Here is a 72,089-nt window from a genome sequence, read left to right on the forward strand (position 1 = left end):
GCTGTAAATGATACTCCTGTATCATTTACAAATGTGGCACTGTCGCGCACTGCACAACCTGCAGAATCCTATGCTGCAATTCTGACGATGGGTGTGAAAAAGGATACTGGAAACAATAGGTGCCTAGTTCCTTTCCCGGAGTCTGTATTCATTCCTGGATTTTCTAAAAGGTGGAAGACATTAAATTCTATTACTGGCTGAAATACCTCCAGTTTCTCCAACTCAGGCCTTTTCAAGAGAATGTTCAAGTTATTTCAAAAGGTACAGTTATTTTTGACTATAGTCATCCTGTTGTGCTATCAAATAGTATGCCTTATTTATTTTTTCTATATTTTTTGATACCCATTTACAATCCCCACCTCCCCCTCAAGCCCCCAGCTATACTTTTCAGCCTCTGGTCGCTCTCTATGCCCATGAGTTCAATTGTTTTGATTTTTAGATCCCACAAGTAAGTGAGAACATGAGATGTTTGTCTCCCTGTGCCTGGCTTATTTCATTTAACGTAATGATCTCCAGTTGCATTCATGTTGTTGCAAACGACTGGATTGCATTCTTTTTTTATGGCTGATCATTACTACATTGTGTATATGTACCACATTTTCTTTATCCATTCATCTATCGATGGACACTTAGGTTGCTTCCAAATCTTAGCTATTGCAAACAGTGCTGCCACAAACATAGGAGTAGAATCTCTTCGGTATACTGATTTCCTTTCTTTTGTGTATATATCCAGCAGTTGGATTGCTGGATCATATGGTAGCTCAATTATTAGTTTTTTGAGGAACCTCCAAAAAGTTCTCCATAATGGTTGTGCTAATTTACATTCACACCAGCTGTGTGCAAGTGTTCCCTTTTCTCCACATCCGTGCCAGCATTTGCCATTGTCTTGTCTTTTGGATATAAACCATTTAACTGGGGTGAGATGATATCTCACTGTAGTTTTGATTTGCATTTCTCTGATGATCAATGACGTTGAGCACATTTTCGTATGCCTGCATGCTATTTGTATGTCTTCTTTTGAGAAATGTCTATTCAAATCTTTTGCCTATTTTTGATCAGATTATTAGATTGTTTTCATATAGAGTTGTTTGTGCTCCTTATACATTTTGTTTATTAATCCCTTGTCACGTGGATCATTTGAGAATATTGTCTTCCATTCTGTGGGTTGTCTCTTCACTTTGTCGAATGTATACTTTACTATGAAGAAGCTTTTTAACTTGATGTGATCCCATTTGTCCACTTTTGATTTGGTTGCCTGTGCTTGTGGGTTATTGCTCAAGAAATTTTTGCCCAGGTTAATAATGTCCTAGAGATTTTCCCCAGTGTTTTCTTGCAGCAGTTTCATGGTTTGAGGTTCTAGATTTAAGTCTTTAATCCATTTTCATTTGATTTTTGTGCATGGTGAGAGATAGGGGTCTAGTTTAATCCTTGTGCATATGTATACCCAGTTTTCCCAGCACCATTTATTGAAGAGACAGTCTTTTCCCCTAGTTTGTGTTCTTGGTACCTTTGTTTAAAATGAGTTCATTGTAGGTGTGTGGATTTGTTTGTGGGTTCTCTATTCTGTTCAATTCATCTATGTGTTTGTTTTTACGACACTAGTATGCTATTTTGGTTACTATAGCTCTGTGGTATAATTTGAAGTCAGGTAATGTGATTCTTCCAGTTTTGTTCTTTTTGCTTAGGCTAGCTTTGGCTATTCTGAGTCTTTTGTGATTCCATATAAATTTTATGATTGGTTTTTCTATTTCTGTGGAGAATATCATTGGTATTTTTATAGGGATTGCATTGAATCTGTAGACAGCTTTGGGTACCATAAATAGTTTAACAATATTGATTCTTCCACCCATAAACATGGAATCTTTTTCCTTTTTTTGGTGTCCTCTTCAATTACTTTCATGAGTGTTTTATAGTTTTCATTACAGAGATCTTTCACTTCTTTGGTTAAGTTCATTCCTAGATAATTCATTTTATGTGTGGCTATTGTAAATGGAATTTTTTTAAAAAAATTTGTTTTTCACATCTTTGACTGTTGGCATATAGAAATGCTACTGATTTTTGTATGTTCATTTTTTATCCTGCAAGTTTACTGAATTTGTTTATTAGTTCTAATAGTTGTCTTGTGAAGTCTTTAGGTTTCCCCAAATATAAGATCATAGCATCTGCAAAGAGGGATACTTTGGCTTTTTCCTTTCCAATTTGGACGCCCTTTATTTCTTTCTCTTGTCTGATTGCTCTAGCTAGGACTTCTAGTACTATACTGAATAACAGTGATGAAAGTGGGTGTTCTTGTTGTGTTGCAGATCTTACAGGAAAGGCTTTCAGTTTTTCCCCATTCAGCTAGTATCATTCAGTATGGTACTAGCTGTAGGTCTGTCATATATGGCTTTTATTTCATTTTGGTATGTTCCTTCTATCCCCTGATTTTTAGGGGTTTTATCATGAAGGGATGTTGGATTTTATCAAATGCTTTTTTAAGTGTCAGTTAAAATGATCATATGGTTTTGTCCTATATTATTTTGATGTAATGTATCACATTGATTGATTTGCAAATGTTGAACCATTCCTGCATCCCAGGATTAAATCCCACTTGGTCATGATAAATGATCTTTCCAATGTATTGTTGGATTCTGTTTGCTAGTATTTTGTTGAGGATTTATGCATCAATATTCATAAAAAATATTGGCTTGTAGTTTTCTTTTTTTGATGTGTCTTTGTCTGGTTTTGGTATCAGGATAATGCTGGCCTTGTAGAATGAGTTTGATGTATTCCTTCCTCTTCTATGTTTTGGAATAATTTGAGTATGATTGGTATTAGTTTTTTAAATGTTTGGTAGAATTCAGCAGTGAAGCCATCAGGTCCTGGGTTTTCTTTCCTGGAAACTTTTTGTTATGGCTTCAATCTCATTACTTGTTATTTATCTGCTCAGGTTTTTTATTTCTTCTTGGTTCAATCTTGGTAGGTTGTATGTACCTAAGTATTTGTTCATTTCTTCTAGGTTTTCCAATTTATTGGCATATACTTGCTCATAGTAGCCAGTAATCATCCTTTGAATTTCTGCAGTATCAGTTGCAATGCCACCTTCTTCATTTCTGATTTTATTTATTTAGATCTTCTCTATTTTTTTCTTTGTTAGTCTGGCTAACGGTTTGTCAATTTTGTTTAACTTTTCAAAAACCCAACTTTTATTTCATTGATCTTTTGTGTTTTGCAAATTTTAATTTTATTTATTTCTGCTCTAATCTTTATTATTTATCTTCTACTAATTTGGGGTTTGGTTTGCTCTTGCTATTCTAGTTCTATAAGATGCATTGTTAGATTGTTTTTTGAAGTTTTTCTCTTTTTTTTTTTTGGTGCAGGCACTTATAGCTAAAAACTTCCCTCTTAGTACTGCTTTTGCTATATCCCATAGGTTTTGGTATGTTGTGGTTCCATTATTCTTTGTTTCAAGAAGTTTTCAATATTTCATTGACCCACTGGTCATTCAGGAACATATTGTTTAACTTTTATGTATTTGTATATTTTCCAAAATTTCTGATTATTCATTTCTAGTTTCATCCCCTTTTGGCCAGAGAAGATGCTTGATATTATTTAAATTTTTTGAATGTTTTAAGACTTGTTTTGTCACCTAATATATAGTCTATCCTTCAGAATGATCCATGTGCTGAGGAAAAGGATGTGTATTCTGCAGCTCTTGTATGAAATGTTCTGTAAATATCTATTAGGTCTATTTGGTCTATAGTGCAGAATAAGTCTGAGGTTTCTTTATGGATTTTCTGTCTGGAAGATCTGTCCAATGCTGAAAGTGGGGTACTGAAGTCTCCAGCTCTTATTGTATTGGGGCCTATGTTTTTCTTTAGCTCTAATAGTATTTTCTTTATATATCTTTTATATATTGGGTACTTTATATTTATATTTAAATTTTATATAATAAATATATATTTAAATTTTATAAAATATTTATATTTAAAATTGTTATATCCCCTTGCTGAATTGACCACTTTATCATTATATAGTGACACTCTTTGTCTTTTCTTATAGTTTTCATCTTGAAATTTATTTTGTCTTATATAACCATATTGACTCCTGCTTTTTTAGTTTTCCATTGGGATGGAATATCTTTTTTCATCCCTTTATTTTCATTCTATGTGTGTCTATAGGTGAAGTGTTTTTTGTAGGCAAAGATCAATGGATCTTGTTTTTTCATCCGTTCAGTCAGTCAATGTATTTTCACTGGAGAGTTTAGTCCATTCACATTCAATGTCATTGTTGATAAGTAAGAACTTACTCTTTTTTTTAATTATTATTATACTTTAAGTTTTAGGGTACATGTGCACACTTACTCTTGCCATTTTGTTGTTTCCAGGTTGTCTTGTGATCTTCTCTTCCTTCTTTCTTTCATTACTATCTTTCTTTAGTAAAGATGATTTTCTCTGTTGATACAATTTAGTTTCTTCCTTTTTTATTTTTTGTGTATCTATTGCATATTTTTGGTTTGAGGTTACATGAGGCTTACAAATGCTATCTTATAATCCATTATTTTAACTTGATAACAACTTAACACTATTTGCATAAACAAACAAACAAGCAAAAAGAAAACTAACAAAAACTTGCCTTAACTTTGTCCTCCCACTTTTTAACTTTTCATTGTTTCTATTTATATCTTATTGTACTGATTATGTCTTGAAAAGTTGTTGTAGTTATTATTTTTTATTGGTTCATCATTTAGTCCTTCTATTTAGTATAAGATTAGTTTACTTACATACAACAGTTACAGTGTTGCAATGTTCTGTGTTTTTGTGTTTACTTGCTATTACCAGTAAATTTTCTGTTTTCAGGTGATTATTTATTGCTCATTAATGTTCTTTTCTTTCTGATTGAAATACTCCCTTCAGCATTTCTTTTTTTTTTGAGACAGAATCTCACTCTATCGCCCAGGCTGGAGTGCAGTGGCATGATCTCTGCTCACTGCAAGCTCCACCTCCCAGGTTCACACCATTCTCCTGCCTCAGCCTCCTGAGTAGCTGGGACTACAGATGCCCGGCTAATTTTTTGTATTTTTTAGTAGAGACGGGTTTCACCGTGTTAGCCAGGATGGTCTCAATCTCCTGACGTTGTGATCTGTCCGCCTCAGCCTCCCAAAGTGCTGGGATTACAGGCATGAGCCATCGCGCCTGGCCAGAATTTCTTACAGGACAGACCTGGTATTAATAAAACCTCTCAGCTTTGGCTTGTCTGGAAAAGTCTTCATTTTACCTTCATATTTCAAGGATATTTTTGCTGGATATACTATTCTAGACTTAACAGTTTTTTTTTCTTCAACATTTAAAATATGTCATGTTATTCTCTCCTGGCCTATAATGTTTCCACTGAGAAGTCCACTGCCAGATGTAGTGAAGCTTAATTGTATGTTATTTGTTTTTTTTCTCTGACTGCTTTTAGTATCTTTTCTTTATTATTGATCTTTGGAAGTTTGATTATTAAATGCCTCGAGGTAGTCTTTGGGTTAAATCTGCTTCATGCTCTATGACCCTCTTGCACTTGCTATTGATATCTTTCTCTAGGTTTGGGAAGTTCTCTGTTATAATCCTTTTGAATAAACATTCTACCCCTACCTCTTTCTTTACCTCCTCTTTAAGGCCAGTAATTCTTACCATTTCTCAATAATAATTCTCTAAAATAGCCTTTGTGAGACTATTTTCTAGATTCTGTAGGCATACTTTATTGTTTTTTATTCTTTTTTCTTTTGTCTCCTCTGACAGTATATTTTCAAATAGCTTTTCTTCAAGCTCACTAATTCTCTCTTCTTCTTGATCCATTCTGCTATTGAAGGACTCTTATGCATTCCTCAGTATACCAATTGCATTTTTCAGCACTGGAATTTCTGCTTGGTTTCTTAAAATTATTTCTATCTCTTTGTTAAATATATCTGATTGAATTCTGAATTCCTTCCCTGTATTATCTTGAATTTCCTTGAGTTTCCTCAACACATCTATTTTGAATTCCGTTTCTGAAAGGTCACATATCTCTGTTTTTTCGGGATTGGTCCCTAGTGCCTTATTTAGTTAATTTGGTAAGTTCATGTTTTCCTGGACAATGTTGATGGTTGATGCTAGTAGATATTCTTCAGTGTCTGGGAATCAAAGAGTAATGTATTTATTGTAATCTTCACTGTCTTGGCTTATTTGCAGCCATCCTTCTTGAGAAGGCTTTCCAGATATTTGAAAGGACTTGGGTGTTGTGATTTAAGCTGTTTCTGCTTTAGGGGTCACCCTAAGCCCAATAATGTTGCCGTTCTTGCAGACTGTTGCTATGGTATTGCCTTGATGGTCTTGGGTAAGATTACCAGAATTCTCTGTATTACCAGGCAGAGATTCTTATTCTCTTTCCTTACTTTCTCCCAAACATACAGAGTCTCTTTCTCTTTTCTGAGCCACCTACAGCTGGGGGTGTAGTGACACAAGCACTCCTGTGGCCACCATCACTATGACTGCACAGACTTGAAGCCAGCATAGTGCTGGGGCTTGCCCAAGGCCTGCTGTAGCCAGTCCCTGGCTACTGCCTATGTTCACTCAAGGCCCTGGGGCTCTATAATCACCAGGCAGCAAAGACAGCCAGGCCTGTGTCCTTTGCTTTAGGGTGGCAAGGTCCCTCAAGCCCCAGGTGGGTCCAGAAGTACCATCCAGGAGTCAGGGACTAGAGTCAAAAACCTTAGGAGACTATCTGGTATTCTATTATATTGCAGCTGAGCTGGCACTGAAACCACAAGACATAGTTCTTCCCACTCTTCCTTTCTTTTTCCAAAGGCAGAAGAATCTCACCCCCATAGCCACCACCGCCCATGGCCATGAGGAGTACTGCCAGACTACCATCAATATTCTTTTAAGGCCTAAGATCTCTTAAGTTAGCTTGTGGTGAATGTTGTCTAGCCTGGGACTCACCCTTCAGGGTAGTGGGCTCCCCTCTGGCCCAGGGCAGGTCCAGAAATGCCATCCAAAAGTCCAGTTCTGGAATGAAGGACCCCCAAGATTCCACTTGGTGCTTTACCCTTTGTGGCAGTGTTCTTACCTAAGGTGCAAGAAAAAGTCCCCTTTACTTTTCCCTCTGCTTTTCTCAAGCAGAATGAGTTTTGCCCCATAGCCACCACAGCTAGTAACATGCTGAGTTTTACCTCAAGCCAGCAAGTCTCAGAGGCTCTCTAAGGCCCTCAGTGTAGTACGTGGGTATCACTGCTGGTTATTCAGGGCCCAAGGGCTCTTTATTTAGCAGTCAGTGGATGCTGGCAGGACAGGGTCCTTTTCGTTAAGGCAACAGGTTCCCTTCTGGACCAGGGTGTGTCTAGAAATGTTGGCTGGGGGCTAGGGTCTGAAACAGGGGCCTCCTGACTGACTGGTGCCCTAACCTGCCGTGGCTGAGCTGGTGTCCAAGATGCGAGACAAACTCCTCCTCACTCTTTCCTCCCTTCTCCTTAAGTGGAAGAAAGGAGTGTCTTTTGGAGCCATGAACTGTGCAGCCTTGGGTTAGGGGAGGGATGATGCCAGCACTCCTTTGGCTTCCTTAGCTAGTCTCTCAGTCTATTCCATGCTCAACCCTTACAACAAGTCCACTATCTCTGGGCCTAGTTCAGCCCTGGGACTCACCTAAATGTTGCAGTCCTTATGATCTAGACTGCCTTTCAAGTTTACTTAGTGACTGAGAGCACTTTGGCCCTTGGTGGTGAGGTTTGCAGGCACTCATAGTTCGGACCACTGGGACTGGCAATTCCCTACTGGCTAGGGCTAGTTTAAATGCTCCCTCTGTGTATGGGTGTCAGCTGAGTTTGTTGGTTTTCCCTTCTGCTCTAACAGAAAAGCACTGAGTCCAATGCCTCACAATTGTGTTCTTCCTCCAGCACGTAGAGATGCTTGCGAGGGTTGGGGAGGGGTGGCATAGGTGATTCAGGGCTGTTTTTCTATCTCTTCAGTGCTTTTTTCAGCAATATGAAGTTAAAACCAGGTGTTATGAGTGCTCACCTTATTTTTGGTGTTGTTTTCTTGTGTAGGTAGTTGTTAACTTGGTGTCCTTGCTATGGGGATGATTGGTGCAGCTTCCTATTCTGCCATCTTGTTCCACCTCTCTCCCTGAGCCTGGTGGTTCTTATTCCAAAGTCAGAGAAGAAAGCACTTATGCATTAATTATTGTCTATGCATTAAGAGCTTTGCTAGAAATTTTATACACGTTATCTAATTTAAACTATTATTCTCCACAATCTAGTATATTAATCATTTTATTCACTCAGTTTTCCAAGAGATGTCTATTGAAGGCTTTATTACCTGTTTATGCTACTCTGCCACGGCTGGCTCTTAGTAGGTTGGAGACCTTCAAGGCTACCAACTTTTTGATTATGGGAATTCTTTCAACTCTTAAAAATTATTGGGTGCCCTATGAACTTTTGTCCATGTTATTTTACTGTAGTAGAAATTAAAATGGATAATTTAAAAACTGTTAATTTATTTGAAAATAACAATGAACCTATTATGTGTTAACATAAATAACATTTTTATGAAAAATAACCAAAACAACAAAATATTTAGAAGAGTGGCACTACTTTACATTTTTGCAATTCTCTTTAATGTCTGGTTTAATAGAAGACAGCTGGATTATTATGTACGCTTCTATATCCAATCTGTTGCCATATCACATATTATGTAGCCTCTGGAAAACTCCTGTCTCATGAGAGAATGAATGAAAAAGGTAAATAATATCAGTATTATCATGAAAACAGTTTGATCTCATAGACCCCCTGGAAGAGATCTTCCCACTACTCTTTGAGCACACTTAGACTACTGTTTAAGTGTATTGCTTGCTATGAGTTGTATTTACTAATGCTCCCACTCTTTACACTGACCACACTCAGTTTTAGAATTAAAAAAAAGAAAAGAAAAACAAAATGCAAAAAACTTGAAGTGGGGATGAGGAAGCATCACTTCTTGGGAGTTGTGAGCAAACAAAACTAATAAGAAGGTCACAGACCTCTATTGTCTTTGAGCATTTCTTGGCCCATTAAAAGAAGCATCAGAAAGAAGAATGCCTGAGTGGAAGATGGGGAAGAAATGGGATTTGGGTCAGGAGATTCTAAGGGGGATTTCTTACCCGTTAGTGCTCAGTATACGAGTGAGAGCTGGGCTTTCCAAAACTTGTTTTCCTGCTGATTTTCTCTTGTTCCTTGACTCCAACCAGCAAACTAGAGTCTACGTTTTGCTTCATAGCATCAGCTGATAATCAATTCAGACCCTTTCTTTGGACTGCTAATGTCAAGCAGGGAGATAAACAACTGGATAGATTTTTTTTTTATAGTTGCATGTTCTAAGCACACTGGAGTTCAGAGCCAAAAAGTTCATTTAAAGAAATCTATTCAAAGAGAGATTCATGTTTGAACTTATCAAAGCAGTGTCTATTTAATCATATTCCTTTTCTCTTTCTCATATGCCAAATTAGTGTATGTGTACACATCTGTTTTTGAGTTACATTCTGTTGTATAAATCTATTTTGGCTATTTTTGTGCCAGTTTTATGCTTCTTTAGTGAATATTGATTGATTATATATATCTTGATATCTGCTAGATCAAGAAACTCATTGTAATTTTTTTCTAAAAGTCTTGTCTATTTTAGTGCATTACTAAATATAAGTTCCATGAAAGCTTATTATTTCAATTATTGTACTCTTAACAACTTTAATAATGCTTGACATAGTATAAGTACTCAGCAAATACTTGTTGAAGGAATGAGTTTACACTTCTGAACTAATTTTAGAGTTAGTATTCATGCAACATCTCACATGGTTTATTTTTTAGGGTTGCACTGAATTTGTAGATTGATTCAGAAAGAGTTGATGCCTTTGTCTACTTTAAAGAAAAGCCATCAATGGATATGTCTCTTCATTTATCTCCTTCATTAAAGTTACATAATATTTTACATAACGATATAGTGTATTTTTGTTATGTTTTCATAAGATGCTCTGGTGTTCTGTTGTTATTTAAATGGGATATTTTAAAATAATAGCCTTATTGAGTTGTAATTCACCTAACATAACATTTACCTTTTTAAAGTGCAAAATTTAGTGCTTTTTAGTACATTCACAGAGTTCTATAACTATTACTACTATCTAATTTCGGAACATTTTCACCACCTCCAAAACACCCTGTATCCATTAGCAGCCACCCCCATTTCTCTCCTGCCTTCAGCCATTGACAAACACTAAACTATTTTCTGTTTCTGTAGATTTGCCTGTCTGGACATTTCATATAAATGGAATCATAACACACATGGTTCTTTGTGACTAATTTATTTCACTTAGCATAATATTTTCAAGGTTCATCCATGTTGCAGCATGAATCAATATTTCGTTCCTTTTTATTGCAGAATAATTTTTCATATGTCACATTTGCTTATCCATTAATCGGTTGTCAGAAATTTGTGTTGTTTACATTTTTTGGCTATTACAATGTGCTATGAACATTTGTCTGCAATTTTCTGTGTGGAGGTATGTTTTTATTTCTTTTGGATATATGCCTAAATATGGAATTGTTACTGGATTAAGTTTGCTAGTATTTTATTGAAGTTTTTATATCTATATTCTGAAAAAATATGGATCTACAGTTTTTTTTCTTGTGATGTCATTGGTTTTGGTATCAAGAAATAATAATGGCCTCATAGGATGGGTTGGGAAGTATTTTCTCTTTTTTTTTGGAAGAGTGTATGAAGGATTGATATGAATTATTTAATGTTGCTACACTTTGCAAGTGAAGCCATCATGGCCTGACCTATCTTTATGAGAAGCTTATTCATTACTGATGCAATGTCTTTACTTGTTAGAGGACTATTCAGATTTTCTATTCCTTCTTAAATGTATTTCCATAGTTTGTATTTTTTAAAGATGATGTCCACTTTTTAGTATTTATTTACTTATTTGTTTTTAGTAACCACACAGGAAACTTAAGATGTACTCTTTTTAATTCCTTGTTTTAGTGATTTGCATCTTCTCTCTTTTCTTCTTGGTTAGTCTAGATAAGCGTTTGTCTTTTTTTTTTTTTTTTTTTTTGTGGAAGAATCTCTGTCACCTAGGCTGGAGTGCAGTGGTGCAATCTCAGCTCACTGCAGCCTCCGTCTCCTGAGTCCAAGTGCTTCTCCTGCCTCAGCCTCCTGAGTAGCTGGGATTACAAGTGCATGCCACCACCCCCAGTTAATTTTTGTATTTTTGGTAGAGACGGGGTTTCGCCATGTTGGCCACGCTGGTCTTGAACTCCTGGCCTCAAGTGATCTGCCCGCCTCAGCCTCCCAAAGTGCTGGGATTACAGGCATGAGCCATCCCGCCCAGCCCAAATCTGTCAGTTTTTGTTTCATGTATTTTGATGCTCTATTTTTAGGTGCATATTTAATTTACAAGCGTTAAGTCTTCCTGATGAATTGAACTTTTACAACTATAAAGTATCTTTCTTTTCTCTTATAACATTTTGGCCTTGAAATCTATTTTGTCTGATATTAATACATAGCCATAGATCTTTTTAAGTGACTGTTTACATGACATATTTTATTCCACCCTTTTACTTATAACCTGTTTATGTCTTTGAATCTGTAGTCTGTCTCTTGTAGACAGACATACAGTTGAGTCATATTTTTAAATCTATTCTGTCAATCTCTGCCTATTAATTGGATGATTTAACTTATTTCTCTTTAATGTAGTTACTGAACAGGTAGAATTTACATTTACCATTTTATCATTTGTTTTCTATATGTCATACCTTTTTGCTCCTCTAGTCTTCCATTATTGTCTTTTTTACATTTAAAAAGATATTTTCTAGTTTCACATTTTAAGTAACTTTTTTACTAGATTTAAATATTTAAATATTTTCTTAGTGGTTGCTCCAAGGATTATAATTAACTTTTTACCTTACAATAATCTATTTCTTATTCCTATTCCTATTAATTTGCTTAGTGTACAAAAACTGCTCAAATATGACTCCATTCTCTCATCTTTCTTTGCACAATTATTGTCATACATATAACATCTTTATACAAATTTATCAACACATCTTTGTAGTTATTTCTTTATGCAGTTGTATTTTTAATCAAATAGAAGAAAAGAGTAGCAAAAAAATTATACTGTCTTTTTTTACCCATGTATATATATATTTTTGTCTTTTTCTGACTTTAGTTGGAATGCTCAAAATGTTTTGTCATGAAGTATGATATTTGGCCTAGATTTCTGATAGCTACTCACAGGTAAAGAAAATCCCTTTCTAGTCTCTGTTTGGTAAAAATGTTTGAAATCAATTGTGTGTTGAGTTTATAATATTTTTATGTTTCTTCATCATTTGAGATAATCGTGTGTTTTATTCTTTGATTTTTGATATAGTAAATTATGTTAATATATTTTTAAATGTTGAGTCACCCTTGTCTTTCTAGCTTAAACACATTTGGACATGCTTAATTTAACTATAGATTACTTCAGTTAAAATTTTATTTAGAATATTTGCTCCAATCTATAAGTGACATAGGATTTAATTTCTTATTTTTAACTGCCTATTTCTGGTAAAATATAAGGTTTTTTGAGGCTAGTGTCCCTATGATTTGAGTTAGGGAGATTATTCTCTTTTTGTGTAACCTGAAATAATTTGCATATCTTTCTCTTGAAAGGTTTGATAAACTAGCCTGAAAAATCATCTGTTCCCGTGTCTTTCTCTTGAGTGGGTATGCAAAGTATGTTTTAACTATTATTTTTATTTGTTTCGGCTTATTGGTGTGTTCATTTTCTAATTATTCTCAAGTCAATGTAGTAAATTTATATTTTAAATAAATCGTACATTTCATCTATATTTTCTTTTTTTTATTATACTTTAAGTTTTAGGGTACATGTGCACAATGTGCAGGTTTGTTACATATGTACACATGTGCCATGTTGGTGTGCTGCACCCAGTAACTCATCATTTAGCATTAGGTATATCTCCTAATGCTATCCCTCCCCCCTCCCCCTACCCCACAACAGGCTCTGGTGTGTGATGTTCCCCTTCCTGTGTCCATGTGTCCTCATTGTTCAATTCCCACTTATGAGTGAGAACATGTGGTGTTTGGTTTTTTGTCCTTGCGATAGTTTGCTGAGAATGATGGTTTCTAGCTTCATCCATGTCCCTACAAAGGATATGAACTCATCATTTTTTATGGCTGCATAGTATTCCATGGTGTATATGTGCCATGTTTTCTTAATCCAGTCTATCATTGTTGGACATTTGGGTTGGTTCCAAGTCTTTGCTATTGTGAATAGTGCCGCAATAAACATATGTGTGCATGTGTCTTTATAGCAGCATGATTTATAATCCTTTGGGTATATACCCAGTAATGGGATGGCTGGGTCAAATGGTATTTCTAGTTCTAGATCCCTGAGGAATGGCCACACTGACTTCCACAATGGTTGAACTAGTTTACAGTCCCACCAACAGTGTAAAAGTGTTCCTATTTCTCCACATCCTCTCCAGCACCTGTTGTTTCCTGACTTTTTAATGGTCGCCATTCTAACTGGTGTGAGATGGTATCTCACTGTGGTTTCGATTTGCATTTCTCTGATGGCCAGTGATGATGAGCATTTTTTCATGTGTCTTTTGGCTGCATAAATGTCTTCTTTTGAGAAGTGTCTGTTCATATCCTTTGCCTACTTGTTGATGACATGATTGTATGTCTAGAAAACCCCATCACCTCAGCCCAAAATCTCCTTAAGCTGATAGGCAACTTTAGCAAAGTCTCAGGATACAAAATCAATGTACAAAAATCACAAGCATTCTTATACACCAATAACAGACAAACAGAGAGCCAAATCATGAGTGAACTCCCATTCACAATTGCTTCAAAGAGAATAAAATACCTAGGAATACAACTTACAAGGGATGTGAAGGACCTCTTCAAGGAGAACTACAAACCACTGCTCAATGAAATCGAAGAGGATACAAAGAAATGGAAGAACATTCCATGCTCATGGGTAGGAAGAATCAATATCATGAAAATGGCCATACAGCCCAAGGTAATTTATAGATTCAATGCCATCCCCATCAAGCTACCAATGACTTTCTTCATAGAATTGGAAAAAACTACTTTAAAGTTCATATGCAACCAAAAAAGAGCCTGCATCACCAAGTCAATCCTAAGCCAAAAGAACAAAACCGGAGGTATCATGCTACCTGACTTCAAACTATACTACAAAGCTACAGTAACCAAAACAGCATGGTACTGGTACCAAAACAGAGATATACATCAATGGAACAGAACAGAGCCCTCAGAAATAATGCCACATATCTACAACTATCTGATCTTTGACAAACTTGACAAAAACAAGCAATGGGGAAAGGATTCCCTATTTAATAAATGGTGCTGGGAAAACTGGCTAGCCATATGTAGAAAGCTGAAACTGGATCCTTTCCTTACACCTTATACAAAAATTAATTCAAGATGGATTAAAGACTTACATGTTAGACCTAAAACCGTAAAAACCCTAGAAGAAAACCTAGGCATTACCATTCAGGACATAGGCATAGGCAAGGATTTCATGTCTAAAACACCAAAAGCAATGGCAACAAAAGCCAAAATTGACAAATGGGATCTAATTAAACTAAAGAGCTTCTGCACAGCAAAAGGAACTACCATCAGAGTGAACAGGCAACCTACAGAATGGGAGAAAATTTTTGCAATCTACTCATCTGACAAAGGGCTAATGTCCAGAATCTACAGTGAACTCCAACAAATTTACAAGAAAAAAACAAACAACCCCGTAATCTACATTTTCAAATTTATTGATTTAAAGCTTCCCATGCTATTATCTTACAATTTTTTAAATTTTATTTGTATTATTAATTATGTCATTTTTGGGAAGTATTTATTTTTATTGTAAGTGGTCCTTTTGCCATTTGCTCTTCATCATACCTACCGAAGGTTAAATTTCAATAATCTTTTCATGACCTATTTTTGTTGTAATTTTTATTAGATTATTTTAAGGTATGTTTATTTAATTTTTATTTATTTATTAAATTAATGTTCATGTTATTATCATCTTATTTCATTTTACCTTGGGTTTATTTTGTTCTTTTTCTATGTCCTCTTTTTGTTTAAATTTTAAAAATTTTAAAAATATTTTTATTTGACAGGTAGATTGCAGGCATTTGTCTTGTACATGATGTTTTGAACTATATGTACATGTGTAATGGGTAATTTTAGTTAATGAACAGTTGCATTGCCTCACAGTTATCCTTTCTGTGCTGAGAACACTTAACATTCTCTCTCATTGCATTATATAAGAATACAATAAATTGTCATTACTATAGTTGCCTTGCTGTACAATAGATCTTTAAAATGTATTCCTCCTGTCTAACTGTATTTATGTATCCTTTGCCCAAACTCTACCCATCTTCCCTTCAAGCTCACCTTCCCCAGCCTCTGGAAGCCACTACTCTACACTCCACTTCTGTGAGATCAATTTTTTTAGATTCCAGAAATGATTATATGGCATTTGTCTTTCTGTACCTGGCTCATTTTAGTTAACATAATGTCTTCCAGGTTCAGCTGTATTGCTGCAAATAACAGGATTTCCTTTTTTTAATGGATGAATACTACTCCATTGTGTATATATGCCACATTTTCTTTATCCATTTATCCATTGATGGACACTTAGTTGATTCCATATCTTGGCTATTGTGAACAGGGCTACAATAAACATGGTAGTGTAGCTATCTCTTCAACATACTAATTTCATTTTCTTTGATTATATGCCCAGTAGTGGGATTGCTGTATCACATGATAGTTCTATTTTTGATTTTTTGAGGAACCTTTCTACTATTTTCCCTAATGGTTGTACAGACTAATTTACATTCCCACCCTCAGTGTATAAGGGTTTCCTGTTTTCCGTATCCTTGCCAGCACTTGTCATTTCTGACTTTTTAAATAGCAACCATTTTAATATAATAAGATAACATCTTACTGTGATTTTGATTTGCATTTTCCTGATGATTAGTGATAATTAGCATTTTTTTCATATACCCGTTGGACATTTTTATGTATTCTTTTGAGAAATGTCTATTCAAGACTGCCCATTTAAAAATTACCATTATTATTATTTGCTATTGAGTTGTTTGAGTTTTCTACACATTTTGGATAGTAACTCATTGTCAAATGTGTAACTTTCAAACATCGTTTGTTTCCATAACTCTTTTCCATTCATCTTGTATAAATGAATCTCTATATCCATTGAACAATAACTCTTCATGTATTAGTCTGTTCACATGCTGCTAATAAAGACATACTCAAGACTGATTAATTTATAAAGAAAAAAAGGTTTAAAGAACTCACAGTTTCCCATGGCTGGGGAGGCCTCACAATCATGGCTTAAGGTGAAGGAGGAGCAAAGGCATGTCTTATATGGCAGCAGGCAACAAAGAAGTGCTGAGCAGAAGGAGGAAAAACCCCTTATAAAACCATCAGATCTCATGAGAACTCACTATCACAAGAACAGCAGCATGGGGTAACCTCTCCCATGATTTAATTACGTCACATTATGCCTCCCATGTGCCTCCCACAACACTTGCGGATTATGGACACTATAATTCAAGATGATAATTAGGTGGGAACACAGAGCCAAATCATATCATTCCACCACTGGCCCCTCCAAAATCCTATGTCCTCACATTTCACAACACCATCATGCCTTCCCAACAGTCCCCCAAAGTCTTCACTCATTCCAGCATTAACTCAAAAGTCCAAGTCCAAAGTCTCATCTGAGTCAAGAAAAGTCCCTTCTGCCTATGAGCATGTAAAATCAAAAGCAAGTTAGTTACTTCCTAGACACAATGGGGGTACAGGCATGGGGTAAATACACTCATTCCAAATTGGAGAAATTGGCTAAAATGAAGGGACTACAGGCCTCATGCAAGTCCAGAATCCAATAGGGCAGTCATTAAACCATAAAGTTCCAAAATGATCTCCTTTGACTTCATGTCTCACATCCAAAATGTGCTGATGCAAGTGGTGGGCTCCCACAGCTTTGGGCAGCTCCTCCCCTGTGGCTTTGCAGGGTGCAGCTTCTTTTCTGGCTGCTTTCATGGGCTGGCCTTGAGTGTCTGCACTTTTCCAGACACGTGGCAAAAGCTGTTGGCGGTTCTACCATTCTGGGGTCTGGAGGACAGTGGCCTCTTCTCACAGATCCGCTAGGCAGTGCCCCAGTGGGGATTCTGTGTGGGGACTCCAACCCCACATTTCTTTTTCACACTGTCCTAGCAGAGGTTCTCTATGAGGTCTCCAACCCTGCAGCAAACTTTTGCCTGGACATTTACTTGTTTCCACACATCCTCTGAAATCTAGGCAGAGGTTTCCAAGCCTCAGTTCTTGACTTCTGTGCATTTACAGGCTCAACACCACATGGAAGCTGCCACGGCTTGGGGCTTGCACCCTCCGAAGCTATGGTCTGAGCTGTACCTCGGCATCTTTTAGCCACAACAGTAGCAGCTGGGATGCAAGGCCACCAATTCCCTAGGCTCCACACAGCTGAGGGGTCCTGGGCCCAGCCCACAAAACCATTTTTCCTCCTAGGCCTCTAGGCCTGTGATGGAGGGGGCTCCCATGGAGCTCTCTGACATGCCCTGGAGACATTTTCCCCATTGTCTTGGTGACTAACATTTGGCTCCTTGTTACTTATGCAAATTTTATGCAAATTTCTGCAGCAGGCTTGAATTTCTCCCCAGAAAATGGTTTCTTATTTTTTGTTGCATTGTCAGGTTGCAAATTTTTCAAACTTTTGCTTTCTTTTGAATGTCCTGCTGCTTAGAATTTTTTTTTCTGCCAGACACCTTATATCATCTCTTTCACGCTCAAAGTTCCACAGATCTCTAGAGCAAGGAAAAAATGCCATCAGTCTCTTTGCATACCAAGAGTGACCTTTACTGCAGTTCCCAACAAGTTCCTCATCCCCATCTGAGACCATCTCAGCCTGGATATTATTGTCCATATCACTATCAGCATTTTGGTCAAAGCCATTCAACAAGTCTTTAGGAAGTTCCAAACTTTTCCACATTTTTCTACCTTCTCCTGAGACCTCCAAACTGTCCCAACCTCTGCTTGTTACCCAGTTTCAAAGTTGCTTCCACATTTTTGGGTATCTTTACAGCAGCACCCCAATCTACTGGCACCAATTTACTGTATTAGTCTGTTCTCACACTGCTAATAAAGACATACCTGAGACTGGGTAATTTATAAAGGAAAAGAGGTTTAATGAATTCACAATTCCACATGGCTGGGGAGGCCACACAATCATGGTTGAAGGTGAAGGAGGAGCAAAGGCACATCTTACATGGTAGCAGGCAAAAAAGAAGTGCCAGGCAAAAGGGAGAAATCTCCTTATAAAACCATCAGATCTCATGAGAACTCACTCACTGTCATGAGAACAGCAGCATGAGGGTGACCTCCACTGTGATTCAATTACCTCCTACTGGGTCCCTCCCATGGGATGTGGAGATTATGGGAACTACAATTCAAGATGAGATTTGGGTGGAGACACAGCCAAACCACATGACTCCATTTCTTCCTTTCCCTAGTTCCTGGGAACCACCACTCCTGTTTCAATGATTTTGACTACTCTAAGTACCTCACATAAGTGGAGTTGTACAATATTTGCCTTTTTGTGGCTTACTTATGTTACTAAGCATTAATGTCCTCAAGGTTCATCCATGTTATTAATATTTTAATAATAATAGAAAATAATTTAATAATAAAAGGAAATAATAATTTCCTTTTAAAGGAATTCCTTTAAGAGGAATTCCTTCCTTTTAAAGGCTGAATGATATTTCATCATATGCCTATAACACATTTTGTTTATCCATTCATGCACCAATGGACACTTTATTGCTTCAGTGTTTTATTTATTGTGAATAATGCTGCTGTAAACATGGATGCACATTTGTTTTTTTGGGATTCTACTTTCAATTCTTTTGGTTATATAATTTGAAGTGGAATTGCTGTGTCATATGGTAACTCTATCTTTAAATTTTAAGAAAATTTAATACTGCTTTCTACAACAGGTGTCTCATATCACATTCTCACCAGCTGTGCTAAATTGTCCTATTTCTCTATATCTTTGCCAATATTTGTTATTTTCTGTTTTTTTGTAATAGTCATTCTAATGGTGTGAGATAGTATCTCATTGAAGTTTTTATTTGCATTTCCATAAAGTTTAGTGATGTTGAGTGTATTAGGCTGTTCTCACATTGCTATAAAGAAATACCTGAGACTCAGTATTTTATAAAGAAAAGAGCATTAATTGGCTTATGGTTCCACAGGCTGTACAGGAAGCATAACACAGACATCTGCTTCTAGGGAGGCCTCAGGACACTTAAAATCATGGAAGAAGATGAAGGGGAAGCAGGTGTCCCATGTGGCAGGAGCAAGAGAGATACACACACACACACACACATACACAGAGAAAGAGAAAGAAGACACCACACACTTTTAAACAATGAGATCTTGTGAGAACTTATTCACTATCACAATGAGAGCACCAAGAAGATGGTACTAAACCATTCATGAGAAATCCACCCATCCATGATCCAATTATTTCCTATCCAGCCCCACCTTCAACATTAGGGATTACAATCCAACATGAGATTTGGCCATTGATAAATATCCAGACTATATCATACCACCCCTGACCCCTCCCAAATCTCATGTTCTCCTTACATTTCAGAATACAGTCATTGCCTGATATAGTTGGCTGTGTACCCACCCAAAATCTCATCTTGAATTGTAATAATCCCCACATATCAAGTGTGGGATGAGGTGGAAATCACAAGATCTGATGGTTTTGTAAGGGACTTCCCACTTTGCTCAGTTCTCATTCTCCTTCCTGCTGGCATGTGAAGAAGAACATGTTTGCTTCCACTTCCACCATAATTGTAAGTTTCCTGAGGCTTCCCCAGCCATGCTGAACTGTGAGTCAATTAAGCCTCTTTTCTTTATAAATTACCCAGTCTCAGGTATGTCTTTATTAGCAGTGTGAGAATAGACTAATGCATTGCTTTACCAATAGCCCCTCAAAGTCTTAAACCATTTCAGCATTAACTCAAAAATCAAAAATTCAAAGTGTTATTTTAGACAAGGCAAGTTCTTTCTACCTATGAGCTTGTAAAATAAAAAATAAGTTAGTTACTTCCAAGGTATAATGGAAGTATAAGCATTAGGTAAATATTCCCATTCCAAAAGGGAGAAATTAGAAAAAAGAAAGGGGCTACAGGCCGTATGTGTGTTCAAAACCCATCAGCACAGTCACTAAATCTTAAAGCTCCAAAATAATCTTCTTTGACTCTATGTTCCACATCCAGGGCACACTGGTGAATAAGATGGGCTCCTAAGGCATTGGACAATTTTATCCCTGTATCTTTGCAAGGTTCAGCCCTCACTGCTGCTCTTATGAGCTGGAGGTGAGCACCTGTGGCTTTTCCAGGTGAAGGGTGTGAGCTGTGAGTGTATCCACCTTTCTCGGATTTGGAAGATGATGGCCCTCTTCTCACACCTCCACTAGGCAGTGCCCCAGTGGGAACTCTATGTGGGAGCTTCAACCCCACATTTCCCCTCTGCACTGTTTTGGTAAAGGTTCTCCATGAGGGCTCCCTGCAGCAGATTTCTGCCTGGACACCCAGGCTTTTTCATACATACTCTAAAACCTAGGCAGAGACTCCCAAGCCTCAACTCTTGCACTCTGTAAGCCCAAAGGCTTAACACCACATAGAAACTGCCAAGGCTTATGGCTTTCATGCTCCAAAGCAGCAGCTGGGTCTGTATCTGGGGCCCTTTGAGTCAATGCTGAAGACAGTGCAACTGGGATTTGGAGAGCAGTTTCTTGAGGCTGCACAGGGCAGCAGGGCTCTGGGTCTGGTGTATGAAACCATTTTCCCCTCTAGGCCTCTGAGTCTTTCATGGCAGGAGTTGATGTGAAGGTTTCAAAAATCCTTTCAAGTCCTTTAACCCATTTTCTTGGCTATCAGCACTTGGCTTCTTCTTATTTATGCAAATATCTCTAAAATGTCGTTTCTCTAGAGCCTGTTTGAACTCCTTTCCTGAAAAAGCTTTTTATTTCTCTGCCACATGGCTAGGCTGCAAATTTTTCAAATTTTACTCTCTGCTTCCCTTTAAATATAATTTCCAACTTACTTTTTTTGCTCCCACATCTGAGCATAGGCTGTTAGAAGCAGCCATGCTACTTCCTGAATACTTTGCTGCTTAGAAATTTCTGCCACCAAGCCTTTAAGTCTTTGATCCATTTTGCGTTAATTTTTGTATATAATGTTAGGTAAAGGTTCAGCTTCATTGTTTTGCTTGTGGAAATTCAGTTTTCCTGGCACTGTTGGAAAGACTGTCCTTTTCCCAATGAATGGTCTTGGCCTCTTTATAAAAATTCAACTACATATGCTGGAGCTGTTCTCTGAATTCTTTATTCTCTTCCATTTGCCTGTATGCCTATAATTATGTCAATACCACAGTGCTTTATTATAGCTTTGTAGTATAGTTTCCAAATCAGTATGTGTAAATCCTCCAGCTTTGTTCTTCTGTTTCAAAATTGTTAGGTTATTTGGGGTTCCTTAGTATTTCATATAAATTTTAGAATGAATTTTTGTTACTTTTTCAAAAAATGCCATTGAAATTTTGGTAGGAAATGCATTTAATCTGTAGATGGCATTGGGTATACTGACATCTTAAAAATAGTAAGTCTCCCAATTCGTGAATATGGAATATGTTTCCATTTACTTATGCTGTCCTTAATTTCTTTCAGGAAAATTATGTAGTTTAATTGTACAAGTCTTTCACTTCCATGGCTAAATTAATTTCTAAGTATTTTTTTTCTTTTTGAGGTATTGTAAATGAAATTGTTTTTATAATTGTCTTTTCAGATTATTCATTGTTAGTATATAGAAATGTAACTGATTTTTTTGTGTTGATTTTGTATCCTGCTACTTTGCAGAATTTATTTAATAGTTCTGACGGCTTTCCGTGGAATCTACAGTGTTTTACACATATACAATTATATAGTCTGTGAATAGAGATAATTTTACTTCTCTCTTTCCAATTTGGATGCCTTGTGTTTCTGTTTGTTGCTTAATTTCTCTGACTAGGGCTTCTAGTACTATGTTAAATTGATATGTCAAAAGTGGGTATTCTTGCATTGTTTCTGATCTTTGAGAAAAAGTTTTCACTGTTTTACCATTGATAATGTTTACAGTGGATTTTTTACATACAAATTTTATTAAGTTGAGATAGTTTCCTTCTGCTAATAGTTTGTTAAGTTTTTATTATGAAAGAGTGTTGAATTTTACCAAATGCTTTTTCTTCATCAGTTGAGGTGTTTGTGTTTCCTTCCGTTCATTTGTTAATGTGTTGTATTATATTGATCAATTTTTACATATTAAACCATTTATACATTCCAGAAACAAATCTCACATGGTCATATTGTATAATCTTTATAACATGGTGCTGATTTCAGTCTGTAAGCACTTTATTGAGGATTTTTGCATCAATGTTAATAAAGGATATTGGTTTGTAGTTTTCTTTTATTCTGCTGTCTTTGTCTGGCTTTGCTATCAGGGTAAAATTGGACTTAGAGAAGGAGGTAGGAAGAGTTTTCTCCTTTTCAAATTCTTGAAAAGGTTTGAGAAGAATTTGTTTTAGTTCTTCTTTAAAAAGTTACCAATGTAGTGAAGGCCTCAAGTCCAGAGCTTTTCTGTGTTGGGTGATCTTTGATTACTGCTTCAATATCCTTACTTTAATAAGATTTTCTGTTTCCTTTTAATTTAGTTGTGATAGATTTTGTGTTCACAAACCGTTTCATTTAAGTTATCCAATTTGTTGATGTACAATTGTTTATAGTACCTCTAATCCTTTTTATTTCTATAGAATGAGTAGTAATGTCTCCACTTTCGTTTGATTTTTAGTAACTTGAGTCTTCTTCCTTTTTTCTTAGTCCATCTAGCTAAAGGTGTGTCAATTTTGTTGAATTTCCAAAAAGCCAACTTTTAATTTTATTGATTTTCTCTATTGTTTTTCTATTGTTTGTTTCACTGATCTCTGTTCTAATCTTTATTATTTTCTTCCTCTGCTCACTTGGAGTTTTGTTTGTTTTTCTTTTTCTAGTTCCTTAAGTTGTAAAGTTAGACTGTTGATTGAGATTTTTCTTGTTTTTTAATGTGTTTATAGGTAGAAGTTTTCTCCTTAACACTGCTTTAGCTCCATTCCATGAACTTTGGTATGTTTTGTTTCCATTTTCAATTGTTGCTATGTAATTTCAAATTTTCTTTCCTATTTCTTCTTTAATCCATTGATTGTTTAAGAGCATGTTTTTTAATATCCACAAATTTATGCACTTTCCAATTTTACTTTTGTTATTGATATCTAATTTCATCCTGTTGTGGGCAGAGCAGATACATTGTATGATATCTATATTTTTAAATCTACTGAGACTTAGTTTGTGGTCTAATCTGGAAAATGTCCCACTTGCACTTGAGAATAATGTGTATGCTGTTATTGTTGAGTACAGTGTTACGTAAATGTCTGATAGATCTAGTTGGTTCATTGTGCTGTTCAAGTATTCTATTTTCTGACTTATCTTTTGTCTGGTTTTTCTATCTATTTTTGACAGTGGGATAGTGAAGTCTCCAACTATTATTGTAGAACTGCCTATTTCTCCCTTCAATTCCATCAGCTTTTCATACATATATATTTATATATATTAGGTGCTTAAATGTCATTAGGTGCTTAAATGTTTATAATTGTTACATCTTCTTGTTGCATTAAATCTTTTGTTAATATATAATGTCCTTCTTTGTCTCTTGTAATTTTTTTTTTGCTTAGAGCCTATTTCATCTGAAATTAGTACAACCATATTTGCTCTCTTCTGGTTACTATTTGCATAAAATATTTTTTCTCTCATTTTATTTTTAATGTATATTTGCCTTTGGATCTAAAGAGAGTGTTTTGTAGACAGCATACAATTGGAGCATATTTTCTTAATCCATTCTACCAATCTGATCTTTTGATTAGGGAGTTTAATTCATTTACATTTAAAGTAATTGCTGATAAAGAGGAACTTACTCCTGTCATTTCTTATTTGTTTACTATATGCCTTATAGGTTTTTTGTTCCTCATTTCCTGCACTGCAGTCTTCTTTTGTGTTTAGATAACTTTTTATAGTGAAATGATTAAACTCTTTTCTCATTTATTTGTGTATATATTCTATACTACAGGCATAATTTATTTTACTGCACTTTGCTTTATGGCACTTCACAGATATTGTGTTTTTTATAAATTGAAATTTTGTGAATCTTGTATTGAGCAAGGCTATTAGCTCCATCTTTTTCAACAGCATGTGTTCACTTCATGTCTCTGTATCACATTTGGGTAATTCTGACAATATTTTAAACTTTTTCATATTATTATATCTGCTATAGTGATCTTTGATAAGTGATCTTTGATGTTACTATTATAATTCTTTTGTTTGTACCTATATAAGACAGCAAACTTAATTGATAAATGTTGTGTGTGTTCTGACTGCTCCACTGACTGGCCATTTTCCCATCTTTCTGCTTCTCCTCAGGCTTCCCTATTCACTAAGACATAACAATATTGAAAATTGATGAATTAGTAAACCTACAGTCAACTTTAAGTGTTTAAGTGAAAGAGTTGAGTGTGTTTCACTTTAAATCAAAAGCTAGAAATCATTAAGCTTAGTGAGGAAGCCTGGTCAAAAGCTGAGATAGGCCAAAATCTAGGCCTCTTGTGTTAAATGGTTAGCCAAGATGTGCATGCAAAGAAAAATATTCTTGAGGGAAATTAAATTTGCTACTTCAGTTAACACACAAATAAGAAAGTGAAAATGCCTTATTACTGATATGAAGAAACTTTTAGAAGTCAGTATAGGAGAGCAAACCAGTCACAACATTCCCTTAAGCTATAGCCTAATTAAGAATAAGACCCTAAGTCTGTTTAATTCTATGAAGGGTAAGAGAGGTGAAGAGACTGCAGAAGAAGATTTTAAGCTAGCAGAATTTCTTTTATAAAATTTAAGGAAATAAGTTGTCTCCATAACATAAAAGTTCACGGTAATTCAGGAGTGCTGATGCAAAAATTAGAGCAAATGATCCAGAAAATATAGCTAAGATAATTGATGAAGTTGGCTACATTAAACAACATATTTTAAAAATAGCCTTCCATTGGAAGACAGTGCTGTCTAGGACTTCCATAGCTACAGAGGAGAAGTCAATGCTTGGCTTCAAAGCTTCAAGGTACAACTGACTCTCTTATTAGGGGATGAATGCAGCTGTTGACTTTAAGTTGAAGCCAATGGTTATTTACCACTCTGAAAATTCTAACACCCTTAAGACTTATGCTAAATCTACTCTGCCTATGCTCTATAAATGGAAGAACAAAGCCTGAATTACAACACATCTGTTTAAACCATGGTTTGCTGAATATGGTAAGTCTCTCTTAAGATCTACTGCTCAGGAAAAAAAAAAAGATATCTTTCAAAATATTGACAATGCACCTAGTCACCCAAGAGTTCTGGTGTAGTCGTGGTAGGAGAATAATGTTTTCATGCCTGTTAACACAATATTCATTCTTCAGCCCATCTATCAAGAAGTGATTTTGACTTTCAAGCTTTATTATTCAAAAATACATTTCATAAGGTAATAGCTGCCATAGATAATGATTCCTCTGATGGATCTGGGTGAGGCAAATTGAAAACCTTCTGAAAAGAAATTGCCATTCTATATGTCATTATGAACATTCATGATTTATGAGAAAAGGTCACAATATTAGCATTAACAGGAGTTTAGAGGAAGTTTATTTCAATTCTCATGGTGTAGATGTGGTGGAAATAGGAAGAAAACTAGAATTAGAAGTGGAGTTCGAATATATAACTGGATTGCTGCCTTCTCATAATCAAACTTTAACAAATGAGGAGTTGCTTCTTATGGATAAGCAAATAAAGTAGTTTCTTGAGATAGAATCTCCTCCTAGTGAAGAGGTTGTGAACATTATTAAAACAACAACAAATGATTTAAAATATTCCCTAAAACTTAGTTGTTAAACAAATGGCAGGGTTTGAGAGAATTAACTTCCAATTTGAAAGACATTCTATTGTGGGTCAAGTGATATCAAACAGCATTGCCTGCTACAGAGAAATCTTTTGTGAGTCAATTAAGCCTGGACGAGGTGATTCACACCTGTAATCCCAGCACTTTGGGAGGTGGAGGCAGGAAGATAGCTTATAGCCAGAAGTTCAAGACCAGCTAGGGCGATGTAATGAGACCCCATTTCTACAAATAAATAAATAAAATTGGCCAGGTGTGGTGTCTCACACCAGTAGTCCCAGTTTTTTAAGAGGCTGAGGTGGGAGGATCTCTTGAGCTCAGAACTTTAAAGCTATAGTGATCTATGATCACAGCACTGTACTCCAGCTTGGATGACAGAGCAAGACCTTGTCTCTAAAAAAAAATCAATTGATGTGGTAATGTTTGTTGTTGCCTCATTTTAATAAATTGGCAAACCCAATCTTCAGCAACCACCACTCTGCTCAGTAACAGCCATCAACACTGAGGCAAAATCTTCTACTAGCACAAATATTCGCTGAAGTTTCAGATGATTGTTAGCATTTTTTAAAACAGTAATGTATTTTAAAATTGAAGTCTATACATTGTCTTTAAGACATAATTCTATTACACACTTAATAAACTACAGTATAGTTTAACATAACTTTTATATTCATTGAGAAGCCAAAAATTTGTGTGACTCACTTTATTGTGATATTTGCTTTACTGCAGTGGTCTGAAATCAAACCCACAATATCTCTGAGATATGTGGCTACCATGGGGATTACATTTAATGCCCTAAAGTTATAACACTCTAATTTGAATCTATATCAGCTTAATTTCAATAACATACAAAAACTCTGCTCCTTTAACAGTTCCATCTTCAAATCTTTTGTCCGTTGATGTCATGAAATTTTATCTTTATACACTGTGTAGCCAAAACAATAAATTAATAATCATTTAAAATGCATTAGTCTCTTAAATTATGTGGAAAACAAATTGCAAAGTTATAAACCAAAGATACAATAATACTAACTTTCAGATAAATATTTTTAATGTGTTATTTAGTTAAATCATGTACATAGCAAAAAGTAGAGTTACAAACCACTGTTAAAATAATAGTTTTTATAATTGTCCATGTATTTACCTTTATTGAGATTTTTAATTATTTTGCTTTGAGTGACTATCTAGTTTCCTTTCATTTTACTCTATAGGACTACCTTGAGCATTTCTCACAGGTTAGTCTAGTGGCAACCACCTCTCTCAGCTTTTGATATTTTGGGTATCTTTGACAAAGCAAACAAAAACATAAAGTGGGGAAAGGACACCCTACTCAACAACTGGTGCTGGGATAATTGGCAAGCACCATGTAGAAGAATGAAACTGGATCCTCATCTCTCACTTTACAAAAAAATCAGCTCAAGATGGATAAAAGACTTAAATTTAAGGCCTGAAACCATAAAGATTCTAGAAGATAACATCACAAAAACCCTTCTAGACATTGACATAGACAAAGAGTTCATGACCAAGATCTCCAAAGCAAATTCAACAAAAGCAAAGATAAATAGATGGGACTTAATTAAACTGAAAAGCTTCTACACAGCAAAAGAAATAATAAGCAGAGTTAAAAGGCAACGCACAGAGTGGGAGAAAATTTTGACAATGTATACATTAGCCAAAGGGCTAATATCCAGAATCTACAAAGAACTCAAACAAATCATCAAGAATAAAACAAACAATCCCAACAAAAAGTGTGCTAAGGACATAAACAGACATTTCTCAAAACAAGATATACAAATGGAAAATAAGCATATGAAAAAATGCTCAACATCACTAATTATCAGGGAAATGCAAATCAAAACCACAATGCCAAACCACTTCACTCCTGCAATAATGGCCATAATCAAAAATTCAAAAAATAATAGATGTTGACATGGAAGCGATGAAAAGGTAACACTTCTACACTGTGGGTGGGAATGTAAACTAGTACTACCACTATGGAAAACTGTGTGGAGATTTCTTAAAAAACTAAAAGTACATTTTTCATTTGATTCAGCAATCTTAATACTAGGTATTTACCCAGAGGAAAAGAAGTCATTATACAGAAAAGATACTTGCACACACATGTTTATAGCAGCATAATTTGCAATTGCAAAAATATGGAACCAGCCCCAATGCCATCAATCAACAAGTGAATAAAGAAAATGTGGTAAACTATATTACACATATATATATTTTATGTATACACACACACACACACAAACACACACACCATGGATACTACTCAGCCATAAAAAGGAACAAAATAGTTGCATTTGCAGCAACCGCGATGGAATTGGAGACTATTTTTCTAAGTGAAAAAACTCAGGAATGGAAAACTAAACATCGTATGTTGTCACTCATATGTGGGAGCTAAGCTGTGAGGATGCAAAGGCATAAGAATGATAAATTGGACTTTGGGGACTCAGAGGAGAGGGTGGGAGGTGGTGAGGTATAAAAGACCACCCACCGGGTACAGTGTACACTGCTCAGGTGATGGGTGCACCAAAACATCATAAATCACCACTAAATAACATATTCATGTAACCAAACACACCTGTCCCCTCAAAATGTACTGAAATAAAAAATAAAAAGTTTTAAACATTTTTTATTTTACTTTTGAAGGAAAGTTTCCCTGGATATAGAATTCTGTGTTGATGTTTTTTTCATTTAGCCCTTTGAATATATTGGCCCACTACCTTCTGACCTCCAAAGTTTCTAATGAAAAGTCTGATGACAATTTCATTGAGGATAGTTTGTATGTGACAGTAGCTTTTTTCGTGCTGCTTTAAAGATAGTCTTGTCTTTGGCTTTTGCAAGTTTGATTATAGTGTGTATTGGTATGAGTCTATACTTTATTAAGCTTCTTGGATATTTATATTAACGTCTTTCACCAAATTTGGAAAGTTTTCCATCATTATTTCTGAGCTAGTCCCCCAACCCCTTTATCCATTTTCCTTCTGGAACTCCCAGCATGTATACTGGTCCACTTAATGGTGTTTCATAGGACTCTGAGGCCCTGTTTACCGTTCTTCAATTTTTTTTTCCAGACTCAGTGATTTTCATTGTCCTGTCTTCAAGTTGCTGATTCTTTCTTTTGCCTGCTCAAATCTTTTACTTCCTCTAATGGATTTTCATTTTACTTATTGTAATTTTCAACTCTAATATTTCTTTTTCCTTTTAGGTTTTCTCTTAATATTTCTAATTTTTCATATGGCATTTTTTGACTTTCCCTATATCTTTCTTTAGCTCTTTGAGGATAAGACAATTGTTTTAAAGTTTTTGTCTAGTAGACCTGCCATTATGTCTTTTTCAGAGAAAGTTTCCATTGATTTATTTTTTTTCCTTTGAATGGGACATACTTTCCTGTTTTTTTATGCCTTTTCATTGTTTATTGATTATTGGACATGAATCTAATAATGTGGTAACTCTAGAAATTAGACTATTTTCTTTCCCAGAGTTTGCTGTTTTTTGTTATTTTTATTATTGTTGTTGTTATTGTAAGCTTTGTCCCAAAGATCAGCCTGGGGTATAAACTTAAGGTCTTCTGAAGTCTTTTCTGAGCCTGCACCCTTCCCTGAGCATGGATGATTACTTTCTAATTTTCCCTGTAAATGCAGTTGGTTTTGAATGCCCTAGTCTTTAATGTCTGACTCTCCAAAGGAAAAACAAAGAAAAATAAAAGAGAAGGAGAGGTGCTGACCCTTTAAATCCCCTGGAAGTCACATCAGCTGAAGGAGGAGCTTGCAATAACACAGGGGAGATGGAACAACTCTTACTTCTTTGTTTGTATGTCTATGATCAGAAGTAACAATCAGTGATCAGAGCACAATCCCTGATATTTGCAAGACAGGGTAACCCTGGCTCCTGCAAGCTGTGTGCAGTTTGCTGCCGGCACAGGTGCAAGGTTGTCTTCCAGGTGGCTGGTTGTGGGCAGGTGGGTAGCTGCTGCTGTCCTTAAAGCTGAAATTGACTAGAATTAACTGTAGTTCATACCTTCCTCTGGATGTTGCAAGCCTTTAATAGACGCCATAGTTCCCAAATATTTACATCAGACAGATTCTGCCAGCATAGTTGTTTTCTAGGTGGGAAAACACTTTCCTAATACTCCCTACTCAGCCATCTTCCCCTCACACTGTCTCTGCTAACGTACTTTTTTAATTTGTAAAATTTCTTTCTGCGTCTCAGAACTTGGCTTTTATATAATATTCTGCTTTATTTCACCATTATCTTGTCTTATCCTTTTAAAAATGTTAAATACTTATCTTTCAAAAGACTTTATACCATGCACTATAGCTTATTCTCCCATGTTTCTTTGTTATTTGTTTATTATATTGATTTTTTTAAGTTAATGGCTTTCTTCAAATTGTGGTGATCCTTTCAAGTCCATTAATAACTAAGAGTGATGTACTAACAAATTGTTAGAAAGCTCTGTGTGCATGTAGATGTGTGTGTGTGGTGGGGTGGGATATGCAGACTGCTGGGCTTTATTTACAAGCATGATAAAACCGAGTAATGTGATGAAGCTAGTTTTATTAGGGTAAGGTTACTTTTCCAAAATAGGACATCGAAGTGTCTAGATTTGTAAGTCTTTGCCCTTGAAATGCTAATATCCACAGGGCAAAATTCTGTTTTTTTTTTTAAGTCTGCAAATTTATTTTTATTTTTTATTCTTTTTTTTTCACACAACACACAGATTGAGAATTTAATGTTTACCATGTTGCTAGTGACATTGCTTTTTTGGGATGATGTATTCTGAGTTTTTGTTTTTCTTTTCTGAGACAGAGTCTCCCTTTGTTGCTCAGGCTGGAGTGCAGTGGCACCATTTAGGCTCACTGCAACCTCTGCCTCCCCGGTTCAAGAGATTCTCCCATCTCAGCCTCCCTAGTAGCTGGGACTACAGGCACGTGCCACCATGCCCAGCTAATTTTTGTATTTTTAGTAGAGATGGGGTTTCACCATGTTGGCCAGGCTGATCTTGAACTCCTGACCTCAGGTGATCCACCTGCCTCAGCCTCTCAAAGTGCTGGGATTACAAGTGTAAGCCACTGTGCCTGGCTGTGTTCTGAGTTTTATTTATTTTTTATTTTTATTTTTTGTAGTTTTTTTTTTAATACTTTAAGTTCTAAGGTACATGTGCACAATGTGCAGGTTTGTTACATATGTATACATGTGCCATGTTGGTGTGCTGCATCCATTAACTCATCATTTACATTAGGTATATCTCCTAATGTTATCCCTCCCCTCTCCCCACACCCCCACAACAGGCCCCGGTGTGTGATGTTCCCCTTCCTGTGTCCATGTGTTCTTATTGTTCACTTCCCACCTATGAGTGAGAACATGCAGTGTTTGGTTTTTTGTCCTTGCGATAGTTTGCTGAGAATGATGGTTTCCAGTTTCATCCATGTCCCTAACAAAGGACATGAACTCATCCTTTTTTATGGCTGCATAGTATTCCATGGTGTATATGTGCCACATTTTCTTAATCCAGTCTATCATTGATGGACATTTGGGTTAGTTTCCACAGGGCAAAATTCTTCACTTTCCTAATTGATAGCTATAACCCTTATTGTCAGTATCTTGTGAGGTTTGCTGATGTTCTTTTACCTCTCCTCCACCTTTTTAAAAATTATTATTACATAGCACCCTCTGCTTCACTTCATCTCTGCAAGTCTTTCCAGAAAGTAACTCTCCAGCCTTCTGCTGAGGTTGGGGTGAGATTCTGATTGTGCGACGTGTCTTAAAAACTTTCAAGCAACTCTAGTTTGTTATACCAATTGCACAGTCTTATGTTCAGAGATACTACTTTCGGCTTTTGAATACTTCTGGCATTCTGGGTGATAAATTGGCATTTTTGTTGTTTTCTCTGCCTCAGGCTTTAATCAGCCTTCTCCTATGTGCTGAGTCAATAACGGTTTATTAATGGGCTTTCCAGATTCCAAAATTTTGTTGAGCTACATTTGCTTTCATCTTCTATTCTCTTTTGCTATGGAGGTGAGTCTATCTTCCTTCTTAACTCAAATTTAACAGCGGTTCTTAAGAAAAAGAAGCAAATAATGGGCATGTAACATCTGTATTTAATCAGAATTCTCTCCACCTTTAAATTATATTGAACATAATTCCTATAATTTTGTTTGTTCTAAATAATGGTGAGTATTATCCAGTATGTGTAGCTTTATGATGGATGAGAGATTTGAGTTTACTTTTCTTATAACAAATACTTTTATAAAAAACAAAATAATAATACTTTTTAGCTCAATACTTCTAGTATCTAGTTGTTTTCTCCTGCATTTTTGTCCTGTTCTTTATCCCCTACATCTTTGTTATTGCCAAACTCTTGTGCTCTGCCATGCCCCTCTTTCCAAGCATAGTTCTCAACTGGAAACCACCAACACTGTCTATTTCTGCTTGTCTGGGAGCAAGATGTGATGGGGAGGACTACTTTCTCTGGGCTAATATCCCCTGTTAATTTCCCCTGGAGTCCTAAATTATTTTTTATTTTTCTTCACCTCAGGATACGAAGAAAGTTTTGTGTTGCCCTCAACTTTTGTTACTGGACTCCACTTTTAACTCTCATATACTTCTGAGATGGCTCATCAATCTAACTGCATTGTTTTGAGTCTTCATTTCTTACCTCATAGTTGCTGGTTCATTAGGAATTCCATTTTTGTTTTTAAGCACTGGCCAAAATACCACTTAAATCTTTCCTATCACTTCTAGGGTTTGGTAGGGGCAGGGTTGGGGAGTCCAGAGAGAAGAAATGATATCTGTACTCAGTGTGCCATAGTAAACATCCAAAGCCCAGAGTTTCCATTTTCTTCCTTACAGTTGTCTGAATTTTTTCACAGAGAATGTACGGCTTTTGAATCAGAAAAATACTGATTAATATACCATCATTTCAGAATAAAAGAATAAAAAGAAGAGGAGGCCTACTTCTCAGATGTTTGCCTACCATTTCAGCCAACTCAGTGAATCACTCACTTGGAATATTCTCTTACGGCATCCATATTCTTTGTTTTCCTTGAATGTAGTGGGTCATGCTAGGGATATATCAGTGTAATTTGCTTTTGGTATTTAGAAAAAAATCTGCTATTTGTTTGCTATATTGGCTTCACCCTTTAAGCTCAATGGCTGAAAACCTTCTTCCGTGGCATTTTTTGGGCATCTCTAAATATTTAGATGAAAAAATTATCACGTGATACCATAGGTTATTAGCTCTAATCAGTCTAACAGCATCAGTAATCTGAATAAAGAGAGTCATTTGGATTTTTAAAAATTTGAACATGCATTGTCAAATATAGTTAGTCATTCTCTCACTTAGAGTTAGCTTTATATGCTTTATTTGTTGAAATTCTATCAGTCAATTAAAATATACATTATATTTATTATTGAAAGAGCAAAATGCAATAATAAATTTATGATAATTGTGAGAGTTGTTAATTTTCTGGACAAACAAGAGTTTTATGTAGTAAAATAAATGGGAAAAGAAATGACTACTTCACTTAAATATAAGAGATAGTGTGTTGGTTATTAGATAGCTTTAGAAAGCATATTATATCCTTGTAGACTCAATAAATATTTATAAAATTAAAATTGTTTGGCAATATTGAACTAGTTTTAAGCACTGTATTAATTTTTAGCTTCTTAAATCCACTTAAGCCGTGAATCTTTACAACTTTTCTAGATGAATTTACAGCAGGATTCTAATTTTGCCACCAAAATCATAAAAGATAATATCCAAGATAAATTATTTTTAATCCATATTTACAAAAAAAAGAAGAAAAAAAGCTACAGAAAAATAAGATATTTCCCCCCAAGATATTTTGCTGTGCCACCAATCTCAGTTTCTCAGTTGAAAAGTGAACATGTACCTGGTATCATGAATATGTGTTTTAATGACTGTTAGAAGACTCTAGAATCTGACAATGAAGACTAAATGTTCTTCCTCAAATAATTCAAATGTTTAAACTCAATTACTAAATGTTTAATAATTAAATTTCATTGTTTTAAAATAAGATTTCAATTTTATTTTAGTAACACAGGAAAACAGTCTGCTGATATTGGGCATCAACTCTGACTTCAGCTGAACACAGATTTTTAACTCTCACTTATTGAGCATTTGGTCAAAATGTATATTAGATGCACTTCTCTTCATTAACATTATTACAAAAATAAAAAGATTTGAACAGAACAGACTTTAATGAGAAACATCAGAATGCATTGCATGCTGTAAGGCTAAGTACTGTTTTGTGAATGTTGCATTTTAGTTTGTATATGTGTGTATAACACACATACTGGGTTATGTGATAACATGCATTTTGTATTGGGGGCCATGGATCATGATAAAGAGATTAACATTCGCTGATCTAGTAGGAAAGAAAAAAGATGCTCAATTTGGAGCAGGAGGATAGGCATTAAATTCTGGAATTGCTAACAAAATATAATAATGAAAAGTTTTGGAAATGTTATTTTGTAAGGAACCAAAATAGTATGACCTGCAGAGTTAATGAAAAATGCGATAGCAATTAGAACTTAAAGGTATGAAGGAGGAAGGCAAGAGTCAAAAATTAATTAGTAAAATAATATAAAATGGCCAAGAAAAATCAGAGAGGCAAACATATATGGACTATGTTAGCTAATAACAGTGGCGATAATGATAATCATACATAATATTTCTTAACACTTTTTGCGTTATCACAGCAGTTTCTACTGTGGTTATTCTAAAGTGGTTGATTCTTACAAGAACCTGACAGAAAAAAGCAGAGTAAAGATTAGTAAATCCATTTTGCAGATAAGGAAAGATTCACTTTATGGGGAGTGTAGCTGTTTTACTCTAACAAGAATAAAGAATATCTGACCCTGCTTCATAATATTTTTATACTTATTATTTAATGTGTTTGACAACAAACTTTGAATATAAGTTTTACAGGTGAGAAAACTGAGGCTCAAATAAATTAAATAGTTCATTCAAATATATATGGTTTATAAAAAATAGAGCCAGGCCTGAAAATAGAGTATTTTTCTTCAAATGCTTATGTTCTTTCTGCTTCATTCTGCTGCTCTCTCAAAACTTCTGCCTAATATTTTAAGTAGCTAAGTTTGCAAATATAGATTATCTATTACTGAGAAGGCTGACGGTATAGGGCAGCATTTTTGAGGCTACAATTTGAAATAAAAATAAGATATTTTTATTTACTGAGTAAAAGTAAAAGCGACCACTGGCAATTGCAGGGTAACTTCATTTTGGATTCTCTTGGATTTCACCATAAATTTCCTCAAAAATGTAGTTGAATCTTTGTAAGACTAAACCATAATGGACTATCTGATAAATTAAGATATTTGAACATAGCCCTAACTTTTGAAATTAACATAAAGGAGAATGTGTCCTATGAAAAACTCATCACTCGGTACAAGTGAGACACTAAACAGCAGGTGTAACTGTCCACCTAGGTAAGACTTCACCCAGTTACAACATCACACACTACCCATTTCATGCTTTCATCCGTTAAGACATCATGGGAAATGTTCATTGTGGTCATTTATATCAATATGTGTTTGGAGGTTGTGATGTGAAGGAGTGGAAGGAGTGCTTTTGTTTCTTTGTGGGTATCTCATCAGAGAGTTCATAAAAATAGAGGTGTTCAGGTTATTTCAAAGTGAACCAGAGAACACTCTGATGAGTGGGCAGTGAGGGCATCAGTAAGAGATTTTCATTACCAACAAGCTGTATTAAGGCATAAGAATAAAATGGGAAACCATCAGTCACTAGGTATTGTTGGATTGTGCACTATGTGGATGTGGACGACAGACTGTAGGGAAAGGAGGTGCTGGAAGTGGAGATGACTGGTGAAGCATGGTGTATTGGTTCACATCCTAGAGGATTTTAAATGGTAGGATTGATGGTTTGATGAGTCTTTTTCTTTTGTTGAATTACTGAGTTACTAGATGGCTACATTTTCCTTACCCGTTTAATCCTCCCAATCCTCTCATTCCATTAATCCATGCTCTAGATTCCCTGTTTGACTCTCATCCACTAGTTGCTTCTTTCTGTTCTGCAAGGATTTCTAAAGGCAAAGTTTAATTTCTTTACCCTGGGTTTAGACACTCACATACAATATCACCAACAACCTTTGTATATTCTCATAAAATAAATGCCAATATTATTACTTGGTGCTACCTCTTTTACTCTATCACCAAGGGGTTTTAGTTACTTTCCAAAAATATTTCTAAAACAGGATCCTGAAAACTTAGATATCCATTTTCTCACATGGTCAATTTGGAACTTATATAAAAAAGACCTAGATTTCAAGGGCTGCTGAATTTTATAGATTGCTATTATCTCTGATACTCATTTTATTTATAGTGTCTAGTCGATTTAAAAAATCTTAAATTTCCCATAAAGAAATTAATTCAATTAGGTGTTAAATCTACTCAGCGCTAAATGGGTAAGGGGAAACACCATATCCAAAAAACAGTGTTATAGAATATATTTAAAACTTGAACCAGCCAGGCGCGCTGGCTCACGCCTGTAATCCCAGCACTTTGGGAGGCCGAGGCGGGCGGATCACGAGGTCAGGAGATCCAGACCATCCTGGCTAATACGGTGAAACCCTGTCTCTAATAAAAATAAAAAAAATTAGCCAGGCATGGTGGCAGGCACCTGTAGTCCCAGCTACTTGGGAGGCCAAGGCAGGAGAATAGCGTGAACTTGGGAGGCAGAGCTTGCAGTGAGCCGAGATCACACCACTGCACTTCAACCTGGGCGACAGAGCAAGACTCTGTCTCAAAAAAAAAAAAAAACAAACTTGAACCTTGCCCTAGAGCAGCCTCCCCTCATTAACTCTGTCTCCTCTCCTGATTTCATTCTGTCCCAGGCTGCCCACACAACCCTTCTACTTTCCAACACCACTGAGTTCTTTCTTCTGCATTTGTACCCTATAAAATCCCTGTTCTCTTATGAGATGGAGGCCCGCTGTGCTTTGGAGAACCTTCCCCCTTCTCAAGTGGCTGAATCCTTTTGTTTTCTCTTCCTCTCGCCCAACCACTGCTTGATAGGCTTGAAATTTTTAACTCTATTAACCGTGCACACTGTTCCACTGTTTCTTCTCTAGAAAATCTTCTAAGACACTATTTGAAATGGGCCTATTCTGTTAGGAGAATTTTTGACCCATCACTCTGCACAGAGCGTCTTTGACCTCTTTGTTCCTCAGAGTGTACACCACAGGGTTCAGTAGCGGGGTAATGACAGTGTAGGTCACTGAGATCAGCTGATCCTGATCTCTGGTGTTCTCTGACTTGGGCTTGAAGTAAGCAACGGAGGCACAGCCATAGTGGACAATAACCACAGTAATATGAGAAGCACAGGTGGCAAAGGCCTTTTTCCTGCCCTCGGCAGAGGCAATCTTGAGGATGGTAGAAATGATGAGGATGTAGGAGATGAAAACCAAACCCATGGGAATGAGGATCACCAGCACACTGATGATCATAGTCAGGATTTCAATGACTGTGGTGTCAATGCAGGAGAGCTTCATTACAGGTCGGATGTCACAGAAGAAGTGGGGCACCTTTGGAATACAGAAAGGCAGCCTGAATACAGCTGACACCTGTGTCATTGCTACAATTAGGCCAATGCTGCAGGCCCCCCACACCAGCTGCATACACACTCTCTTGCTCATGACGACTGAGTACCTCAAGGGGTTGCAGATGGCCACGTAGCGGTCATACCCCATTGCTGTGAGCAGGAAGCAGTTGTTGATAGCCAAAGTAATGAAGAAAAACATCTGAGTGGCACAACCTGCCAAGGAAATGGGCTGACTCAGGCCTATGAGGTTAAACAGCATCCTTGGTATAATGACAAGGGTGTAGACAGTCTCTGAACCTGACAGCATGCTGATGAAGAAGTACATGGGGGTGTGGAGGTGACGATCAATACTAATGATACTCACAATGATAACATTGCCTGCCAGGATGAATATGTACAATGTAAGAAACACAACAAAGAGGGTGAGCTTGTGCTCACGGAAGCTGGAGAAACCTTGAAAAATAAACACATTCACCAAAGAGTGATTCTCTTTCTTCATTAAATCACACATGATATCTGAGAAAGAAAAAAATAATGTAAGGAACCTAGATGGATGATTTCTGTCAAATAATAGGCTGGGAAAATTCCTGTGATTAATACACCTTAGGTCTCTGCTTTTTTACATTCATACTTATTTCTTTTAGGAGTAGAGAGTGGAGAAACGTTCTTTCCTCATTCAGAAGAAAGTACATGGCTTTTAAAGTCAAATGTTGTAAACTAATTTCCTAGTTCTTGCATATGCTAACTTATCTTGGGCAAGGACTTATAATTTATAAGACCAGTTTCCTCACCTTTATGGATGTAGTGGTGATAACATCATAGAATTGTTGTTGGAAAAATTGTATACTAATTATAATACTCATATTTGAATTTTAAAAACAACATTGAATAAATGCGAGTTCAGTGGTGTCATGAAGAACTCCAGGCTCCATAGCTACCTGATAATTTTTGAGCTTCTAAAGTTTGAATAGAGCCCGTGTTACTGTAATTTCCACACTGCATTTTCATTCCATTATTTTGACTCTGATGATATTGCTCCTCTCAACTCTGTTCTACACTCCTCTTCCCTAGACACCACTCATTTTTCAAAGCCAAATAAAACCCATGTCCTTTAGAAAATCTTTTTTTCCTCATTGGAACCCAGGAGGTGGAGATAGCGGTGAGCCAAGTTCGCACCACTGCACTCAAGCCTGGGCAACAGAGCAAGACTCCATCTCAAAAAAAAAAAAATCTTTTTCTCCTTACTCTCTCTATCTCTCTGGGGCCTATATGTCTCATGTCTCTGCACATGTAGGTGGCATAGAACTGTTCATTGTTTTTTTATTTTTATATTGTAAGCCCCTTACAGTGAAATTGTGATTACAAAATATTTTTGCATACATTATTTAATCTTATTACCATCCAACAGAGCAAGGAGGACAAAGATGAACTGTCTCTCTCTAGATGCAAAAACTGAAGAACAGCTCTGGTTAGGCAATTATTTTTGGACAGACAGGGGTCAAAGGACTAAACCAAGACTAGAATTCATATCTTTTGACCCTATGTCCATTGTTTCTTCCACTACACAAAACTGCATTATAAAACTGTCCCCTCTATAGCTAAACAGGGACCATGTATTCCCTCTTTTTATGACTCCAGGTTGGCCACTCCACTATAGGGCACAAATATCTGCTGGTAGAATCATTACGAGTCATTGCTCCTTCACACAAATTGTCCATTAGAAAGTAGAATACCAGAGCATTACAATGATATTTTCTTCAAAGAGAAGGCATAAATGTTTTTAATCTTTGACTTTTTACGATGTCTAGGTCTGTGATAGCAATAAACAACTAAATAATTGGGCTAAATTTTAACACTGGAATTATAACACTAGAAGAAAGTATGACATTATTAACAAGTAATTGAAAAATACACTGGTAATAAAACTTTTCTAGTAGCCTTTACCTTATCAGTAATCACTATATAATACATAATAGGTTCATTGTAAAAAAGATAAATTTAGAAATATAATGATGGAATTGTTTCAAAAGTACAATTTGTTGGAAGTAAAGCAAATGAATCCACATCACAAAATGATTTACTATTGGGTGAATTTCAAAGGTAAGCTTCTTTAGTGCTTTTAAAATTAAATTCAATTTATCTATTTTTCAGAAATATACCCCTTTTCATAAGAAAATCTACAAAGAGTATTTATAAGAAATTGGTGCATGGTTGTGCTTCAACTCCTCAGTGCACGATATGAAAGAAAATCAGATGAGGTTGCAAAAAATAAATTTTGTGTTAGACATCAGAGACCATTTCTTGACAGGAAAAGTTGTTTGTGATGTGTGCAGCATGGTAAGTAACTGTAAACATTCTTTATGAAGCTTTCTAAACTGTGTCTCTGTGGACCATGGATTGTCTGAAGATAAGAATATAGACAAGAGAGCATGCATAGCTGATAAGTGGCAGAGCCACATTCCTTATTATCATGCTAATCAAGGCACTCTTTAATCCTGAGAAATTTTAGTTCCTTAGGATTAACAGGAGATCCTTGAAAGTAATAAATCAAGGAAACCCAAATATTCATAGACATCAGGATTCTTCCCAGCTTAATATAGTTTGCCCTTTAAAAATGATTTTAAAAAACTTCATGCATGTATTTTATTCCTTATAAGGCTCCCTCTGCTAACCATTGAAGTCTCTTTCCAAATCACTTACTTCTCTTTCTGCAAATCTGTGGCTCAACCGAAAAGTTGAGGTAGAAGTCAGAGATGTGAAACCTTGATCATAAGTATTCACAAATCAAGATCATGAAGAAAAGACATCTGAATGTGGGCCTTCCATCTGCCATAGGACCAGTCTAGGGATGGAGGTCGAAGGAAAGTTACAGGGGGCTCTTTGGATACTGGATATTTCCTCCAGCTTGAGGAGGACCTTTTGATACCAAAGAAAGGCTCTCTGATGAGCAGCTTTCAAGGTTTCAGGGTTTCTCAGTGTCATTCACTGAGCACTCTTGAGAGTCGCCCTGTGACTAAGAGGAAGCAGACAGCCAGTACCAGGGGACCTCGTTAAGTGTGCGGCACATTTACCAGATGATATGGACTTGTGCTTTGGGAGACTTGAGGCAGTTTTCACAGCAAGTAGAAACAGCAGTGGCTTATTTGTCATGTTTTATTTTTTAAATAAATATTCTATTTTTATACAGTTGAGCCTTGGAAAACCATGGTTACGAAGCCCAAGCGAGCTTTAGCTAAGCGCACTGTCTTGGATTCCAGGAAACCCTGCAGCTCTTTCTATCGTTAAAAACCTTGTTCAATATTATAAGCTGTGCTTTTTTTTCTGTTCTCTGAACTAAAAAAAAATCAATTTTGGCCAGTTTTTGTCCTGTAGGATTCAGAAAGGGAAGATCAAATCTCATTAGACAATAGAAACCTCTCTAGAAGCCCAGGAGGCCATTTTAGAGCTCCAAAAACATGAACCAGGACTTCATCCCAAGGGACCATCAGGCAAACAGTTAAATACACTGGGTTTCATGAGCCCAATCTGGGGTTATCCTCCCACTGGTTTTCCTGCCCTTGGCACTTTATTCTATTTTTTAAAAATTTATGTCTATCTCATCACGAATTCTGCCAATTCTCCTCCAAGTTAATTTTTCCGTACTTGGCCAAAAATAAGGTACCTGCATTAATATCTTAATAAACTTGAAAACTGCTCCTTATACTGATTTTTTTATTTGTATTTTATATTTCCTATTTGTCATAACTTAAAAGAAATAATTTTTAGGGACAAAGTCTTGCTCTATTGCCCAGGCTGGAGTGCAGTGGAGCAATCATAGCTCACTGCAGTCTCAACCTCCTGGACTCAAGCTATCCTCCTGTCTTGGCCTTCTGAGTAGCTAGGACTACAGGTGTGTGCCACCATACTCAGCTAATCTAAAAGAAAATTAGAAAGGGGGTCTCATTATACCGCACAGTCTGGTCTCAAATTCCTGGCCTCAAGTCATTCTTCTGCCTCAGCCTCTCAAAGCACTGGGGATTACAGGCATGAGACACCACACTCAGCCTGTGGGAACTTTTGGATCGAAAAAATTATAAAATCAAAAACTTTATAGCAAATATAAGAATGTTAATTACATTTGCTTTTTTTCCTATTAGTTCATAGACATAAGAAAATATTGGCCAAACTGGAGAAAACTCCAATATTTGTAATTAAATTATCATTGATAAAGTTAACATCCCAACTTTTTTCCTTATTGTTTGCAGCTGAGTAGTACCTTCGTATGCATTACAACCTGCACTGTCTTGGGGGTCGAATTATGATTGGATCATTCATTTTTGTGCCATTCTGTTGATTAAACATGTACTTTTCTTTATCTGCTCTAGTGAGAGAGGGGCCAAACTGTTACCCTAGTTATCATTAAAGACACAAATCTGCACTGAGGCATAAAGAGGCTCCCTCCCCTAGACGGGAAGTAGATATGAAGACCCTTTCAGCAGAGAAAATTAGGACAGCTTTATCAACACAGAAAAAGGATAGAGAGAACTTTGTATTGTAGCAATCTGAACTTCCTGTCAACAGATTAGGAGGACATCTTGGGGGTGAATGTACTAATAACCTTATTTGCCAGTAAAGGGGTGTGCTTTCATGTTTCAAGGGTTAAATATGAAATCTAGCCGAATTCTGTGTTTATAAATAACCAGGAAAATGAAGGACAGTAGGCTAGGGTCTGTTAGGAGTTTGATGGTCAAATAACTTCTAACTCCTGGTTGGCAGGTTTCTCAAGATCTGGCTGTATAAACAACGGACAGGACTGAGAACCAGGAAGTGCAATGTCTCTGGGATCTATGCTTGATGCCTCTAACTCTGCTTAGCACTGAGTATGTAGGATAGTCCCCATGTGTAAGTATAGCTGCCTATGTCCATAATTGCTTGTACTGAAACCCAGACGTTCTAGTCTATTGTTGCATAACACAGTACCCCAAACTTAGGAGCATAAAGCAACAACAATCATTTGTAATTACCTCTGTATGGGTGATTGATTTCAACTGGGCTATTCTCACTTAGAGTCTGTCATGCAATTTTGTTCAGGAGGTAGATGAACTTGCTCACTCACGTGCCAGTCAGTTGATATTGCCTGTTGACTGAAATACCTACACATCATCTTTCCATGTGGCCTGGGCTTCCCCACTGCTTTAGTCAAGAAGTAACAAAGGTCCACTCAGTTTCAAGGGGTGAGAGTACAGACTTCACCTCTTAATGAGGGAATGGCACACTCTAAGAAGAGCATGAGGAATAAAAGAGATATGTCCATTTTTTGAAAATATAGTCTGCCACAGTAAATTAGTAGATGGCCAGTATCTTCTCTTGGACAATTTAGATTAGATGCCCTCAAAGGGAAATAGGAAAAAAAAAATAGACAACTCAAACTCTAGACTCTCCCTTCTTAAGTGTTTATGTAAACTTCATCAGTCTATTGTAGTACTTAAGTTACAGGGATTAGAAAAATAAAGGGAAAATGTAAGACACCAAAAAGGGAGGTTCTAGATCACCTGCTAACCTATTAGAAACTCAAGATGATATCAATTTGAGTTGGTAAATGTAAAAGATACACATTTAGTGGACTAGATGATAACTGTAAAAGGCAAGACTAAAGTTTCTAAACAACTTTCAAAGTTAACAAAGCTCTGGCTAGGCAGACAAGAAGCCATCAGTTATGATTTTCCTAAGCATTCTGTGTCCACCTATAGGTTTGGCATATGTTATTATATTTTTTAATGTACAAAATATATGTATTTTTGTTATTTTTAATATAACACTTGATGTTTACAAAATGCTGTGTTTAAGTTGTGGAGCATAACAATAAGATGAACATTTAGGAATCTATCACTCAACTTAACTCAACTCAAGAGCTACACTTACATATTTTTCATTTTTCCCACCTCCCTATTTCTTCACACTGTACCCCTCACCAGTGGTTACTATTATTCTAATTTTTATATTTATTTTATCTTATTTATTGTTATACCTTTATGACATATGTATGTATGTTTAAAAATACATTACTTAGCTATACCTACTTTTGAGCTTTATAAAATGTAATACTGTATACACTTTTCTAAGACTTGCTTCTTTTTATAATTCAGTTACACTAATAATATCCAGAAAGAGCTGTAGTTCACTAGCTGCCATATACTATTCCATTATGTGAATATATCTCAATATTTTTAATCCATTCTACTGTTGAGGAATAATAGAATTGTTCATATATATTTGTGTACTTCTGGCAGCTCATCTATAGAATACATTCCTGAAAGTAAAATTCCTTGATCAGTAATATGTGCCTTTAAAATCTTAATAACTATTTCCAAACTGAAACCAAAATAGGATACATTCATTTACACACTCAGCAACACTGAGAATGCTTCCTCACCCACACTTTCATCAATGATGGGTATTACCAACTCCTTAAAAAATGGGCAAACTTAAAGGTAAAAGGGGTTTATTATTTTTTCCTTTGAATTTTAATTTCTTTAATTACAAATAAGGTTAAGTATCTTTTCATATGCTTATTAGCAATTTCTACTTTATACGCTGCGAATGTCCATTTACGTATCTTGCTCATTTTTCATAGTGTTAGTTGTCCTTTTCTTGTGAGTGCTAAGATAAGAAAATATGCCTTTTATCATATATATTGCAAATATTTTTCTTCCATTTATCATTTTTACTGGATTTGTGTGTTTGAAATTTTTGCAATATTATATTCATGTATTTATCTCTTGAAATCAAACTTTATTGCTTATGCATTTTGATTAGTGCTTAAAAGGGACTTCCTAACTCCAAGATTATTTTTAAAAAGTACCATGCTGTCCCATATACTTCGTATGCTTCAATATTGATTCATCTGAAATTTATTTGGTTGTAAGAAACAAAGTAAGGTATACAGTGGTCCTTCAGTGTCCACGTAGATTTGTTCCAAGATGCACTATGGCTAGTAACATCTGAGGATGCTCAAGTCCATTATATCAAATGGCATAATCTTTGCATGCAACCTATGCACATCCTCCCATTTACTTTAAATCATCTCTAGATTACTTATAACATCTAATCAAATGTAAGTGTTATGTAAATGAGTGTTGTACTGTATTGCTTAGAGAATAATGACAAGAAAAAAAGTCTGTGCATGTTCAGTAGAGACACGACATTCTTTTTTTTTCCTAAACAGAAGCTTTTTAGTTTGTTGTAGTCCCACTTATTTATTTTTGCTTTTGTTACCTGTGCTTTTTGTGTTATATGAAAAAAAATCATTGCCAAGACGAATGTTAAGCATCTTTTTCCTATGTTTTCTTTTAGGAATTTTTATGATTTCAGGTCTTAGGTTTAAGTCTTCAATCTGTTCTGAATTAATTTTTGTGTGTGTTGTAAAATAATAACCTGTAGTTTTCTTTTCTTCTGCATGTGGATATCACATTTTACCAACACAACAAGAGATTATCTTTTCCCCATTCTATATCCTTGGTGCCTTTATTGAAGATTGGTTGATTTTGTACATGTGGTCTTATTTCTGGGCTCTTCATTCTGTTCCATTGGTCTATGTTGCTGTTTTTATGCCAGTATTATACTGTATGATTACTACAGCTTTGCAATATATTTAAATCAGGATGTGTGATGCCTTCAGCTTTTCTCTTGTTTCTCAAGATTACTTTGGCTATTTGGGATCTTTTGTGGTTCCATACAAATTTTTAGAATTTTTCCTTTTATTTCTGTAAAAAATACAATTGAAATTCTAATAAATATGGATTACATTCAATCTATAAATCACTTTAGGTATTATAGACATTTTAATAATATAAATTATTCCAATCCATGAACACGGGATATCTTTCCATTTATTGGTTTCTTCTTTAATTTCTTTCATCAATATTTTTTGGTTTTCAGTATACAAATCTTTCACCTCCCTGGTTAAATTTGTTCTTAAGTAATTTATTCTTTTTTATGTTATTGTAAATGAGATTTTTTAAAATTTTCTTCGTGGATAGTTTATTTTTGATGCAAAGTAATGCTATTGATCTTTGTACACTGAATGTGTATCCTGTACCTTTAGTGAATTTATTTATTCTAACAGTTTTTTTTTTCTTTCATGGAGTTTTTAGGGTTTTCTACATAGAGGGTCATGTCATCTGCAAACGGAGATAATTTTACTTTTCCCTTTCTAATTTCAATGCCTTTTCTTTCTTTCTCTTTTCTATTTGTCTTTCTAGGACTTCCAGTACTATGTTGAATAGAGTGGCAAGGGTGAGCATTCTTGCCTTATATTGGATTTTAGAGAAAAAGTTGTTTTTCCCTATTGATTATGATATTATCTGTGGGTTTTTCATAAATAGCCTTTATCATGTTTATGTTACTTCTTTCTTTTTTTTTTTTTTTTTTTTTTTTTTTGAGACGGAGTCTTGCTCTTTCGCCCAGGCTGGAGTGCAGTGGCCCGATCTCAGCTCACTGCAAGCTCTGCCTCCTGGGTTCACGCCATTCTCCTGCCTCAGCCTCCCAAGTAGCTGGGACTACAGGCGCCCGCCACCACGCCCGGCTAATTTTTTCTATTTTTAGTAGAGACGGGGTTTCACCGTGTTAGCTAGGATGGTCTCGATCTCCTGACCTCGTGATCCGCCCGCCTCGGCCTCCCAAAGTGCTGGGATTACAGGCGTGAGCCACCGCGCCCGGCCACTTCTTTCTTTACATATTTTACTGAGAGTTGTTATCATGAATGGATGTCAAACTTTGTAAAATGCTTTTTTCTACATCTATTGAGATTATCATGTGATTTATTTTCATTCCGTTAATGTGACGTATCATAATGATTAATTTGCTTATGTTGATTTCACCCTGCATTCCAGAGATAAATCCCATTTGGCCATGGCGTATAATCTTTGTGGTGTACTATTGGATTTAGATAGCTGGCATTTTATTCAGGATTTTTCATCTATATTCATGGGAGATTTTGACTCATGTTTTCTTTTCTTGTGGTGTCTTTGGCTTTGGCCTTATCAAATGAGTATAGAACTGTTTTCTCTTCTATTTTTTAGAAGCGTTTAAGAAGGACTTATATTAAATTTTCTTTGACTGTTTGCTAGGATTCATTCATAAAGCCATCTGGTCCTGGGCTTTTCTTTGTTGGAAGGATTCTAATACTGAGTCAATCTACTGATTATTATCATCTGTTCAAGTTTTCTATTTCTTCTTGATTAGTTTTGGTAGGCTGCATAATTCTAGAAATTTATCCATTTCTTCCAGGCTATACAAATATAATTTGTTGCCTTTTAATTGTTCATAGAAATCTCTATGATCTTTTTTATTTCTTAGGCATCTGTTGTAATGTCTCTTTCTTCACTTCTAAATTTATATGAGTCTTCTGTCTCTTATTTTCTCTTTTATTCTAGCTAAGTGTTGTCCATTTTATTTATCTTTTTTATAGAAACAACTTTTAGGTTTGTTAATTTTTCTATTGTTTTTCGATTCTCTATTTCTGCTCTAATCTTTATTATTTTATTTTTCTGTTAACTTTGGGTGTAGTTTGTTCTTCTTTTTTCTTGTACCTTGAGGTGTATAGTTAGGTTTCTGCATCTGAGATCTGTCTTTCTTTAAATGTAGGCATTTATGATCATAAACTTTTAGGACTGCTTTTGTTGCATCCTATAGTGTTGGCATGTTTTAATTTTGTTTTCATTTGTTTCAACATATTTTTTAGATTCCTTTTTGATTTTCTCTTTGACCCAATAGTTATAGTGTGTTGTTTAATTTCCATGTAATATAAAATTTTTCCATTTTATTGCTGTTATTGATTTCTAATTTCATTCCATTGTGGTATTAAAAAATACTTGATATGTTTCCATTTTTTTCAAATTTGTTAAGATTTGTTTTGTGATTTAACATATGATCTATTCTAAAGAATTTTACATGTTCGTTTGAGAAAAATGAGCACTCTGCTGAAGAAAGTTCTTCAAACCCAAAGGAAAGAATGCTAACACAATTGTTAATATTAATATTGTGATTGTGGTGTTTGACCCACTTCTATCTTTACTAAGAAGACTGAAAGAGAAAATAAGACAAATTAAGAACAATAGCTACAGCAATTTAAGGTATAGGCAATATAAAAATTTTAAACTGTGACATCAGAAATTCAAAATGTGTGGGGGAGAAAGTAGTCTGTACACATTTTTTTTATTTTGTTTTTGCTTTGTTACTGTTATTTTCTTGTGATTAAATCTAAGTTTAAATAAAAGTTTTTAATTGTGTGTTATAACTATGGGATGTTTATGTAAGCTTCATGCTAATCACAAGGCAAAAGCATATAATAGATACACTAAAAAAGCTATAAATTAAAATACTCTACCAGAGAAAATAACTTCAATATAAAGAAAGACAGAAAAGAAGAGAGGAGTTACACCACAACTGGTAAAGAAGTAACAAAATGGCAGTAGCAAGGCTTTACCTATCAATAATTATATTGAATGTAAATGGATTAAATTCTCCAGTTAAAGACATAGAGTGGCTGAAAGGATAAATAAGCAAGACCTGACTATATCCTGCCTACAAGACTCAGTTCACCTATAGAGACACACATTTATTGAAAGGGAAGAGATGGAAAAAGATACTCTATGCAAATGGAAATCAAGAAAGAGCAGGAGTAGCTATACTTGTATCAGATAAAATAGACTTTAAGTCAAAAACTGTATAAAGAGACAAAGAAGATCACTATATAATAATAAGAAAGTCAATTCAGCAAGAAGATATAACAATAATAAATATACAGTACCCAATACTGGAGCACCCAAATATATAAAGCAATTATTAATAAATCTAAAAGATAGACTATAATACGATAATAGTAGGGGACTCCAACACTCCACTTTCAGCACTTGAAAGATTATCCAGGCAGAAAATCAACAAATGGACATCAGAGTTAAACTACACTCTGGACTAAGCGGGTCTGACAGACATTTACAGAATATTTTATCCAACCGCTGCAGAATGTACATTTTTTTCTCATCAGCACATGTAACATTATCCAGGAGACACCATATATTAGAGCATAAAGCAAGTCTTGAAAAATTCGAAGAAATCAAAATCATATCAAATATATTTTCTGATCACAACAGTGTAAGATTAGAAATCAATAACAGGAACTTTTAAAACTGTACAAATACGTGGAAATGAAAGAACGTGTTCCTGAATTACCAATGAGTCAGCAAATACACTAAGAAGGAATTTTTTTTTTTTTTTTTTTTTTGAGACGGAGTCTCGCTCTGTCGCCCAGGCTGAAGTGCAGTGGCGCTATCTCGGCTCACTGCAAGCTCCGCCTCCCGGGTTCACGCCATTCTCCTGCCTCAGCCTCCCGAGTAGCTGGGACTACAGGCGCCCACCACCACATCCGGCTAATTTTTTGTATTTTTAGTAGAGACGGGGTTTCACCGTGTTAGCCAGGATGGTCTGGATCTCCCGACCTCGTGATCCGCCCGCCTCGGCCTTCCAAAGTGCTGGGATTACAGGCGTGAGCCACAGCGCCCGGCCAAGAAGGAAATTAAAAAATTTATTCAAATAAGTGAAAATGGAAGCACAACATACCCAATCTTTTGGGATACAGCAAAAGCATTACTACGAGAGAATTTTATGGCAATAAATGCCTGCATCCCCAAAACAGAAAGACTCCAAGTCAACAATTTAATGATGCACTTTAAGGAACTAGAAAAGCAAAAATTAAAAAAAAAATAGAAGGAAAAAAAATAAAGATCTTAACAGAAATAAATGAAATTTAGACTAGGAAAATAATCCAAAAGTGCAACGAAACAAAAAGTTGGTTTGTGGAAAAGATAAAATTGACAAACCTTTAGCTAAAATAACCAAGAAAAGAAGAGAGAAGACCCAAATAATTAACATCAGAAATGAAAAAAGAAATATCACAACTGATACCCAGAAATGCAAAGGATCAATAAAGAGCATTGTGAACTACTATACACCATCAAATTGGAGAAACTAGGGGAAATGCATAAATTCCTGAACACATACAACCTACCGAGATTGAACTATGAAGAAATAGAAAACCTGAACAGACTAATAATGTGTAATGATTTTGAAGCAGTAACAAATCTCCTATCAAAGAAAAGCCCAGGACTTGATAACTTCACAATGGTTGTATTGGACACTCTGAGGAGCTGGCCCTGTGCAAAAAGAGGAATGTCCCCCTAGGAGGTGGTGAAAACTTTACCCACTATGTAGGAGGTAGATACTGCTGGTAAACATAAGTATCTTCCAGTCTAGGAAGATAAGAACCCCATCCCTTATGGCTGAAGACTTATCTATTACTGGAGAGTCATATTTTGAAATCAAATTTTATATTCTGGGGAAGCAAATGTTTTATGAATCTCCACAAAAAAATACTCTTGGAAGAAATATTATGGAATAATGTTATATGATAATAATCTAATGCTTCCCTTCTTTTTAAAATTCTTATTATTCCAGGGGACATTTATTTGCCCCAGTGAAGGATAAACCCAAAAGAATGCAGGAAAAAGTCAACCGAATTTCAAAAATATGTTTATAAAGCTCATAACTGAAACATTTGTATTGAAAGCTGAAATAGTTTTTAAGTTTAGCAAACTTTTCTAGAGTAGAAAACCTCTTAATTTACAAAGAATGGTTTTGAATATCAAAAGCCTAAGTACTAAAGTACTTTGTATATGAAATGTAAACTGTGCATTATGGAGTTGGAAATAATTAAGGTGCTTTTTTTTTCCAAAATAAAACAAAGCCATCCAGCCTTTGGAGAAGATGGCACCAGAGTTAGATATTGTGGAAAGCCCACTCTTGGTCCTACCCCAAATAAACCCTGATGTAAGGAAGGAAGGAAAGAATCTGATTGAAGCAGAGAAGGTATGCCCCTCACTTTTCAGAGAAGCCTCTTAGAAAAGGCTTGAATACTGATGGAGTAGAAATGGGTGAGTAAGGCAGCAGGTGATGGCTCAATGATACCTCACTGAGTTTCATCCACTCCTCTACAGGGTCAAGGGTGGAGTTAACTGTCCAGGTGCCCTCAAGAAGTGGCAGAGAGAAGTACAAAGAACCTAGAGTAGCGTCAAAATGGTCATAAGGAAGATATGAAGTGCAGGGACTATATTGATAAGGACCATGGCAAGACTGGACTCATCTCAATTAATGGCCACAGATACATGAGCCATTGGGGCTCATGTATTTCCAGAGAATCCAATCTGAGGAGGTAGAAATGAACCTGAATAAAGTTCTTCTTCTTCCAGAAAGCTGGAAATCTTGACCTGAACTTGATTCACCCCAAGGATAATGGGGAAGTGGAAGAAAGGGGAGAAGCAGAACTTTTAATTTTATTGTTTTTACTCATAACATGACTTATTAATCATTAATTGCTTGAGTTTACATGAAAAGGTTTAGATTACTTTTTTTTTCATCAAGCAGATTTGGAGCTGAGAATTACAAAGTAGAATGAATTGCAGAACTTTCTAAAAGTAACCTTTGTATGCACTTGCATAGATAGCCTATATAATTCACAATTGGTTTACACATTTTATTTGACATTTCTGCATTTTAAAAATATTTTACAATGAGAATCCTGTGTACTCATGTATTTCTTGTATGTCTTTTTATAAATATCTTTGTATTGTGACATTAATTTTGTCAGTAATTATAACTGTTAATCATTATAGTTTTAATCATCACATATTTTGTCCCACAAATTGAGTCTAAAATTCACCCTAATTTTTTTAACATTTTTTTGAAGTGAGGAACAGTACATAGTCTTTTTTTAATCTACTTTTAACTCAGTTGCTTTAACTTTATGGAAGTTTTCATGTCAAAAGCCCTTACTGTTGACTTTGTTCAGTTTTTCGGGAGTAATGAAATTACCTACTTTTTCAGAAAGGTGTTATGTTGACTCTTTCACGTTTCCATTTAATTGTCTTTCTTTGCATTTGTGACTTGGCCTACAAAGGGAAAGAGAGGACCCAATCTGAAATGATTTTAAAAATGATTTTTGGTCGTTTTGACCCTCGCCTTGTCCTTCCCTTCTCATCTATCACTCCCATCTGCATCTGCTTCTGAAGTGTCTTTCTTCCTAACCAATTTCATAACATTTTGTAGCATTCTGCTTCCTGAGCCGTCTCCTCTTCTGATCCTGTTCATGAGGAAGGCATTTCTGTCAGCCCCACAAGGCCTTCTCCTCCATGTGGCTTATCTTCAGCCAGAAGAAGCTGTCATATGCTGATTGGGAGTCTTCTCCACTCAATGTCCTTACTACTCCCCACTTTCACCACCTAGTTCCCCTTCATTTGAAGTCCCACATGTGGGTGGCAGGAAATGTGCAGGGGATTGCCTGAAAATGTTCTTTCTAAAAAATTTTTAGCTCATTCCAAACCCATGTCTTAAAAGATGTTCTTGCTTTGCTTATCTTATTAAAACACAAGGCAATTAGATTTTTGCACATATCCTTTTCAGTAATAGCCACTTGTTCAAGCATCCAATTTATGACAAAAGATTCAGTTGAGTAATTTCATATGGTTTGCACTTCAGCAAGATGGACTGGTATCTTTAAATTTAAGCTTGAGATGAACACTAGCTCATACATTGGCCTTGTCATGATCTCCTTGAGTAGGGCCAATGGGTGTCTGTCTACAGGTGTTTCAAGTGACCTGTGTTTTTATTCTGTTTTGAAAGAGGTTCAGAAAATGATCCTCAATTATTAGAGGCTAGCTCCTAGTTTCTCTTTTGCCTTGGCTCTGACTGTGATGTATGAGGCTTCACTGATCCCATAAAATTCTGGCTCTATGACTTTACCAATAGGCTTCCATCTGGAAGGCACCCACAAGTATTTAAGAAAAGATTATCATCTTAGGAGAAGAATTTCCTACCCAGCACTCTCTGCAGAGCATCCTGGACTTCTTTATTTCTCAGACCATACACAACAGGGTTTAGTAAAGGTGTTATGACAGTGTAGGTCACTGAGATTAACTGATCCTGATCTTTGGTATTCTTCAAATTGGGCTTGAAGTAGGCAATGGAGGCACAGCCATAGTGGATAATGACCACAGTGAGGTGGGATGCATAGGTGGCAAAGGTCTTCTTCCCGCCTTCAGCTGAGGTAATCTTGAGAATGGTGGAAATAATAAGGACATAAGAGATGAAGAGGAAGGTGGCTGGGGCTGTGATGGCAAGGAGGCTCATAATTAAGGTCAGAATATCATTGATCATTGGGGTAGCCCAGGCCAGGTCCAACACAGGCTGAATATCACAGAAGAAATGCTCAATCAGTGGGGTGCAAAAGAGCAACCTGAAAATGGCCACACTCTGAACCAGTGAGAGTGAGAACCCTGTGGCACAGACTGATGATGCCAGTATAGCACACACCCTCCAATTCATGATGACTGGGTATCGAAGTGGGTTGCAGACGGCCACCACGTAGTGATCATATTCCATTACTGCTAGCAGGAGGCAGTTGGTGATGGCAAAGCCAAGAAAAAAAAAGATCTGAGTCCCACAGCCCTCCAGGGAAATGGATTGGCTCGGGCTTACAAGGCTGGAAAGCATGCGTGGGATAATGACCAGGGAATAGAAAGTCTCTGAAGTGGATAGCACACTTAAAAAGAAGTACACAGGAGTATGGAGGTGATGGTCAACATAGATTATGGCCAGAATGATGAAATTGCCAGCCAGAGTTAGGAATGTAGAGGGCAAGAAAGACCACAAAAAAATGTGAGCTGATGTTCTGGAAAATTGGAGAAACCTTGGAAAACAAACTCTCTTAACTCTGTGTGATTGGCTCTCTTCATTGAAAATCTCAGGTCTGAAAGAATAAGAGAAAGTCCACACCATCTTTTAGCAAAAAATAACTGTGCTCTGGAGTGCACTACAGAGAGCAAAAATGCAACACAGCAGAGACTCAGTTCAAAACTCAGTGAATCAACTTTCTTTTTTAGGGACATGGCAGATTAAGTCCTTGGACTGAAAATAAAGATACACAAGATTTGAGCATTATTATTTAAAATTTTGATATAAAGCATTCTTCTTAAGTACACCTGGGTCATTTTAAAAAATGATCATCAATGGTCCATGAAATTGGTCCCAACATTTTTTTAAGGACTGGATCTTCTTAAAAGGTAATCACATTCCCAGACTATAGTATAATTAAGACAGAAAATTTCATCTTGTCGCAGTGGCTCACACCTGTAATCCCAGCAATCTGGGAGGCAAAGTTGGGCTGATCGCTTGAGTCCAGGTGTTCAAGACCAGCCCTGGACTACATGGAGAAACCCCATCTCCTCAAAAGATACAAAAATTAGCTAGGCATGGTGGCACATGCCTGTAGTTTTAGCAACTTGGGAGGTTGAGGCAGGGGGATCACTTGAGCCTGGGAGGCAGAGGTGGCAGTGAACTAAAATTGTAGCAGTGTACTCTAGCCTGGGTGACAGTGAGACGAAAGAAAGAAAGAAAGAAAAAGAAAGAAAGAAAGAAAGAAAGAAAGAAAGAAAGAGAGAGGAAGGAAAGAATGGAGGGAAGGAAGGAAGGAAAGAAGAGAACTGCATAAAAATGCAAATGTTTGATGATGTAACCCATGGTTTAAAGAGGAACTCATAATGATAATTTTAAAAAATTTTAATTAAACAATGATAAAAGAGACACATACCAAGATATGTTCAATCCATTTAGAACATACTAGAAGGAAAATTCTAGTACAAAATGCTTATTAGAGAGGAAGAGGCCAAAAGTAAGCTGAGCAGTCATCCTAAGAAGTTATAAAAGCAAGACCATGAAGGAAGTAGAAGGAAAAAAATAGTGATGATAGAGATGTTAATAATATAAAAGAAGGATAAAATAGAGAAGATCCACAAAGATATAAATTAATAAACATTAGTAAACTGCTAGTGAAACTGGGCAAGAAAAAAGAAGACATAAATAAACTCTATTATAAATAAAAGCACATAATTATGGACGCTTTAGGCACAAAAAGATGAAAAATAACATTATAAACAGCTTTATCAATGAAATGGATACATTGTGTTGAATTTTCTAGCCAGACCAGTAAGGCAAGTAAAGAGCATTAAAGATATAAGAATTGAGAAGGAAGAAATAAAACTGACATTTTTTTTACAGTAGATGTGACTGTGGACATAGAAAGTTAATACATTTATAGAAAAAAATTAATATTGAATCAAGAATGAGAAAACCTGAAAAGTACTGTAGCTCTTTTAAGAAATAGTTAAAAACTATAAATAAATAAACCTCCAGGCCAAGACAATATACTAAGTGTTACAAAACATTAGAAGATAAATTAATTTCATCATTATACAAACTATTTTAGAAAGTGGAAGAGAAGAAAGTATTTCCCACCTCATTTTACAAAGCTGAAATTATCTTGACACCAAACTTAACAGGCTAATCTTAACTTAGACATATAGATGTAAAATTCTTCAACAAAATACAGTGGGCCATTGCTACCTGTGGGTTCTGCATCCTTGGATTCAAACCAATCACAGATCAAAAATATTGGGAAAAATGCATTTGTACTGAACGTGTACAGACATTTTCCCCACTATTTCCTAAACAATACAGTGTAATAACTATTTATATAGCATTTACATTGTATCAGGTACTATAAGTAAGCTAGAGATGATTTGAAGTATAAGGAGGATGTGCATAGGTTATATGCAAGTACTTCACTATTTTGTATCATGGACTTGAACATCTGTGAATTTTGATATCCATGAGAAGTCCTGGAACTAATCCCTCATGGATACTGAGAGACAGCTATGTTATCAAACCAAATCCAGCAATGTATAATAAAATGGATACATGACCAAGTTGGTTTTATTTCAGAATGTAAAGTTTGTTTAACATTTAAACAGTCCAATTATATATTTCCTCAAATAAAGTATCTCAAAAAAGTCATATGATTATTTTAATAGCTGCCACAAAAGCATTCTTAAAATTCAATGTCTATTTTGAGAAGAACCCTTAGTAAACTAGGACTAAAATATTTTCTTTAACTTAATAAAGCATATGTATGCAATTCTATATCCGACATCAAACTTAATGGTAAGTTATTGAATGATTATCTTTAAGATTAAGAAGAAGACAAGGGTGATGGCTTTATCCACTTCTCTTTGACATTGTATTGAATATACTAGCCAGCCTAATAAAGTAATAAAAAGACATTAAAGGTATAAGGATTGAAAAGAAAGAAATAAAACTTAATTTTCTTTTTATTTTAGTGATTCCAGGACATTTTATTCCTTTACACTTTCTTTCTTTTTTCTTTTTTTGTTTCTTTATTTTATTTTATTTTTTATTATACTGTAAGTTCTGGGGTACGTGTGCAAACGTGCAGTTTTGTTACATAGGTATACATGTGCCACGGTGGTTTTCTGCACCCAGCAACCCGTCATCTACATTAGGTATTTCTCCTAGTGCTATCCCTTACCTAGCCTCCCACCCCCTGATAGGCCCTGGTGTGTGATGTTCCCCTCCCTGTGTCCATGTGTACTCATTGTTCAACTCCTACCTATGAGTGAGAACATGCAGTGTTTGGTTTTCTGTTCTTGTGTTAGTTTGCTTAGAATGATGGTTTCCAGCTTCATTCACATCCCTGCAAAGGACATGAGCTCAACCTTTTTATGGCTGCATAGTATTCCATGGAGTATATGTGCCACATTTTCTTTATCCAGTCTATCATTGATGAGCATTTGGGTTGGTTCCAAGTCTTTGCTATTGTGAACATTGGTGCAATAAACATACGTGTGCATGTGTCTTTATAGTAGAATGATTTATAATCCTTTGGGTATATACCCAGTAATGGGATGCTAGGTCAAATGGTATTTCTAGTTCTAGATCCTTGAGAAATCACCACACTGTCTTCCACAGTGGCTGAACTAATTTACACTCCCACCAACAGTGTAAAAGTGTTCCTATTTCTCCACATCCTCTCCAGCATCTGTTGTTTCCTGACTTTTTCACCATTCTAACTGACATGAGATGGTATCTCATTGTAGTTTTGATTTGCATTTCTCTAATGGCCAGTGATGATGAGCATTTTTTCGTATGTTTCTTGGCCGCATAAATGTCTTCTTTTGAGAAGTGTCGGTTCATATCATTTACCCCCTTTTTGATGGGGTTGTTTTTTCTTGTAAAATTGTTTAAATTCTTTGTAGGTACTAGATATTAGCTCTTTGTCAGATGCATAGATTGCAAAAATTTTCTCCCATTCTGTAGGTTGCCTGTTCACTCTGATGATAGTTTTTGTTTTTTTTTGCCTTCAGAAACTCTTTAGTTTATTAGATCCCATTTGTCTATTTTGGCTTTTGTTGCCATTGCTTTTGGTGTTTTAGTCATGAAGTTTTTGCCCATGCCTATGTTCTCAATGGTATTGCCTAGGTTTTCTTCTAGGGTTTTTATGGTTTTAGGTCTAACATTTAAGTCTTTAATCCATCTTGAGTTAATTTTTGCAAAAGGTGTAAGGAAAAGATCCAGTTTTAGCTTTCTGCATATAGCTAGTCAGTTTGCCCAACACCATTTATTAAATAGGGAATCCTTTCCCCATTTCTTGTTTTTGTCAGGTTTGTCAAAGATCAGATGGTTGTAGATGTGTAGTGTTATTTCTGAAGCCTCTGTTCTGTTCCATTGGTCTATATATCTGTTTTGGTACCAGTACCATGCTGTTTTGGTTACTGTAGCCTTGTAGTATAGTTTGAAATCAGGTAACTTAATGCCTCCAGCTTTGTTTTTTGCTTAAGATTGTCTTGGCTATGCAGGCTCTTTTTTCATTCCATATGAAATTTAAAGTAGTTTTTTCCAGTTCTGTGAAGAAAGTCAATAGTAGTTTGATGGGGATAGCATTGAATCTATAAATTACTTTGGGCAGTATGGCCATTTTCATAATACTGATTCTTCCTATCCATGAACATGGAATGTTTTTCCATTTTTTGTGTCCTCTCTTATTTACTTGAGCAGTGCTTCATAGTTCTCCTTGAAGAGGTCCTTCACATCCCTTGTAAGTTGTATTCCTAGGTATTTTATTCTCTTTGTAGCAATAGTGAATGGGAGTTCACTCACGATTTGGCTCTCTCTTTTTCTATTATTGGTATATAGGAATGCTTGTGATTTTTGCACATTGATTTTGTATCCTGAGACTTTGCTGAAGTTGCTTATCAGCTTAAGGAGATTTGGGGCTGATACTATGGGGTTTTCTGAATATACAATCATGTCATCTGCAAAAAGAGACAATTTTACTTCGTCTTTTCTTAATTGAATACCCTTTATTTCTTTCTCTTGCCTAATTGCCCTGGCCAGAACTTCCAACACTATGTTGAATAAGAGTGGTGAGAGAGGTCATCCTTATCTTAAGCCTGTTTTCGAAGGGAATGCTTCCAGTTTTTGCCCATTCAGTATGATATTGGCTGTGAGTTTGTCATAAATAGCTCTTATTATTTTGAGATATATTCCATCAATACCTAGTTTATTGAGAGTCTTTAGCATGAAGGGCTGCTGAATTTTGTTGAAGGCCTTTTCTGCATCTACTGAAATAATCATGTGGTTTTTGTCTTTGGTTCTGTTTATGTGATGGATTACATTTATTGATTTGCGTATGTCAAACCAGCCTTGCATCCCAGGGATGAAGCCAACTTGATCGTGGTGGATAAGCTTTTTGATGTGCTGCTGGATTCAGTTTGCCAGTATTTTATTGAGGATTTTCACATCAATGTTCATCAGGGATATTGGCCTGAAATTTTCTTTTTTTGTTGTGTCTCTGACAGGTTTTGGTATCAGAATGATGCTGGCCTCATACAATGAGTTAGGGAGGATTCCCTCCTTTTCTGTGGTTTGGAATAGTTTCAGAAGGAATGGTATCAGCTCCTCTTTGTATCTCTTGTAGAATTCAGCTGTGAATCTGTCTAATCCTGGACTTTTTTTGGTTGGCAGGCTATTAATTAATGCCTCAATTTGAGAACCTGTTATTGGTCTATTCAGGGATTTGACTTCTTCCTAGTTAGTCTTGGGAGGGTGTATGTGTCCAGGAATTTATCCATTTCTTCTAGATTTTCTAGTTTGTTTGCTTAGAGATGTTTATAGCATTCTCAGGCAATACAGAGAACACCACTTTTTTTGTAGATGATGTGACTGTATACACAGAGAATCTGAAATAAATTTCTGATAAATTATTAGAATTATTAAGAAAGTTTAACAAACTTTTTGGTACAAAATTTATATGTAAAAATCCACTTTATTTCAGTATTTCAACAAGTGATAGCAAAGTATAAAGCCACTATTATTTACAATAGCTTCAAAAAAATAAAGTATCCATGAATAAAGAAATTTATATCAAGAATTACAATATCAAGAATTACAATATCAAGAATTACAATACCTTACAAAAAAGACAGAAATAAATGGTTATGCTTATGAATTGGAAGATACAATATTATGATATTACAATTAGTGCACAATTGACTGATGAGTTCAATGCAATTCAATCAGAATCCTAAATAGATTGTTTTGGGTTATTTGTTTTTTAGATTGACAACTCATATTAAACTGTATACGGAAGCACAAACATCGAAGAATAGCCAAACATTCTTGAAGAAAAGAAACAAATGGAGAGAATTTGTCCTTCAAATATCATTTCCTATAATAAAGCTGTAGTAATTAAGAAGGCATGGTTTTGGCACAGGGATAAGCACTCAAACCAATGAGAGAAAATGGAATTCTAAAATATGAAAATTATTCAAACGGGACTGGCATTCCTGATTGATGGAAAGCACAGACTAGTCAATTAATGCAATAGTTGGTCATTCATATGAGGAAAAAATGAAATTAGGTTAGCTTATACCATACAAAATTCAATCACAAATGGATTAAAAACCTATAAACAAACAAAAAACCCTATTAAATATTTAGAAGACACTATGTGAGAATATTTTTAAAACTTGAGATAAATGATTCCTTAAGGTACAAAACAGCAAAAAATGACAACCTTTATTATATAAAAATTAATTTGTGTTTTCCAGAATCACAAAAAAAGAAAAAAAGCAAGGTAAAAATAGAGAAAATATATTAGCAACAAAAATTAGATAAAATACTAGTATTTGGAGTATCAAATGGATTCAGAGAATCAAAGAGAAAAAAATCAGTTTAATATAATGATAGATAAGAGGAATAAATAGGAATTTCATATGAGAGGAAGCACAAATCTCATATAAACATGTGAACAAGCCTTTAACATCATTTGTAGCCAGGGAAAAACAAGACCACACCCCAAAAATTAAGAACATAGACCGTTTCATTCTCATAAGATGGTCAATAGTCAAAATTGTGCCAAATATAGAGCAAGGGAAGCTCCAGTCTCCTACTGGTGGGAGAGCAAATTGATACAATCATTTTGGAAAACAGTTTGACATTACCTGCTACAGCTGAAAACAAACATGTTCTATAAACCAGGAATTCTACTGTTAGATATTTAATCCAGAAAAACTCAAAAGACAAATGCACAAAGTTTACAGTTTTGTTTGTTTAAACAAAAAGAAAAAAAGGAAAACTGAAGCAAGTCAAATGTTCTTCAGAAGTAGAAAGAACATTTAAATTGAAACAAAATTTCACAATGAACTGTGATAGAGCATTGAATGAATTACTATAGAGGAGGGGTGGGTAAACCAAAGCCTACAGAGCAGTCAAATGTTTTTATAAATAAAGTTTTATTGGAGCACAATCACATCAATTTGTTTATGTATTGTGTATGGCTGCTTTCGTACTATAATAGAGTTGTGTAGGTGCAACAGAGACCTCATGGCCTGCGAAGACTAAAATAATTACTAGCCAGTCCTTTACAGAAAAAGTTTGCTGACTCATATTAAAGATAATTAAAAGGACTAATAACATTTTTTCAAATCAACATGAATGAATCTCAGAGTTATTATGATTATATTGAATAATGGAAGCACATCATTTATATATTATATAGAGAGATTATGATTGAGCGATTATATATAAATTCAATATATTATATATGGTGTGTGTGTGTGCATGCATCATGTGTGGGTATCCCATTTATTTAACATTCAAAGGAAGGCAGGATTAGATAATTTATTATTTAGGGATACCCTATTTTTTAAAAATATGGAAATTCTGTAACCTAAAGTTCATGACAGTGACTAGTTGGCATATATTTAAAGTTTTTGAAAGGAGCATTTATGAGGCTTCTAGATTCATGATGATATTCTAATTCTCAGCCTGGGTAGAGGTGACCTAAGTGTTTGTTTTGTTATTTCTCTTAAAAGGTATGTTTTTGCATACATTTTTAAATGCATTCCATATTTTACAATAAAACGTATAATGTTACACATCTAGAAAACTGTTCACGATATTGTTAAATGGAAGAAATATTATAAAACGGTAAAGGTCATATGATCCCGATATTGTAAACAAAAGAAAGATATATATCCATGTATAAGTAAATATGTGAACATAGAAAACACACTCGGAGAATTCATAAATGAATATGTGTAACATTTGTAAACAAAAAGTAATGCAACATTATTTTAAAAATATGTATTATGCAGCTTTAAACATAATGCATATGATAATTTTATAATTCAGTGGAAAATAGTAATTGAAGCAGGATATGATATAGTATATACAAAATAATCTCAATTATATGAATATCTGCATAGAGAAAGGCTGAATGTAAATCATCTAAATGTTAGTAGAACATGGTTCTGCATGGTGTAATTATGGGTAAGATCCTACCGTCTCCTATTTTTTCCCTAGTGTCCATGATAAGTATGTATTACTTATGCAGTGGGGTTGAGGATATGTTCAAATTTTTAAGCCTTTCTTGAGGCCATTCTCTCATCCATCTTTCCATCTAGATATCCCTCCCTCCTTGGTTCTCTTTGCATTTCATTCCTTCTATAATAGCACTTGTCACATTCAATTGAAATTATTATCTGACATTTCAACTACATTTTAAGCTTCCTTATTATAGAGATCATTCTCAATTCCATATCGCTAAAGCTATCCTAATTTTTGCCACATTTTAAGTTTTTGATAAGTATGTGTTAAATGAACTAATGAATAAGGGAATGCTCTTGAGATACTTCTAGTCTGAAGAAGGAGACCCTCACCTCTGCCAGTTATACACAGAAACACTTCTTTGGGCACACAGAAACCAAGAAATGTATTTAAGTGAAAATCTAGACTAAAGAACTATAGGGTAGTGAGAGGTAGAGAATATGGTCTCTTCCTTTAGGGAAATTGCAGGCATGTGGAGCATATGAAGCACCCAAGCAAAAGAAAGACAGAAAAACTGGCATACAGATAGATAGGAAAGGATAAAATCCACAGAGCTCTTTAAGTTGCAGAAACTGAGAAGCTGCTAGAGCTAAAAGACATGAAAGGGCAATATAGGAAAAGATGGAGAGATAAACTAAATGCTGACAAACGATTATCATTAAGAAGGGACATGAATAATTATTCTGAGTTAGTTTTCCAATTCTTAAATTAAGTTTTTGTGAATAGCTCTTTTCTCTAAAAAGATGGTAAAAACGTATATGAATGTTTTTTGCATTTTACAGTTTTCTTTATTCTTCAAAGTCATAATAAATCTATCAGAAATAACTATGTGGTAGAAAAGTGAGAAAACTGAATTCCAAAAAGGAAAAAGGAATATCACACATTTAGTTCATGGCAGAGCTAACTTGGAAACTCAGCTCTCTTGACCCTGAACACTGAGTCCTTTGCTATTAAAAAAATTTCATTACTGGAAGAAAAAATTATTTTTATCTCAGCTGAGATACTGATACATGAAACACTGATATACAGAAGTGAATGAACCTTCTTTAGGAAGACATTTTTTAAAAAGGGAATCATTGTATCTTATTCTGAGTTGCTTTTGATGTCTCTGTGAAGAGGCAGGAACATGGACTGTGTAATTGTTACCCAATTTCCTCATAGTTCCTGACGTAGCTACTATCATCTGATAGGAGGGTGAGGCTCAGAGGAAAATGGTGTTCCTTTTATTTGTTCTCTGCTATGGCAAGTCTAGTATCTATCTGTCTAGAATCCTTAGCCTCAGTCTAATTCACATCCACCTATCTCTCTCTCTTTTTTTTCTCTCTCTCTCTTTCTCTCTCTCTCTCACACCCCTCCGCCCGCCCCCCCTACACACACACACATTATGCTGAGTACATTTTTCTGAAAGTAGTGATCCTGATGCCCCCATGCATTGTTGCTGAAAAGGGGCAGGAACAGTAATCTGACCAGGACTGTGCATGATAGATAAGGGGTGTCAACGGAGCATATAGACTCTCAAAGCTGATGGAAAAATGAAGGTAGCCCTTATACTCTAAATGGCTGAGGAGTCAGAAAATAAAATGCAGAAACAAACATTTGGTTAACACACACCAGCCTAAAGGCTAGTGATTACTCTGCAAGGAAATAAAATACTCCCATTTGGTAGGTGGAGAATTTGAGGCTCAGTAGGATAAGCTACTTCAGTGGGATAAGCTACTTAAGTCCGACTCACAGATCTAGTAATTGGCAGTTGCAGATGTGAAACAAAGATATTTCTAACTCCAAATCCCATGCATTTCCACCAGATCAATGCCCTACTGAATGAATTTTCAGGCAAGGTGTTCAGGTAAGAGAAGAAGGAGACAATAGCTGTATGAAAACTGCATCTCAGCCTTATTGACTCAAAAGATGCCAGGGACATCAGGAACAGATGACAATTCTGGGAGTTATGAAAGTTGTCTTATTCACTCTTCCCTCCAAGATTTTCTGCAGCTGATTTTATTATTTAAACATAAAGCTTGTAAGAGTACTATATTTCACTTTATAAGTCATCAGCTCTCAATCAGCCATCATGCAAGATACAGGGAAATTATGAAACTCTAATATCACAAAAATAATCAGAAAACTGAAGAGAAAAAGGAAGTATATCAAAAAATTTAAAATCAAGTTTCCTCTCCTTTTTTTCCTATCAATAACCACTTACTTTTTGCAAACTTGGCAGAGGAAATGAGAGAAATTCTCCTTTTAGCTGGTGTATTTGAACATGAAAAGAAAATAAATAAATAAAATAAACAACAACAACAACAAAAAAACCCTGAGATTAGACCCTCTCCAAAAGGTCTAGTAGGAGAAATTGAAAGCTTCAAGCCTGGATGATCAGCACTTCCTGAGGGTCTGAAGGAAGATTCGAGTATGGTGACTAATTCAAGGTCCAGAGCATTGACTTCTCTGGCTTGAGAAAGTCTTCCTGCAGAGTTGAAATCTCTTGCAACCCCAAATCCAGGAACTCTGTTTACTCCTGAAAGAGAAGCAACTTCATCTGCTCTAGAACTCTGGGGACTTCCCCTTGAGAATCATTCCAGGGCACAGAGGGAAGCAGAGTGTATGACTCTATCCCAGGGATCTGATTAGGAATTTGGGCAATTAGTAAAACAAAACTCATTGCCTTTGGTTATTGACTCACCAAAGCAGCTTGCATCTTAGAATGTAAAGTCTATTTTGTTAACAAACCAATGAACCTAGAAGGAACCTGCAAAATAAAATGGCCTATTTATTATACGTTTGAGGATCATTTCTTTATTTATTAAACCAATAAATATTAATGGAGATCTTATGTGCGATGAATTATGCTGAGTATTGAGGATACAAGCATGACAAAAACAGTCATGGTGTTTGCTCACATAGAGCTTATCAAGGAGGGAGGCATACAAAACTATAGCTAATCCATTATTATCTTTGTGCAAATTAGCAAAAGGAGACTCTTCATGTAGATGCAGCCAATGTACACACTCCTTTGTGAGCAGGGACTGTATTTATACAATTAGTAAAAGGGCACTCCTGCTTATAGACAGAGGGAGATCTATAACAGGATGAATGGCTTGTCAAGTGCACTGTGAGCTAGATTTTATCCCTCATTCTCTCCCTGATTAGGTGTCCTTGTCCTTGTCCAGTGAATAGCCTTCCCACCTAGGCATATTTCAAATAAATCATCTCAGAAGTAAATACATTATTATGAACAAAAATAAATGCTATAAGGAAAGGTTTGAGCCATTATGAGAGCATATAACAGAGAAGGCAGGTTGTCCTAGTCTGGGAAGACTTTAAATACTTATCTGAGGAATGATGTTCAAACAGGAATATTTAAGATAGATATAGGTCAACCAAGAAAGAAATTTTAAGATAGAGAGAAAACATGAGTGAAGGACTTGAGAGATTAATGATAATAACTCATTCTGAGAAGTGAAAGAAGGCAAAATTGTACACACAGTCTGAGGAAGAGATGATGTTAGAAGGTAATAGGGGATGAGATCATACAGAGTCTTGTGCCACTTTGTAAGGCCAATGTGGAGCCAGCAAAGCTTTTAAAACCGTGAATAGCACAATCAGATGTGCATTTCAAAAAATCTAGTTGAAATGAGAAAAATGAATTGGAGAAGTAAATTTGGAAGCAGAAAATTTAATTAGGAAGATACTGCAGTTCTCCAATGGAAATATGATGACAGCTGGAACTAGGGTAGTAGACATGAAGATGATTTTGGCTTGTTGGGACACATAGAACCAGCTCACAATAGGCATCCTAGGATACACGGTCAAGAGACCTGCCTTCACCAGCCGTAGCAGTGATTTGAGTCGTTTCTTAGAAGATGTTTGTCTAGAGAAAGTGCAGCTTTTTAAAGAAGTCTGAAGGGCCTGCATTGTAATCCTCCTATTGTAGCTTCACAGAATACCAACTTAATTCTCCACATGGAGAATCATTATAGCCTCTCACCCAATTTCAGACTAGAACCCTTGAATGAAGAGGTGGCCATATACCTTTAGGAACAGACCTTGTGATATTGCCACAAATATATATTATAAACACACATATCAGTCACTATAAAAAATAAACTCTCATTGAACACGTGGAATCTACTGAATTGTAAGGTTTTAGTGGTAGAGCTGCTTACACTGTATTCTTGACTAACTTCAGAGCCTTCCCTTGTTTTGGGCCCTACTCAAAACTGATGGTATCATAAATTACTTAGGAAATGGGTTGAAGTAGCTGATGTGTAATACGTTGCCAAATGTGTCTATTTCAAATAATACATTTAGAAATAGGGAAATAAATAGGATACGTTTGGGAATCACTGGACATGTCATGAAATAAATTCAGACCAACATTTGCTAATTTTAGTTGACCTTCCTGACCCTCTATGCTACGTTGTTGCTATGGTTTGAATGTTTCTGCCAAAACTCAGGTTGAAATTTAATTGTAATTGTAACAATGTTGAGAGGTAGGACTTTTAACAGGTGATTAGGTCATGAGGACTCTGCTCCCGTGAATGGGCTAATACTGTTATCAGCAAAGTGCATTAGTTATCATGGGAATGGGTTCTTGATAAAAAGGATGAATGTGGCCCAGTTTTCTCTCTGCCTCACATGCATGCTTGCTTCCTCATTCTACCATGGGCTGACCCTTGTCAGATGCCAGTGCCATTCTCATGGGCATCCCAGCTCCAGAACAGTGAGTCAAACTTCTGTTATTTATAAATTACCCAGTCTGTGGTATTCTGTTATAGCAACAGAAAATGGACTAGACGATTGTGTTTGGTATCCATAGATAAGTCAGTTCAGAGGCAGTGTCCAGTAATCTCTCCAGCATATACCCTTATAATCAGTTACCTTGGTGAATGGATGCAGAAGACCATAAAAGAATTTATATTATGTATAATATAAATGTGGTCTTAGAGAAGACCACAAAAAGAATTTATATTATGTATGTACAGCAGTGTCATAGGGTGCATCCTCAAGAGGATATCACCATTCAAGAGGTTCTGGGAATATAAACTTGAGCTACTCTGGAAATTAGATGAGAGGTATAATTCTCCATTATGATGACTCAAGTCAGGATTAGGCTCATGAGTCCTAGAGATTTTAGAAACATTATTACTATTATATGGATCTATTTTTCATTCTATTTCAGTCTCAGGAATGTCATGGTCAATTATGTAGCACCAAACAGTTCTGCAAGCAAACAATTCTAAAGACTACTGCTACCCATTTTATTAACCACATATACTCTTTATTATCTGATAGGCACATGGTTCCACTTGGTTCTTAATGGGATTTCATTCTTCCTATTGAAATCAGTGAACCATTCAATGGCAACATCTCACATATTCAATTACAGTCCGTAGAAAATAGTTACTGTTAAGATTTCCCCTGGTTGAGTCCATATTTCAGCAACTGAGCAAACAGCAAGAGCTACTCTAAACTTGATTACATACATTGGACCTGGAATCTCTGGCTAAGTACATACTTCCATACACGTTGCCTATCTCAATATTGTGTTTCTTCCTCTTCTGTCTAACAAATTTAGAATCAATTCTTACACACATTTACCAGGTTCCTGATACTATGAATTAGGGGTCTTCTGAGACTTAACACTAGTTTTGGATTAGGAGGCAATGGGGCCATAGAGAGAGTGAAGTGGACAGAATTTCTAGTAATGGTGGCCAGAAAAGGTCATCAACTCCCTTTTGCAAAACAAGTATAAACCTGAATGAAATTATTATAAATAACCATTTCAGGACACTGGAAATTGATGAAAGGCAAATAAGAAATTAAGAAACATTTATGCTCAAAAAATAACCAGAGCCTCAGATAAGAATAGCAGAGTCTGTTTTTTTTTGTTGTTGTTGTTTTTGTTTTTGATTTTGTTTTTGTTTTTTTGGTCTGGGGATGCTCCCAACTTCTTCCTCATGCCCCGAGGTCAGTGGGTAGAAACTTTAGTTTTATCTGCTTGAAGTTGGTTGTAAAAAAAGCAGCAGCTTTGGTGTCAGAAAAGTCAATCTATATTTGAAGTGGAGGTTGGGTGAGAAGCTCCAATTTGCAGTGGAGGTTGGATGAGAAACTCCAGCTTTAAACAAAAGAGACCTGAGAAAGCCTCATTAAAAGTGAAAGCCAAGTGAGACCTGAGAACTGGCTGGAACTTTAACTACATTCACAGCTTGGACACAAGTTGATCAACAGGGGGTGCAACCTCATGGGCTTTAGGTGTTTGTTTACAATCTGCCCAATAGCTAACCATTAAGCAATATAGTCATAGGGAAAATCCTAGAATTCTAGACTAAAAAAAAATTAAAAACCAAGAATACACTAGCATCCATATTCAGCAGATTCTGCATTTAAGTTGGAGAAAGTAACTAAAAAAGGCAAACAACAAGAATGACATTTGAAAACATGAAACGAGATCCAGAGTTGCTACAAAATGTTCTGTTATTAACCACATATTATAAATCATGTAAAGACATAGAAAAGTGAGAGTCAAACTCAGGGGACAAAAGCAGTCAATAGAAATTGTTCTGAATGACCCCATATATTGATGTAGCAGGCAGAGACATGGAAAACAGATTTTATAAAATGTTTAGAGAATTAAATGAAACTATATTCAACAAATTAAAAGAAAAATATCATGACAATGATCCAGAAAATTTGGACTTTTAAAAAAGAAATAGAAGCTACAAAAGGAAACAAATACAAATTCTACACTTAAAAAAATAAATTAACTGAAATGAAAATTTTATTTGATGATATCAACAGCAAATTTGAGATGGCAGAAGAAAGAATGATGAACTTGAAGATTAATCAATATAAATTATTTAATCCAAAAACACAGAGAAACACAAGAACGAAGAAAAATGAAGTGTCAGAGATTTGTAAGCCAAACTAAAACATACAAACATAGATGTAGAAGGATTCCCAGAAAATGAATAAAGGGGTAGAAAAATATTTGAAAATAATGACTGAAAACTTCCTAATTTGATGAAAAAACATAGATTCAAAAAGCTCCAAAAATCGTGATGCAAAGAAAATCACATATAGACACATCACAGTCAAACCACTGAAAGCTAAATACAAAAATAAAATCTTGAAAACAACCTGAGAAACTGACTCATCATGTACAGAGTAAAAGCAATACAATTAACAGCTGATGTTTGAACACACAAAAAATTAACAGCAGAAGATAAGTAAATGGCATTCAGGTTGTTGAAGGAAAAAATAAAACATTTTAACAAATAATTCTACATTTAGCAACAATATCCTTCAAAAATGAAGGCAAAATAGAGATGTTCCCAGATAAACAAAGATTGAGAGCATTTGTTGTTAGCAGACCTACCTTACAAGAAATACTAAAGGAATTTTTCAGGCTGAAAGGAAGTGAAAACTGGCAGTAATTCATATCTACAAGAAAGAATGAAAAACAACAACAACAAACATAAATTCTAACTATATTAGTAAGTTTTCTTCAGAGAAGTGGAGGCAATAGAATATATATGTGTGTGTATTTGTGTGTTTGTGTACTTTATGTATTTACAAGTATAAAGTAAGAGGACATATATTGCAATAATTGGCACACACATTATGGAGGCAGAGAAGTCCCATGATCTGCTGTCTATAAGCTGGAGAACCAGGAAAGCTGGTGGTGTAATGCAGTCCAAGTCCTAAAGCCTGTGATCTGAAGAGCCAAAATGTAAGTCCTGGTCTGAGTCTGAGAACAAGGATCACTTATGCCTAAGGGGAGGAGAAGATGGATGTCCCAGCTCAAGCAGAGGGGAATTTGGACTTCCTACACATTTTTGTTGTTTTCAGGCCTTCAATGGATTGGATGATGCCTACTCACATTGGTGAGGGTGATCTTCTTTATTTAGTCTGCTGATTCCAGTGCTCATCTCTTCCAGAAACACTCTGACAGACACACCCAGAAATAATGTTTTACCAGATATCTGGGCATCCCTTACCTCAGCCAAGTTGACACATAAAATTTACCACCACACTACCTATGTAACGTAAGTAGGTAATTATAAAGGAATGTGTGTGTATGTATTGCATTCTGTTATTTTTTCTTCAATTTCTGTTGAAAATCATATGCTTAACAGAAAAGAAAACAGTAAAAGGGGAACAGAGGAATAGAAAATATATGAAACATGGAAAACAAATAACAAAATGGAAGATATTGATTCAATCATATCAGAAATTACATTAAAAGTGAGTGGACTAAATGGTCCAATTAAAAGAGAGAGATTACCAGATTGGATTTATAAAACAATATGATCTGGCTATATTTTGTCTATAAGAGATATACTTTAGAATCAAAGACATAAATACTTTTTTTTTTTTTTTGAGACGGAGTCTCGCTCTGTCGCCCAGGCTGGAGCGCAGTGGCGCGATCTCGGCTCACTGCAAGCTCCGCCTCCCAGGTTCACACCATTCTCCTGCCTCAGCCTCCCGAGTAGCTGGGACTACAGGCGCCCGCCACCACGCCCGGCTAATTTTTTGTATTTTTAGTAGAGGCGGGGTTTCACTGTGTTAGCCAGGATGGTCTCGATCTCCTGACCTCATGATCCGCCCGCCTCTGCCTCCCAAAGTGCTGGGATTACAGGCGTGAGCCACCGCGCCCGGGCGACATAAATACTTTTACAGTGAAAGGTTGTAAATAAATAAATCATACAAACAGTAAGCATAAGAGAGCTGAAGTGGCTATTCAGTTTACATGTGAACAAAATGGGTTTAAACACTGTGGATCCACTTATACATGGATTTTTTTCTGTATTCCAATAAAAATATTGTAAATTTTTATTGTAAAATTATTTGGAGATTTGTGGCAACCTGATAAAGCAGACCAACCATGTGGCCTACAAATATCAAAATAATTAAGAAAAAGTTAATTATGTCATCAATGCATAAAACATATGTAAATGCTAGTTTATGATTTACTACCATAAAATATACATGAACCTATTATAAAAGGTTAAAATGCATCAAAACTTATGCACACAAACTACCATTTGCAGTTGAAAGAAATATAAACAAATGAAAATAGGCAGTATTAAATCATAACTGTATAAAATTAACCATAGTACCTACCATACTATTGTAATAATTTCACAGCCACCTCCTGTTGCTTTTGTGGTGAGCTCAAGTGTTCCAAGTATCTGCTTAAACTGCCCTGTGACACTGATCATCTCCATGTGAGCAGTTCATTTCTCCAGTAAACTGTGTAACACAGTAAAGAGTAAACTCTCATGGTTCTTATGTATTTTTCATCATATTTAGGGTAACATAGTTAATCATGGGACAAGTGACACTAGTAACGCTAAGCGTGCTCTAAGAAACAAAGAAAAGCCACTGCATTACAAGAAAAAATTGAACTGTATGCTGTGTACCATAGATTGAGGTCTGCAACTGTGGTTGGCCACCATTTTGAGATAAATGAATCCAGTGTAAGGAACGTTGTAAGAAAAGGAAATTAGTGAAACCATCACTACAGCTGCACCAGCAGGTGTGAAAATCTTGCACATTTCATAAAATATTTTTTAATCTCATATTGAAAATGCAGCTTTTATGAAATGGCAGGATTTGCTATTATAATCAAGGCATACCTATGAACTCTAATACGATTTGAGAAAAAGCAAAGTCATTATATGACAACTTAAAGTAAAAGGAAGGTGAAGATCTAAAGCTGAAGAATTTAATGCCAGCAAAGGATGGTATGATACTTTTAGAAAGAAGTTTGGGGCCAGGCGCAGTGGCTCACACATATAATCCCAGCACTTTGGGAGGAGGAGGCAGGTGGATCACAAGGCCAGGAAATCGAGACCATCCTGGCCAACATGTTGAAACCCCATCTCTACTAAAAATACAAAAATTAGCTGGGCGTGGTGGTGAGTGCCTGTAATCCCAGCTACTCGGGAGGCTGAGGCACGAGAATCGCTTGAACCCAGGAGGCGGAGGTTACAGTGAGCCGAGATCACGCCACTGTACTCCGGCCTGGCGACAGAGCGAGACTCTTTCTGAAAAAAAGACATTTTGCTTAAAAAATGTCAAGACAATAGGAAAAGCACCTTCTGCCAACAAAGAGGCAGCAATTTCCCAGATGCCGTTAAGGAAATTATTGAGTAGAAAGGAAATCTTCCTGAAGATGTTTTTAATATAAACAAAAGTACCCTATTCTGAAAAAAGGTCACAAATTATATTTATTAGTAAGAAAGAGAAGTGAACACCAGGTTTTATGGCAGGAAGAAATGGGCATACTCTAATTTTTTGTGCAGATGCAGTCAAGTTTATAATCAAGACTGCCTTTATCTATAAAGCTTGCTAGCTTCTGAGACTTGGGGAAAAAATAAATACCAGCTGCCAGTCATTGGATTGTATAACAAGAAGGTCTGGATGAGAACCCTTTTTCTGGATTGGTTCTATTGATGCTTTGTCTCTGAAGTCAGTAAGTACCTTGCCAGTAAA

At 35.7% G+C, this 72,089-nt stretch overlaps 1 protein-coding gene and 1 pseudogene across 1 annotated transcript; both read right to left on the reverse strand.

Annotated features, from left to right (window-relative positions):
• Nucleotides 1–36,459: 36,459 nt before the first annotated feature.
• Nucleotides 36,460–38,256, reverse strand: LOC100974011 (olfactory receptor 10J1-like). The gene has a single exon (XM_003820972.4). It carries the CDS (start codon nucleotides 38,254–38,256, stop codon nucleotides 37,327–37,329), a length of 930 nt encoding a protein of 309 aa, XP_003821020.4. The 3' UTR covers nucleotides 36,460–37,326.
• A 14,387-nt stretch (nucleotides 38,257–52,643) lies between these two features.
• Nucleotides 52,644–53,581, reverse strand: LOC112441164 (olfactory receptor 10J1-like; annotated as a pseudogene).
• Nucleotides 53,582–72,089: the final 18,508 nt, after the last annotated feature.

The sequence above is a fragment of the Pan paniscus genome, chromosome 1, assembly GCF_029289425.2.
Source record: "Pan paniscus chromosome 1, NHGRI_mPanPan1-v2.0_pri, whole genome shotgun sequence".
NCBI classification, from domain to species: Eukaryota; Metazoa; Chordata; class Mammalia; order Primates; family Hominidae; genus Pan; species Pan paniscus.

What these genes read in the sequence shown, in the direction of transcription:
- LOC100974011 (XM_003820972.4), bottom strand. Translation starts at nt 38,256, where the DNA reads ATGAAGAAAGAGAATCACTCTTTGGTGAATGTGTTTATTTTTCAAGGT.